Source organism: Nerophis lumbriciformis, linkage group LG12, assembly GCF_033978685.3.
Source record: "Nerophis lumbriciformis linkage group LG12, RoL_Nlum_v2.1, whole genome shotgun sequence".
In the NCBI taxonomy this organism is placed as follows: domain Eukaryota; kingdom Metazoa; phylum Chordata; class Actinopteri; order Syngnathiformes; family Syngnathidae; genus Nerophis; species Nerophis lumbriciformis.
The window spans coordinates 15876385-15937704 of record NC_084559.2 but is presented as its reverse complement, the minus strand read 5'-3'; the positions used below and the strand labels follow the sequence as shown (position 1 = coordinate 15937704).

The 61320-nt window shown below is 39.0% G+C and overlaps 1 protein-coding gene across 2 annotated transcripts; it reads right to left on the bottom strand.

Moving 5' to 3' along the window:
- Positions 1-1030: 1030 nt before the first annotated feature.
- On the bottom strand, positions 1031-60339 carry LOC140679261 (beta-adducin-like). Of its 2 annotated transcripts, XM_072914321.1 has the most exons (15): positions 60142-60339; positions 48290-48482; positions 44693-44834; positions 40853-41004; positions 40692-40772; positions 36125-36274; positions 29915-30058; positions 25605-25703; positions 25351-25527; positions 21827-22072; positions 13387-13503; positions 13236-13322; positions 13031-13157; positions 8490-8552; positions 1032-1559 (listed from the first exon to the last, which is right to left on the bottom strand). In XM_072914321.1, the coding sequence occupies exons 2-15, from the start codon at positions 48434-48436 to the stop codon at positions 1306-1308; spliced, it is 1986 nt and encodes a 661-aa protein (XP_072770422.1). In that variant the 5' UTR covers positions 48437-48482; positions 60142-60339; the 3' UTR covers positions 1032-1305. The 2 variants fall into 2 exon arrangements, with proteins under 2 accessions (XP_072770423.1, XP_072770422.1); XM_072914322.1 differs by lacking the exon at positions 8490-8552 and having other exon boundaries at positions 1031-1559.
- Positions 60340-61320: the final 981 nt, after the last annotated feature.

Sequence of the window (61320 nt, the reverse complement as noted above, 5' to 3'; positions counted from 1 at the left end):
AGACATGATTAACGAAAACAGGTGCGTGACTCAAAACGTGAAACAGGTGCGTGACGTGACAGGTGAAAACTAATGGGTTGCTATGGTGACAAACAAGAGTGCACAATGAGTCCAAACGTGGAACAGGTGAAACTAATGGGTAATCATGGAAACAAGACAAGGGAGTGAAAAGCCAATAACTAAAACAAAACAAAACATGATTACACAGACATGACAGTACCTCGGTTTAGAGGTCACGGTTCGGTTCATTTACAGTACAGTAAGAAAACAACAAAATATAAATTTTGGGGTTATTTATTTACCAAATTTGCAAAATCTTCCACCAAAAGTATTTTTCTTAGTGGAATATTTGATGTGAAGTAATGGGAACCTTGGATAGGTCAATAATTCATAATAACATTGATTTTGATTCAATATTATGTTTTGAGCAATGACAGTTTGAAAGAAAAAAAAAACAGCTTTGTTTTATTAGTCAACATTGCAATTTTTTTCTAAATTACATTTAACCTTTAAGCTTTTTTATTTCACTTTTGTTTATGTTTTTATTTATTTTAATATGTATTTTTAGAATGTGCCGTGGGCCTTTAAAACATGCAAATGGCCTCCGGGGCACACTTTTGACACCCCTGCTATAGATAATAAAAAATTAAATGTGATAAATCTATGGATAAAAAGCAGAGCCTGGCGACGCATGCGCGTTTATCATAACTCTCTCTCTGTCTCTGTCTCTGCCCCTCCCTCACCAATGCTGCTGCACGCACAATTTGTTTTGTTTTTAACCCCTTCTTAACCCTGAACGTACATTGAAAATACACGCAACCCTAACTCAAAATGCCGGACATTTGAGGCATTTAAGAAACCCCGCCCTGACAGGACATGTCCGGGGAAAAGAGGACGTATGGTCAGTCTATCCTAGCCCTTTAGCTGCTAGCACGCCGTGTGTTGTGCCTCGGTGTGCATTGTTTACACAACGTGCGTTACGCTACTTAATATGTCCGTGTGGAAACTCGTTCGGTACACCTCCGAACCGAACTGAAACCCCGTACCGAAACGGTTCAATCCAAATACACGTACCGTTACACCCCTGGTGACAAAAAGAAGTGAGAAAGTGTTGAGAAGTGAGGTGAAAATGAGAGGTTGTGGACAACTTGTAGGGTTTTTTTCCCCCTCTTTGAACCAAAGCGTAAAAGTGTGACCATGTGTCAGAACACCAAGTCCGTCAGTGGCGTTGTTACCGTGTTGGAAAAGCACCGGTCTGTTACTACATTATACACAAAAAAACAGCTGAGCAGTTTTTTCATCAGCTCAGGTTTCTACTTTCTCCTTCTGTTTCTTGCTCTTCTTCAGGAACGACGGCGGCTTGAACTTCTTTTTCTTCTTGGACGGGGACTTTGACGGCGAGCCCTCGGGGGTCCCGCCCTGTGGTTTGGCGGGCGGGGCGGCAGGAGCGGAGGTGTCATTGGTGGAAAGGGCCTTCATGCTTTTCTCCAGCTCTTCCGTCGTCTGCTTTTCCTCCTCCCCGCCGTTCTGTATGACTGGAGTGTCTGTCTTTGCGTCCCCTGCTCACAGGACATATTGATGTATTCAATATTTGTTTAATACAGTAGTATCACTAACCTAACAAGGGACTTCTCCCAGTAGCTCCACCCACTCGGCTGATGACTTTATGCAATTCTTTACGAAGAAAATTTTACTCATTAGAAAGGAGATTAGAGTTCTATGAACTCAGATACGAAAGCTCCAAAATAATCTCTCTCTTTTAGAAGAAATAACATTAGAGGAACTCCAGTGCCTCGTAAATGGGACAAAACAAACAACATGTTCACTCGACCCACTTCACGGGAAACTTATCAAGGATCTGTTTGTACAAACCCCGTTTCCATATGAGTTGGGAAATTGTGTTAGATGTAAATATAAACGGAATACAATGATTTGCAAATCCTGTTCAACCCATATTCAGTGCTACAAAGACAACATATTTGATGTTCAAACCATACTTGCCAACCCTCCCGAATTTTCCGGGAGACTCCCGAAATTCAGCGCCTCTCCCGAAAACCTCCCGGGACAAATATTCTCCCGAAAATCTCTCGATTTTCAGCCGGAGCTGGAAGCCACGCCCCCTCCAGCTCCATGCGGACCTGAGTGAGGACAGCCTTTTTTCATGACGGGAGGACAACAGGGTGACAAGAACTAAATCATCCAGACTAGAGATACAGTAAATTGTATTATTATGTTTATTTTACCTAAAAACAAATATATTTATTAATTTAAAAAAAAAAACTAAATACATTTTTTATTTTTTTTATTTTGCTAAAAACATCAAAATTAATTTTATTTTTATTTTGTATTTTTTCGTGACTCCTTAGCCATAGAATTATACATTAAAATAAACATATTTGAAATAATTGATTTTAAATTATCATAATAATTCATTTAAAATGACCATATTTAATTATTAAAATAATTGCTTGTTCATCAACAACTTTAGCATTTTATTCATTACATTTTGAAACTCTCAGAAGCCAAGTTGTTATATTCCTTAATATATATTTATGCAAGTTTGAAGTATCAATTATCTAAACATAGTTTTGTTTGCATATTTTCAGGATGTAGACATATATATATATATATATATATATATATATATATATATATATATATATATATATATATATATATATATATATATATATATATATATATGTATGAAATACGCCCCGCCCCACCCCCGACCACGCCCCCACCCCCCACCTCCCGAAATTGGAGGTCTCAAGGTTGGCAAGTATGGTTCAAACTGATAAACATTTTTTTTTTTTTTTTGCAAATTATCATTAACTTTAGAATTTGATGCCAGCAACACGTGACAAAGAAGTTGGGAAAGGTGGCAATAAATACTGATAAAGTTGAGGAATGCTCATCAAACACTTATTTGGAACATCCCACAGGTGAACAGGCAAATTGGGAACAGGTGGGTGCCATGATTGGGTATAAAAGTAGATTCCATGAAATGCTCGGTCATTCACAAACAAGGACGGGGCGAGGGTCACCACTTTGTCAACAAATGCGTGAGCAAATTGTTGAACAGTTTAAGAAAAACCTTTCTCAACCAGCTATTGCAAGGAATTTAGGGATTTCACCATCTACGGTCCGTAATATCATCAAAGGGTTCAGAGAATCTGGAGAAATCACTGCACGTAAGCAGCTAAGCCCGTGACCGTCGATCCCTCAGGCTGTACTGCATCAACAAGAGACATCAGTCTGTAAAGGATATCACCACATGGGCTCAGGAACACTTCAGAAACCCACTGTCAGTAACTACAGTTGGTCGCTACATCTGTAAAAGCAAGTTAAAACTCTCCTATGCAAGGCGAAAACCGTTTATCAACAACACCCAGAAACGCCGTCAGCTTGGCTGGGCCTGAGCTCATCTAAGATGGACTGATACAAAGTGGAAAAGTGTTCTGTGGTCTGACGAGTCCACATTTCAAATTGTTTTTGGAAACTGTGGACGTTGTGTCCTCCGGACCAAAGAGGAAAAGAACCATCCGGATTGTTATAGGCGCAAAGTTGAAAAGCCAGCATCTGTGATGGTATGGGGGTGTATTAGTGCCCAAGACATGGGTAACTTACACATCTGTGAAGGCACCATTAATGCTGAAAGGTACATACAGGTTTTGGAGCAACATATGTTGCCATCCAAGCAACGTTACCATGGACGCCCCTGCTTATTTCAGCAAGACAATGCCAAGCCACGTGTTACATCAACGTGGCTTCATAGTAAAAGAGTGCGGGTACTAGACTGGCCTGCCTGTAGTCCCATTGAAAATGTGTGGCGCTTTATGAAGCCTAAAATAGCACAACGGAGACCCCCGGACTGTTGAACAACTTAAGCTGTACATCAAGCAAGAATGGGAAAGAATTCCACCTGAGAAGCTTAAAAAAATGTGTCTCCTCAGTTCCCAAACATTTACTGAGTGTTGTTAAAAAGAAAGGCCATGTAACACAGTGGTGAACATGCCCTTTCCCAACTACTTTGTCACGTTTTGCAGCCATGAAATCCTAAGTTAATTATTATTTGCAAAAAAAAAATAAAGTTTATGAGTTTGAACATCAAATATGTTGTCTTTGTAGTGCATTCAATTGAATATGGGTTGAAAAGGATTTGCAAATCTTTGTATTCTGTTTATATTTACATCTAACACAATTTCCCAACTTATATGGAAACGGGGTTTGTAATATTAGAACCATCAGTGCTAAATATTAATAACTTATTACTTTCCTCCGGTACTATTCCCCTAGCATTCAAAAAAGCGGTTATTCACCCTCTGCTTAAAAGACGTAACCTCGATTCTGACCTTGTGGTAAACTACCGGCCGGTGTCACACCTTCCCTTTATCTGGAAAATCCAGCTAAATGAACACTAAGCAATCTAACAATCTCTGTAAACCCTTTCAGTCTGGTTTCAAGGCAAATCACTCAACGGAGAACATGCCCTGCTCAGAGGGTTGAAAAGAAAGGGTTTTAGCAATTCGGTTCAGAGCGTGAAATGGGTGGAGCTATGAAGCTAAATGCAGATGAGCATGCGTTCTGGACATTGTAAGTTGTGTACAGTTTCTGTACTTACTAGTGAGATAAGACCAAAGCACCAGGTGTGTGCCCTATGAGTCAATGTGGAGTAACACAGAAAAGGACAGACAGACACAGAGGGACACAAGATGGGTACAGAGACAAGATGGACCGACTCAAATATCGATAAAAATGTGACATTCTGACAAAAGTTGTAGCTGGAAGCTAACATGGGGTTCGGATGCTGCACAAGCTGGTTTAAAGGGGAACATTATCACAATTTCAGAAGGGTTAAAACCATTAAAAATCAGTTCCCAGTGGCTTATTTTATTTTTCGAAGTTTTTTTTCAAAATTTTACCCATCACGCAATATCCCTAAAAAAAGCTTCAAAGTGCCTGATTTTAACCATCGTTATATACACTCGTCCATTTTCCTGTGACGTCACATAGTGAAGCCAACACAAACAAACATGGCGGAAAGAACAGCAAGCTATAGCGACATTAGCTCAGATTCAGACTCGGATTTCAGCGGCTTAAGTGATTCAACAGATTACGCATGTATTGAAACGGATGGTTGTAGTGTGGAGGCAGGTAGCGAAAACGAAATTGAAGAAGAAACTGAAGCTATTGAGCCATATCGGTTTGAACCGTATGCAAGCGAAACCGACGAAAACAACACGGGAGAAAGCGAGGACGAATTCGGCGATCGCCTTCTAACCAACGATTGGTATGTGTTTGTTTGGCATTAAAGGAAACTAACAACTATGAACTAGGTTTACAGCATATGAAATACATTTGGCAACAACATGCACTTTGAGAGTCCACACAGCCCAGTTTTCATCAATTAATATATTCTGTAGACATACCCTCATCCGCGCTCTTTTCCTGAAAGCTGATCTGTCCAGTTTTGGAGTTGATGTCAGCAGGCCAGGGAAGCTAGGGTCGATATTCTTCTCTTGACGGTGTGAGCCAAGACATCCAGGGGGTTTAGCTCGCTCGTCTGCGGGAACAAACTGCCGCCATTGCTTGCCGTGCTACCGAGGTCCTTTGTCCCTGAATTGCTCACACACTCCGGCAGATTCAATGGGGGTCTGGCGGCAGATTTCTTTGACTTTATCGTTGGAAATGCATCTGCTTTGAGTGTCGCAGGATATCCACACATTCTTGCCATCTCTGTCGTAGCATAGCTTTCGTCGGTAAAGTGTGCGGAACAAACGTCCAATTTCTTGCCACTTTCGCATCTTTGGGCCACTGGTGCAACTTGAATCCGTCCCTGTTCGTGTTGTTACACCCTCCGACAACACACCGACGAGGCATGATGTCTCCAAGGTACGGAAAACAGTCGAAAAAACGGAAAATAACAGAGCTGATTTGACTCGGTGTTTGAGAAAATGGCGGATTGCTTCCCGATGTGACGTCAAGTTGTGACGTCATCGCTCCGAGAGCGAATTATAGAAAGGCGTTTAATTCGGCAAAATTCACCCATTTAGAGTTCGGAAATCGGTTAGAAAAATATATGGTCTTTTTTCTGCAACATCAAGGTATATATTGACGCTTACATAGGTCTGGTGATAATGTTCCCCTTTAAAAGTCGAAAAAGCGTTATTTCAATCTAATCCATTATTGGTCTGTGCATGTTTAAAAGCATGACAAGCCAAAAAGCCTTTCAAGCAAAAAAACATAACATCTTGCAGACAGACAGCACCTAAAAAGCTGACACTCCATATTACTCCCTTTGGTGACCAACTGGTTTGTCCTGGTTTTTGTAATCCGTCTCTGTTATCTTACGGCCCAACATTGTACCAAACAAGTCCGTTCGACCGCGATTGTTCGAACAAAGAATCAAACAAAGAACCTCGTATTAGTTCAGGGGTGTCCAAACTTTTTGACTTGGGGGCTGCGTTGGGCTTAAAAAATTGTAAATCAAAGTAAATATTCCTGCAAAAAGGAAATATGAACAAAACAAATTAAACTATGCAATAAAATAGATCCCTATACTTTATCAAAAAAAGATTTGTCCTGTGATATCAAGGATTACGTCGGTCGCGTTCCCAGATATATCGAAATATTGTTTTTCAGAGGCCGACAAAACAGATGGAAACTTGGAAAAGCACTTTTTTTGTGTAGTTGGGTCAAGGAAATTGGTATCAAGACTCTCCCAGATAAATATGCATCGTTTTTGCTCGGGTAAGGTTGCATTTCATGATTTTACTTTGCATCCAAGTTGCTATGTTTGTTGCACGCGCCGTTTACCAGTAGCGTTTTTTTTGTTTAGTTTTTTTATTGTAAATAATTCAATGTATATACTCTGATGATTAACTTGTGTGATGACTGTATTATGATGATAGTATATATTTATACCATGCATTGATTAACGTGGACCCCGACTTAAACAAGTTGAAAAACCTATTGGGGTGTTACCATTTAGTGGTCAATTGTACGGAATATGTACTGTACTGTGCAATCTACTAATAAAAGTTTCAATCAATCAATCAATCAAAACCGAGTACCAATTGAGAACAGAGCTAGGTTGACCATCATGTATATTTAATGAGCGGGACGTGGGTCAGTAAAATCCAAGCAATAGAATGAGTGTACTAGTTTATGACACATGCTGCTTTGCACACTGCAAAAACTGAAATCTAAGTAAGATGAAATATCTCAAATAAGGGTGATATTTGCTTATTTTCTGTCTGATAAGATAATTCTTCTCACTAAGCAGATTTTATGTTAGAGTGTTTTACTTGTTTTAAGTGTTTTGGTCCTAAATGATCTCAGTGAGATATTACAGCTTGTTGCTGAGATTTGATGACCTATATTGAGTAAAACATGCTTGAAACTAGAATATCAACTGTTGCAAAGCTGTGTCATCAACACTCACAAGTATAAAACTACTTTTTTAAAGTAATCATTTCTTATTTCAAGCATGAAAAAAAAAAAATCATGACTTTGACACAATTGTGTCTCATAATTAAAACAGATGACAGCCAAATGGACTTTGCTGTTTTATTTTCAATGAAACAATAGAAAATAGGTACTCATATAGTAGTACAGTTGGCACAGTACAGTAAACTGACAGTTAATATTTAAACATTTGACATTTCTAACAATTTTGAACAGAAATAGTTCATGCACATTCAGATAAATTCTTCAAAATTACAATAAAACATTTTTGGCCGGGGGCCGGACTGTATATATGCACACTAATTGACTGAAAGAGCACGCACTTGGCGCGATTATGTCATGTTATCCATGGAAAAATGCATTTTTAGACAATATGATTTGCCTGAGCGGCTAGGAGACCCCGAGAGTAACAAGCGGTTGCCTTGTTGCGTTTCCATTAAGAACAATAAATTAGTTTTTAGTATAAGTTTGCTGGTTTCAAGAAATGTAATGCCGAGCGCATATCATTATGTCAAGATAATGGCACCAGTATTTACTTAATTTAAGAATATTTTTCAACATATTGAGCAAAAAGGTCTCTTTTTTTTCTACCAAGAAAAGTGCACTTGTTATTAGTGAGAATATACTTATTTTAAGGTATTTTGGGGTTCATTGAAGTTAGCTAATTTTACTTGTTTTGGAAAGTCTTGACAAGCCAAATTTTCTTGTTCTATTGGCAGATAATTTTGCTTAGTTCAAGTAAAATACCCCTCATTTTTTTATTGTTTTTGAACACTGACTTTTTGCAATGCACATACATCCCTAAATGTTTCATACAACATTATCTCCCTAAAACATGTCTAAGCACAACACCGTGCTTTATTTATCTTGAATGTGGATTATTACGAGAGGGAGTAACAGGGCTGTCAGTGAGCATGGGAAGCATTAGAGGGTTGAACATCAATCCGACTGGTTAACGCCGATCAAAGCTGCTGTGCACGACATGCAAGGCAGGCACTGAGTGCATTGCTAAGCCTCACCTGTGATGGGAGGCTGGTTCGTGGGGGAGGTAGCAGGGGAAGTCTCATTTGCCACCTCCTCCCCTAAAAACACAGAGTTATAGATGCAAAAAGACTTAACATAGTGCTTAGTTGTGCAGCTGACAGGCCAAGAAGATCATTAAAGTAAGGGTGGACATCCATAATGATTAGTGTGTACAGGAGTATTAAATACTGTATTTTCCGGACCATAGGGCGCACCGGATTATAAGGCGCACTGCTGATGAATAGTCTATTTTTGATCATTTTTCACATATAAGGCGCACCGGATTATAGGGCGCATTAGAGGAGTCATGTTATAAAAAATTGTTTTTCTAAATGTAAAAGACTTCCTTGTGGTCTACATAACATGTAATGGTAGTTCTTTGGTCAAAATGTTGCATCGATGATGTTTTACAGATCATCTTCAAGCCGCTTTCTGACAGTCGCTTCCGGATGCGCCGTTTTGTGGGCGGTCTTATTTACGTGGCTCACCTTTTGACAGCGTCTTCTCCCCGTCATCTTTGTTGTAGCGGTGTAGCGTGCAAGGACAGGAGTCTAAGAAGTGTCAAAAGATGGAGCTAACTGTTTTAAGGACATTCAGACTTTACTTCCATCAATAACGGAGCAGCATCTCCTCATCCCGGAAACAACAACAACAAGGTCGGAAATGTAGTCCCGTGAAAAAACGTCCGACCGGAACTCTCTAATAACTAAAGTTCATTGGGTGAATAATGTAAACTCACTACACCGGTATGTTTTAGCGCTTTCATGGCGAGTTTACTGACAGATATAAGTAAGAACTTTACACTACTTTATATTAGAAAAGGCAACAGCGGAGAGGATGAATGTCCCATAACAAGAAGATAGAGAAAAAGAAGAAGATTATCGACTACAAAGGTGGAGTCGCGCAATTTTTCAGGATTCATGCAGATCCCAAATACAGATCAGTAGGTACCAGAAGGTTAAAAAAAAGTTGCTTTTGCATAATATTGCGAAACAAAACGCCAGATAATGTCTTGCCTTATACACACACCATAATAATACTCCTATGTTTAATGCGCTGACAATCCATAAAGCGGTGCGGCTTCATAGCTTACCAAAGTCGTACTGTTAGAATAATTGTAAGTTATCACAAAAACACTTTGTGTTGAAATGAGTTCCAGGCAAAAAGACAAAAGGCTGTCTTTGAAACCAACCAAGAAGAAGGCTCGTAAAACTCCACTGGGACGTCAAAGCAGAGAGATGACAGGATCTGCCCAATTTCCAGACGAACTCTTTTTGAAGTATTTTACGAACTCTTTTTGAACTATTTTATGGAACTCTTTTTGAACTATTTTATGGAACTCTTTTTGAACTTTTTTACGACCTCTCCTTTTGAACTGTTCGGTAACCAAAGGCAACGCTGTTTACGACCCACTTCCCTCTGGAAGCAGCTGTGGTCAGGTGGGGGGAGAAAGTCAAAAAAAAGAAGGAGGAGTGCAATCTTCTGGCAGAGCGTGCTGAGATACTGTACAAGGGTACAGCGTGTCCAGACGTGTCTCCTCAATTGAGTCCAAATTGAATTCTGTCTCTGTTTAATTCTTTGCCTCTTGTCTTGTTTAATGGATGTCATCAGTGTTTGAACCTGACAGTACTAATGCATTTTGATGGATTTTTGAGCGCCGTGTGTAATGTTCTATATTTTCGATGGAACATGTAAAATGTTGGTGTTGTCATATTGCCATCATATTGCAGTCGACACGTATCTCTTATGTTTGACTGCCATCTACTGGTCACACTTATCATTACACCATGTACCAAATAAAATTGCTTCGAGGTCGGTAAGCAAAACCAGAATTATTCCATACATTAGGCGCACCGGGTAATAAGGCGCACTGTCGGGTTTTGAGGAAAAAAAAGGATTTTAAGTGCGCCTTATAGTCCGGAAAATACGGTATTAGAAATGAATAAGATCATAAGATGAAATGCATGCAAGAAGGATACAAACATGGAGGTTTGACATGAGACAAAACATCACAGTTATTGCCCCAAAAGAAGATGAGATCTGAACTTTCAAAGTACATCAGTATGCTAGCAAGTCACAGCAGTCCATTATTAGTGTTAGGACTAACAAGAATATTGCAGATCTCCATTTCCTTCCTTCTGCCTACATTGCAAAAACTCGTGGTTGACAAAGCCGAAACTAGGTGCATGGTAACATGTGCACTGCAACTATTCAGGTATGTGAGCACCTTTTGAGAAAAAAGGAACATTTCTATCAGCACAAAGTGTTGCCACGCCAACCCCAAAATAAAATGTATAAAATCAACACTAGATTTCCTACAATTGGGTGCATTTCTACACTATATTTGACCTTTAGCTTTATTCTCATCCACCAAATCTGGCTGTCTTTTTGACACTTACGTATCTCATGTATGTACCACAGAATATTTAGGGTTTTTTAGTAGATAATTAACTAACATTATGATTAGAGATGTCCGATAATGGCCTTTTTGCCGATATCCGATATTGTTCAACTCTTAATTACCGATACCAATATCAACCGATACCGATATATACAGTGGTGGAATTAACACATTATTATGCCTAATTTTGTTGTGATGCCCCACTGGATGCATTAAACAATGTAACAAGGTTTTCCAAAATAAATCAACTCAAGTTATGGGAAAAAAATGCCAACATGGCACTGCCGTATTTATTATTGAAGTCACAAAGTGCATTATTTTTTTTAACATGCCTCAAAACAGCAGCTTGGAATTTAGGACATGCACTCCCTGAGAGAGCATGAGGAGGTTGAGGTGGACGGGTAGAGGGTAGCGGGGGGTGTATATTGTAGCGTCCCGGATGAGTTACTGCTGCAAGGGGTTCTGGGTATTTGTTCTGTTGTGTTTATGTTGTGTTAGGGTGCGGATGTCCTCCCGAAATGTGTTTGTCATTCTTGTTTGGTGTGGGTTCACAGTGTGGCGCATATTTGTAACAGTGTTAAAGTTGTTTAAACGGCCACCCTCAGCGTGACCTGTATGGCTGTTGACCAAGTATGCATGGCATTCACTTGTGTGTGTGAAAAGCCGTAGATATTATGTGATTGGGCCGGCACGAAAGGCAGTGCCTTTAAGGCACGCCCCCAATATTGTTGTCTGGGTGGAAATGGGGAGAAATTCGGGAGAATGGTTGCCCGGGAGATTTTCGGGAGGGGCACTGAAATTCGGGAGTCTCCCGGGAAAATGGGGAGGGTTGGCAAGTATGACTGGGAGACACAACTGCTCTGTACTTCTCCTTACGTCCGTGTGCCACTCTGTACAGCGGCGTTTTAAAAAGTCATACATTTTACTTTTTGAAACCGATACCGATAATTTCCGACATTACATTTTAAAGAATTTATCGGCCGATAATATCAGCAGTCCGATATTATCGGCCATCTCTAGTTGGTATTGGAATTTTTCAAATCGGTGGAGAAATGTTGAAGTAGTAACATGTTGAATTGAGAAATGGTATTACGGAATTCCTGGAATTTCGGGAAAACCGATAATTTTTCCATTTTTTTGTCCTGATTAAGAGGAATGTTTTGACAGTGGAACGGTTGAAATGCGTTGAAAAATGTAGAAGGAGTAGTCGCCAGAAAAAAAGGTGGAAATGGGGCTTTGGAAAATGAGGAATTCTGGAAAATCATGGAATTTTTTGGACCTTGGAAAAGGGGAAGTTTAAATTTGCAGAATGGTGGAATGTGTTGAAGGTGTAATGGTTTGAATGGGTTAAAAAATTGGGAAATGGTGGAAGTTTGAAAAATGGCCAATTCATTTTGAATGGGAAAAAATGTCCAGGAAAATCTGGAAATTCTGGAAAATCTGGGAATTTTTGGAATTTGTCAAGGGAAACCCCGCGATTCCTGACTAGGCTGAACAGTTTGAAGTTGGAACGGTTTGAATCAGATGAAAAATGTGGGAATTGTGGAACTTTGAAGAATGTCCCATTCATTTCAATGTGAATTTCCCAAAAATGGAGAGATTTCGGGAAAAGCGGAATTTTTTTGGGGGAAATGGTAAAAAAAACAAAAACTTGAATTTGTTGAAATGGTTGGTGTTGGAATTGTTCAAATCGGTGGAGAAATGTTGAAGTAGTAACATGTTGAATTGAGAAATGGTATTACGGAATTCCTGGAATTTCGGTAAAACCGGGAATTTTTCCAGGTAAAAAAAAAACGTTGTTTTTTTGTCCTGATTAAGAGGAATGTTTTGACAGTGGAACGGGTGAAATGCGTGGATATTATGTGACTGGGCGGGCACGCAAAGGAAGTGCCTTTAAGGTTTATTGGCGCTCTGTACTTCTGCCTACGTCCGTGTACACAGCGGCGTTTTAAAAAGTCGTAAATTTTACTTTTTGAAACCGATAATTTCCGATATTACATTTTAAAGCATTTATCGGCCGATAATATTGGCAGTCCGATATTATCGGACATCTCTATAATTGAAATTATGTTTCTGTCCCTTGGATAATCAAAGCTTAGAAGAACAAACGTTGAAGAAAGTCTGAGTGAGTCATACCATTGGTCCCATCGTCCTGTTTCTTCTGCACTTCTTTCCGGTACTCCTCCAGTTCCTGGTCGGTCAGCTGGTTAAAGGGGTTGGGAGTTTCAGGTTCCGGTGGGACTTGGGGCGGAGTGACCGGAGACTAATGGATCCAAAAAAAAAAACAAAGCTCCTAAAACGATCTGCCAGGAAGAAAGTAAGTATAAACGTTGCATTTTACCGGAGGACTATCATCTGTTATTACACTAGCAAGGACTTGAGACTGTGGGCCTGCGGTCTTCATGTCCTGGCGATTCTGCTGTCGGATCTGAAGAGGACTTCATCGTCAATATGATCTGTACAATTCACAGGAAAGGACGACCCGACGTTACCTTATTCCGGGTCTCGATCACCTCTCGGGGGTTGGTAAACAGAGGGACAAACTGGTTGGGGTTCTCCATCTTCATGGACGTACTGCCGGCTTGTGTCATCTCTTCGGCCTTCATCCACTGAGGAGGACACACAGCGGTTGAAGGTATTGTACAAAGAAGAAGCACCGTATTGTCAATAATGTTGTCTTCACACTGCAAAAACTGAAATCTAAGTGAGATTAAATATCTCAAATAAGGGTGATATTTGCTTAATTTCTGTCTGATAAGATCATTCTTCTCACTAAGCAGATTTTATGTTAGAGTGTTTTACTTCTTTTAAGGGTTTTGGTCCTAAATGATCTCAGTAAGATATTACAGCTTGTTGCTGAGATTTGATGACCTATATTGAGTAAAACATGCTTGAAACTAGAATATCAACTGATGCAAAGCTGTGTCATTAAATCTAAAGGCTTAGTGGCCACATGCGTGGACAGCACCTTTTAGCTCTTATTTCCAAAATTGTGTACACTGCTGAATTGGGGTCTTATGGCCACTTATGTGGACACTTATACTGCCATCTGGTGGTGTCAGAAGACTATAACATACAATGGAATTTGGAAAAAAAAATAAGTGTAAAATTAAGAATTAGCATGTCACTAAACATGATGTACACGTTTGTGTACTTATGGACTAAGTATATAATATAAAAAGATGGTTCTTAGTTTTTATTCTAATTAGAGTCCAATAAGCCCAAATAGCAAAGAGAAGTTAAAAAAAAGCATGTAAACAAACAGCTTGGGCCTTAAGATTAACACTCACAAGTGTAAAATTACTTTTTTAAAGTAATAATTTCTTACTTGAAGCATGGGGAAAAAAAATCATGATGCCGAGCGCATATCATTATGTCAAGATAATGGCACTAGCATTTACCTAATTTAAAGGGGAACATTATCACCAGACCTATGTAAGCGTCAATATATACCTTGATGTTGCAGAAAAAAGACCATATATTTTTTTAACCGATTTCCGAACTCTAAATGGGTGAATTTTGGCGAATTAAACACCTTTCTAATATTCGCTCTCGGAGCGATGACGGTGACGTCACATCAGGAAGCAATCCGCCATTTTCTCAAACACCGAGTCAAATCAGCTCTGTTATTTTCCGTTTTTTCGACTGTTTTCCGTACCTTGGAGACATCATGCCTCGTCGGTGTGTTGTCCCTGTTCGTGTAACAACACGAACAGGGACGGATTCAAGTTGCACCAGTGGCCCAAAGATGCGAAAGTGGCAAGAAATTGGACGTTTGTTCCGCACACTTTACCGACGAAAGCTATGCTACGACAGAGATGGCAAGACCCCCATTGAATCTGCCGGAGTGTGTGAGCAATTCAGGGACAAAGGACCTCGGTAGCACGGCAAGCAATGGCGGCAGTTTGTTCCCGCAGACGAGCGAGCTAAACCCCCTATCGACCCTAGCTTCCCTGGCCTGCTGACATCAACTCCAAAACTGGACAGATCAGCTTTCAGGAAAAGATAGCGGATGAGGGTATGTCTACAGAATATATTAATTGATGAAAACTGGGCTGTCTGCACTCTCAAAGTGCATGTTGTTGCCAAATGTATTTCATATGCTGTAAACCTAGTTCATAGTTGTTCAATCAATCAATCAATCAATCTTTATTTATATAGCCCTAAATCACAAGTGTCTCAAAGGGCTGCACAAGCCACAACGACATCCTCGGTACAAAGCCCACATTGTTAGTTTCCTTTAATGCCAAACAAACACATACCAATCGTTGGTTAGAAGGCGATTGCCGAATTCGTCCTCGCTTTCTCCCGTGTCGCTGGCTGTCGTGTCGTTTTCGTCGGTTTCGCTTGCATACGGTTCAAACCGATATGGCTCAATAGCTTCAGTTTCTTCTTCAATTTCGTTTTCGCTACCTGCCTCCACACTACAACCATCCGTTTCAATACATGCGTAATCTGTTGAATCGCTTAAGCCGCTGAAATCCGAGTCTAAATCCGAGCTAATGTCGCTATAGCTTGCTGTTCTTTCCTCCATGTTTGTTTGTGTTGGCTTCACTATGTGATGTCACAGGAAAATGGACGGGTGTATATAACGATGGTTAAAATCAGGCACTTTGAAGCTTTTTTTAGGGATATTGCGTGATGGGTAACATTTTGAAAAAAACTTCGGAAAATATAATAAGCCACTGGGAACTGATTTTTAATGGTTTTAACCCTTCTGAAATTGTGATAATGTTCCCATTTAAGAATATTTTTCAACGTATTGAGCAAAAAGGTCTCTTTTTTTTTCTACCAAGAAAAGTGCACTTGTTATTAGTGAGAATATACTAATTTTAAGGTATTTTAGGGTTCATTGAGGTTAGCTAATTTGACTTGTTTTGGAAAGTCTTGACAAGCCGAGTTTTCTTGTTCTATTGGCAGATAATTTTGCTTAGTTCAAATAAAATATCCCTAATTTTTGTATATTTTTTTTTCTTGTTTTTGAACACTGACTTTTTTGCACTGATTGTTTATTACAGATTGACAAGTTAAAATGTATTTGGTGTTGCTGCGTTTGTCCACTAGAGGGCAGACGCTGCACTGCAGCAGTCACAGCTGATTCAGAAGTGGCCTTCTCTGCAATGCAGAGACCTTCAGGGAGGTGGGAGGGAGAACCCAGGATGTAAACAGTGAGAAAGCGCTAGCTCCTCCTATTTATATAAAATAACCAGTATCTCAAGTCCCTTTTTCCACATCTACTGCATGTTCCATGGCGCTCGGGGGTCAGCAACTCGCGGCTCCAGAGCCACTGTCATGATCTGTGGTCCGGATCATGTTTTGTTTTGTTATTTTACTCATTAATCGTCTTCCCCACATACTGCTGCCATACTAGTCCATAGCCTGGTCATCTCTCGCCTGGACTACTTCAACTCTCTCCTGTTTGGTCTCCCTCACAAGTCACTTCACAAACTTCAGCTTCTCCAGAACTCTGCAGCCCGGATAATCACCAGAACCCCTTCAATCCAGCACATCACCCCTGTTCTGCAGCAACTCCACTGGCTACCCATCAAACATCGCATCCACTTTAAAATAATTCTCCTCACTTTCAAAGCCATCCATAACCTCTCTCCATCTTATCTCTCTGACCTGATCCATGTCGCCACGCCCTCACGTTCCCTAAGATCCTCTTCATCCATCCATCTCACTGTCCCTTTATTTAAACTGTCCACCGTGTTGTCTTCATTATAACACTTATATAGTAGGCTAATATAGACACTTACTGTACATCATGTGTTGCCTTCACTACAACACTTACTTAAGACTTTTAAAGTCATTTTTATAGTAGGCTAATATAGACACTTATATTATGTGTTGTCTTCATTATAACACTTATATAAGACTTTTAAAGTCATTTTGATAGTAGGCTAATATTGCTAATTAGCCACTTACATCATGTGTTGCCTTCATTATAACACTTATATAAGACTTTTAAAGTCATTTTGATAGTAGGCTAATATAGCTGATATAGACACTTACATCATGTGTTGTCTTCATTATAACACTTATATAGTAGGCTAATATAGCTAATATAGACACTTACTGTACATCATGTGTTGCCTTCACTACAACACTTATTTAAGACTTTTAAAGTCATTTTTATAGTTGGCTAATATAGACACTTACATCATGTGTTGTCTTCATTATAACACTTATATAAGACTTTTAAAGTCATTTTGATAGTAGGCTAATATTGCTAATTAGCCACTTACATCATGTGTTGCCTTCATTATAAAACTTATATAAGACTTTTAAAGTCATTTTGATAGTAGGCTAATATAGCTAATATAGACACTTACATCATGTGTTGCCTTCATTATAACACGTATATAAGACTTTTAAAGTCATTTTGATAGTAGGCTAATATAGCTAATATAGACACTTACATCATGTGTTGCCTTCATTATAACACGTATATAGGACTTTTAAAGTAATTTTAATAGTAAGCTAATATAGCTAATGTAGACACTTACATCATGTGTTGTCTTCATTATAACACTTATATAGTAGGCTAATATAGCTAATATAGACACTTACTGTACATCATGTGTTGCCTTCACTACAACACTTATTTAAGACTTTTAAAGTCATTTTTATAGTAGGCTAATATAGACACTTACATCATGTGTTGTCTTCATTATAACACTTATATAAGACTTTTAAAGTCATTTTGATAGTAGGCTAATATTGCTAATTAGCCACTTACATCATGTGTTGCCTTCATTATAACACGCTTATATAAGACTTTTTAAAGTCACTTTGATAGTAGGCTAATATAGACACTTACATCATGTGTTGCCTTCATTATAACACTTATATAAGACTTTTAAAGTAAATTTGATAGTAGGCTAATATAGCCACTTACATCATGTGTTGCCTTCATTATAACACTCATATAAGACTTTTAAAGTCATTTTGATAGTAGGCTAATATAGATAATATAGACACTTACATCATGTGTTGCCTTCATTATAACACTTATATAAGACTTTTAAAGTCACTTTGATAGTAGGCTAATATAGACACTTACATCATGTGTTGCCTTCATTATAACACACTCATATAAGTCTTTTTAAAGTCACTTTGATAGTAGGCTAATATAGACACTTACATCATGTGTTGCCTTCATTTTAACACTTATATAAGACTTTTTAAAGTCACTTTGATAGTAGGCTAATATAGCCACTTACATCATGTGTTGCCTTCATTATAACACTTATATAAGACTTTTTAAAGTCACTTTGATAGTAGGCTAATATAGCCACTTACATCATGTGTTGTCTTCATTATAACACTTATATAAGTCTTTAAATGTTTTGCAGCTGCAGACCGAATACCGATTACACAATATTTGGGAGTCAAACTTTACTGGAGCTGTCTCCATGACAGTCAGCTACCAATTGTTTTCATATTGCACAAACATCATTGCAGTTTTGTCCAATTTGTTGTAATGTACAAACAAACAAAACAATAATTGTCAACATAGCTTCTTTCACACCGGTATTAAAATTGGTGAATTGTTGGAAAAAAAAAACAGTTTGATGCGCTTTGCAATGTCCCTGTTACAGCAATGCAAGAAGTCATTTCCTTTTTACCTTCCCTAATTTGTGTTTGCGTGTGTGTAAAATGTGTAATATAGTCCCGAATCTCATTAAGATTCAAGGCTTATTCTCTTTGCTCTTCTACATTTCATTGTAATCGCACTCCTGGTCTTGATGGTCTCCTCAGTTGATATGAAGTAATAACATCCGACCTGACACAGCCAACGCCTCCTTTCCCTCACGGGATGAATACATGACTTTATGACTGTCCTTTTGTAGCAGAATTGTAATGATGTCTGGATCATAGACACCATAATTGGGTTGAAGTTAAGCCGGTCATAAAAAGTATGTTTTTTTTAAAACATTGCCCGAATAATTGACGTGTTCAAAGTGCACAGAGCAATGGAGAGACTTGACTGCCGACACTTTGTTCAGGTTAGCATAGCTCCAAGTCTCTAGGTGTCAGCAATGACACACTTTAAAGCAGGCCTGGGCAATTATTTTGACTCGGGGGGCCAAATTTAGAGAGTGTTGTTATAGCACAAACACCCCTAAGAAAAGGCATTGAAGCTTAGGCATGGCTTTGCAAAACGAAACTAAAACTGAACTGGCTGCAAAGTAAACAAAACACAAAATGCTGGACGACAGCAAAGACTTACTGCGCGTGGATCAGAGACTGCGTCTACAAAGTACATCCGAACATGACATGACAATCAACAATGTCCCCACAAAGAAGAAAAGCGTCCGCACAACTTAAATAGTCTTGATTGCGAAAACAAAGCAGGTGTGGAGAATAGCGCTAAAGGGAGACATGAAGCTGCAACAGGAAAATACCAACAAAACGGGGAAAAAAAACACCAAAATAGGAGCGCAAGACAAGGACTAAGACACTACACACAGAAAAACACCAAAAAACTCAAGATAATTCATGGTGTGATGTGACAGGTGGCGACAATACACCTACTTTGAGACAAGAGCTATAGTGATTCATGCTTGGTTATGCTTTAAATTCATATCCAACATTTGCGAGAACGACTTTTTACTGTCGATATCGGCTACTGAGTTTCGTTTTTTAATGATGGAAACAACTTAAAGTTCTGTGCGGCTAAAATATGTAAAATTAATTATTTAATGGCCTTGCAAATATATATCTGCCACCTAATCAACGTTTTGTTCTCCTTCTTTGTGGGTCAACTGCTTCCTGCTAAATTGCAACTTGTGATTGGATACTGTTGCGTCGACCAGCTCTTCCTCCCAGGGAATCAAAGTTACTGGTCAATCCCAAGTTCTTTCGATGACATATATGCTGAGTAAGAGGGAACATCAAGACAGAATAGGAATATTTTCAAGTTTTACTAAAGCTTTAGGACAGGGGTGCTCATTACGTTGATCGCGAGCTACCGGTCGATCTCGGAGGGTGTGTCAGTCGATCACCAGCCAGGCATTAAAAAAATAGTCCTAAAAATGAGCGATCATAAATCTTCACTATGACGTCACTTTCGTCACTTGATTGACATTCACGGCACCCGAGGGTCTTCTGAGATGACGCTGGCTGCTGCCAGCTCATTAAAATTACAGACAGGAAGGCGAGAAGCACTTTATTTCAACAGACTCTGGCGCCGTACCTGTCGTCAAAACTCCAAAGACCGACTGCACAGTTGCACAGTTGCGCTAACAAAATAAGAGTCTCAGAAAGCTGGCGTGCACAAGCTAGCAAGCTACGGAGTTTGCCGACAATGTATTTCTTGTAAAGTGTATACAAAGGAGTACGGAAGCTGGACAAATAAGATGCCAAAAACCAACCACTTTCATGTGGTATTGGACAGAAAGGAGGACTTTTTTTCTCCTCCATTCGAAAATGCGGACGTTATCAGCACTACTGTCTGATTCCAATCAATGCAAGTCATCAGAATCAGGTAATACACCAACTTATATTCTTGTCTTCATGAAAGAAAGGAATCTATATGTGTTAAACATGCTTGTATTATCTTTAAACACCTTAACTTGTTAACAATATTAACTATATGTGTTAAACATGCTTGTATTATCTTTAAACACCTTTAACTTGTTAACAATATTAACTATATGTGTTAAACATGCTTGTATTATCATAAAACACCTTTAACTTGTTAACAATATTAACTATATGTGTTAAACATGCTTGTATTATCTTTAAACACCTTTAACTTATTAACAATATTAACTATATGTGTTAAACATGCTTGTATTATCTTTAAACACCTTTAACTTGTTAACAATATTAACTATATGTGTTAAACATGCTTGTATTATCATAAAACACCTTTAACTTGTTAACAATATTAACTATATGTGTTAAACATGCTTGTATTATCTTTAAACACCTTTAACTTGTTAACAATATTAACTATATGTGTTAAACATGCTTGCATTATCTTTAAACACCTTTAACTTGTTAACAATATTAACTATATGTGTTAAACATGCTTGTATTATCTTTAAACACCTTTAACTTGTTAACAATATTAACTATATGTGTTAAACATACTTGTATTATCATTAAACACCTTTAATTTTTTAACAATATTAACTATATGTGTTAAACATGCTAGCATTATCATTAAACACCTTTAACTTGTTAACAAAAACATATATTTAATAAATAAGTAAATATAAATTATATATATGAATGAGGTAGATCCCCACGCCTTGATCAATTGAAAAGTAGCTCGCCTGCAGAAAAAGTGTGAGCACCCCTGCTTTAGGAGATCATCTTAACCAATACATTCATATCGGCTACTCTAGTTGATCTGACATTCAAACGGAAAAGCCAACTCCTTGCACACAAAGAAAGCCCCCCTCTCTCCCCCTCACAACACTGATAAGGAAGAGAGTGGGGGTTGTATTTCACATTCCAAGGTTAAGACACTAAACAGGCCTCTGAAGACAAGAGAAACTGGTAGAATATACAAAGGAAAAGTACTAGATACTCTAAACATATATGCTCCACAATACTCACTTTGGAATGACAAGTGAGTATCCAATCACAGTCTTGTTAACATCAGGCTACCTGGATAGGCTACTGCCAACAACTTGTGATCTGATTGGCTATCGCAACTGTCTATCAACTGTATGTGTTCTCAAATTCTGTGGCTCTGGTGATCTGCATAGCACCGCCGCGGCTCAAACCAGTGAGTAACCAATCACAGGACGCGTAAATGTCACGTCCAACATCTAGAAGGCCTTACTGACAACAACTCGTGATCTGATTAGCTGTCGCAATTGTCTATCAACTGTATGTGTCCGTTCACTTACAGTGCACAGACATTGTCTCAAACACGCCAAACCTGTCACATCTGTAACTGAACATGCTTACGGTGGTGCGCTGTCCAGGACTGGCCTGCTCCTGGCTGACTTTCTGGTAGGTGTTCGGGGTGTTGAGCCATCGCGTTCTCTCCTGCTGCTGGCGCTGAGTAAAAGGGTGCTGCTTGAGGCCCAGAGGAACTCCGTCGTCGTCAAACTGGTGAAAGGCTGTGGCGGTCGCAGGAACTTCTATATCCCTTCGAGTCCGCGTTCTTTCCAGAAGCAAGGGGAAACGGTACGCGTAGCCTGTACGGTACCCCTGGAAGACACCAGGCGGTAGAGGTTACCATTTTGTAACATATAACTCGATCCAGGCTCACAGTCACCATCACAGCTTACCGTACATGCTTTTCTTCCAATACAGTACTGTACTGTGTAAAAGTCTTAGGTCTGACTAGGATTAGTTGTTCCAGCAACGCAAATCCAGAATACCACATACAAAACCCAAAACCAGTGAAGTTGTCACGTTGTGTAAATGGTAAATAAAAACATAATACAATGATTTGCAAATCCATTTCAACTTATATTTAATTGAATAGACTGCAAAGACAAGATATTTAATGTTCACACTGAGAAACTTAATTTTTTTTTGCAAATAATCATTAACTTAGAATTTAATGGCAGCAACACATTGCAAAAAAGTTGTCACAGGGGCATTTTTACCACTGTGTTACATGGCCTTTCCTTTTAACAACACTCAGTAAACGTTTGGGAATTGAGGAGACACATTTTTTAAGCTTCTCAGGTGGAATTCTTTCCCATTCTTGCTTGATGTACAGCTTAAGTTGTTCAACAGTCCGGGGGTCTCCGTTGTGCTATTTTAGGCTTCATAATGCGCCACACATTTTCAATGGGAGACAGGTCTGGACTACAGGCAGGCCAGTCTAGTACCCGCACTCTTTTACTATGAAGCCACGTTGATGTAACACGTGCAGAATGTGGCTTGGCATTGTCTTGCTGAAATAAGCAGGGGCGTCCGTGCTTGGATGACATCATATGTTGCTCCAAAACCTGTATAAACCTTTCAGCATTAATGGTGCCTTCACAGATGTGTAAGTTACCCATGTCTTGGGCACTAATACACCCCCATACCATCACAGATGCTGGCTTTTCAACTTTGCGCCTATAACAATCCGGATGGTTCTTTTCCTCTTTGGTCCGGAGGACACGACGTCCACAGTTTCCAAAAACAATTTGAAATGTGGACTCGTCAGACCACAGAACACTTTTCCACTTTGCATCAGTCCATCTTAGATGAGCTCGGGCCCAGCGAAGCTGGCAGCGTTTCTGGGTGTTGTTGATAAATGGCTTTCGCTTTGCGTAGGAGAGTTTTAACTTGCACTTACAGGTGTAGCGACCAACTGTAGTTACTGACAGTGGTTCTCTGAAGTGTTCCTGAGCCCATGTGGTGATATCCTTTACACACTGATGTCGCTTTTTGATGCGGTACCTCCTGAGGGATCAAAGGTCACGGGCTTAGCTGCTTACGTGCAGTGATTTCTCCAGATTCTCTGAACCCTTTGATGACATTACGGACTGTAGATGGTGGAATCCCTAAATTCCTTGCAATAGCTGGTTGAGAAATGTTGTTCTTAAACTGTTCGACAATTTGCTCAGACATTTGTTGACAAAGTGGTGACCCTCGCCCCATCCTTGTTTGTGAATGACTGAGCATTTCATGGAAGCTGCTTTTATACCCAATCATGGCTCCCACCCGTTCCCAATTAGCCTGTTCACCTGTGGGATGTTCCAAATAAGTGTTTGATGAGCATTCCTCAACTTTCTCAGTCTTTTTTGCCACTTGTGCCAGCTTTTTGGAAACATGTTGCAGGCATCAAATTCCGAATGAGCTAATATTTGCAAGAAATAACAAAGTTTACCAGTTCGAATGTTAAGTATCTTGTCTTTGCAGTCTATTCAATTGAATATAAGTTGAAAAGGATTTGCAAATCATTGTATTCTGTTTTTATTTACCATTTACCCAATGTGACAACTTCAATGGTTTTGGTTTTTGTAAAAGGAAACCTGTGTGGCTTTCCTAGTATATATATATATATATATTAGAGATGCGCGGTTTGCGGACACAACCGCGGAGTCCGCGGATTATCCGCGGGTCGGGCGGTTGAAATAAAAAAAAATTAGATTTTAAATAGATTCAGGCGGGTGGCAGTTAAACCAATTCGGAAATATATATACATAGTTAAATGTTGTTACCCACATACGAAAAACGAGCAGGCACCTGCAGCATATGCCACAACAGAAGAAGAAAAAAAAAAGAGATGGCAACGCCGACAGCAAACGTGGTACGCGACAAACTAAAAGAGGGAATACTAAAGACCAGGGGAAAAAAAGGCCAGAAAAGTTCAGCGTGGACTCGTTTTTATGAGGTTGTAAATCAGGATGATAGTAATGCTGGCTACGTGATTTGCAAGAGCTGCGACGCTGTTTATGTCTACGACAGTCACAAAACCGGGACATCTAACATGGTGCATCACATTTGTGCAAAACCCAGAACCTCCACAAACACCCTGAGCATGAGCAGTTTCGTCCGCCGTGATCCCAGAAGAGTGCCACAGGATGTTAAAACAAGATAGAACGCAGCTGCCTGCAGCAATTTGAGTGGCGCGAGCGCGCTTGGAGGTGCACTCAGCGCGGCTCCCAGATGATTGCGCACTGGTGTGCGTCTGGGCCGTGACAGCGTGGCACACATTGAATGTCTCTGCTACATTGGATCAGTCTCCTTTCTTTAACAGGCAAAAGCTTTATAACCTCACTAATGCCTTGCATCGTCTATATTAGATATATAACAACGGGCGGGTGCGGTTTTGATTAAATGTTAGTTCGGGTGGATGCGGATGGTTGACGACTTTTGTGATGCGGTTGCGGATGAAATAATTGCCTATCCGCGCATCTCTAATATATATATATATATATATATATATATATATATATATATATATATATATATACATACATACATACATACATATATATATATGTATATATATATATATATATATATATATATATAGATACATACATACATACATCTACACTGACATATATATACACATACATACATACACATATATATATACATATAAATATATATATATATATACACATACTGTACATAGTAGATTATGTTGTGTTGTTTTTCATATAACATTCCTTATCCAAAAGTTAGTTTTTGGGCAGCTAAATTGATTTCAATTCATTTCAATGGGAAATGTTGATTTGAGTTAAAACTGACTTGAGTTAAGAGCTCGGTCACAGAACCAACTAAGCTAAGAAAATGAGGTACTACTGTATCTACTTTAGCAAAAAGCACAATAGCGGTATGGGCAAAGGTCAAAGTTAACAATAGTAAAACACATGTTGACATAAACAGTGCATTTTTAAAGAAATTACCTTTTTATGTAGGCAGAACGGAACACGAAAGACTAAGACTTGATGAGTTGGCCGACTTAAACATGTTAATTTCCACTGTATTTCACTTTTTACTGCTTTAGAACTTTAGTTGTAGAAGTGACTCACCAAGTTATCTAAGGTTCTCATGAGGGCCTCAAACTCGTGTTCTCCAATGCGACTTTTGTGCATGGGGCCAAAGGTGGAGCCGGCTCTGCCCACAGTGCCAGCATAGTTGGGTTTATAGGTGGTGCGGTCCAGCATGATCAGGTTTTTTTCACCGCCCGCACTGCACAGTGCTGACACCTGCCACAAATGATATTCAAAAAATGAGAAACGTTTAGATTCCGATAATATTTGAAGAAGGGTGTACGAGTGTGTACCTGTATCTGACAGGCAGCCTGGATGTGGTAGATCGTGAAGAAGGCCTCTTCCACAGACTCCCCCAGGGCGACTATTCCGTGATTTCTAAGCACCAGTACCTTCACAGCATTGAAATCAACTTGATTAAAATAGTCAAAGTGCGAACTAAAAGCTTAAATCTTGCTGCAGTTCATGATTTGTTCATTTAGAAGCCATTCTTTGCAGCAGTGGTGGTTGCAAATATAGGCCACATGGACAACTGGATGATAGGTGGCAAAAATAATCATTATTATGCTCAGTAGTGCTGAGACCACATGTGTCAAACTCAAGGCCAGGCGGCCAAATCTGGCCTGGAAATAATGTGCATTGATAAAGCACTTCATCTTTCTTACTATATGTATTTGTTCTTTGGTCCGGTGGCCGTGGATGAAGTGCTGGCTGTCCAGAGTCGGGACCCGGGGTGGACCGCTCGCCTGTGCATCGGTTGGGGACATCTCTGCGCTGCTGACCCGTCTCCGCTCGGAATTATCTCCTACTGGCCCCACTATGGACTGGACTCTCACTATTATGTTAGATCCACTATGGACTGGACTCTCTCACTATTATGTTAGATCCACTATGGACTGGACTCTCACTATTATGTTAGATCCACTATGGACTGGACTCTCACACTATTATGTTAGATCCACTATGGACTGGACTCTCACTATTATGTTAGATCCACTATGGACTGGACTCTCACTATTATGTTAGATCCACTATGGACTGGACTCTCTCACTATTAAGTTAGATCCACTATGGACTGGACTCTCACTATTATGTTAGATCCACTATGGACTGGACTCTCACACTATTATGTTAGATCCACTATAGACTGGACTCTCACTGTTATGTTAGATCCACTATGGACTGGACTCTCTCACTATTATGTTAGATCCACTATGGACTGGACTCTCACACTATTATGTTAGATCCACTATAGACTGGACTCTCTCACTATTATGTTAGATCCACTATGGACTGGACTTTCACACTATTATGTGAGATCCACTATTGACTGGACTCTCACACTATTATGTTAGATCCACTATGGACTGGACTCTCACTATTATGTTAGATCCACTATGGACTGGACTTTCACACTATTATGTTAGATCCACTATGGACTGGACTCTCACTATTATGTTAGATCCACTACGGACTGGACTTTCACACTATTATGTTAGATCCACTATGGACTGGACTCTCACACTATTATGTTAGATCCACTATGGACTGGACTCTCCCTATTATGTTAGATCCACTATGGACTGGACTTTCACTATTATGTTAGATCCACTATTAGGGATGACCGATTACATGGACTCGAATCCCTTTTTGAGAACCAGTTACCGTTATCGAGGCCACTATAGTAAAGAAAAAGAGTTGGTTCTTTATTCGAATCCCTGGGAACGAATCCCAAATGGGCAATGTTATGTCCATTTGATTGTAGACTCTTACTGACACCTTGTGGCGATATGAAAATACTACGCGTCAATAGTTTGGGCACTTCCGGGTTGACGACGTCAGTTAAGTTCATGAGACAATTGAGAAGTAGACAAGTTGTGTTAGCTCTTACAAGCCTTGGAAAAGATAAGTCTGTAAGTAAACTGTTAAACTTGTTTATGTAACCTCAATATTAAGGTGGAAAGTGGTTACATTTGATACTAAGATGTTTATGGAAAAACGATTTTTGTGCACTGTTTCAATGGATGTTTTGAGGACTTAAAATGGCTGACAGTCGTGTATTTCCACCATCGAAATAGTTTCAACACTCAGAAGTATTTGTTTGATGATAGTACTGTATATTTGTGTGAAGCTAATATTTACATATTGTGTGTTACATTTCAGTATGTTAATTGAATCACATGGCTTAAACATTTGTCATTGTGTGTATTTCAGTTAAAAAAAATAAATAAAAACAGTCTAGTGCAAGACAAAAGTAAAGATAGGAAAAGACAAAGCAAGATCAACAACAATAAAGAGCCTGAATGGATTAATCTGCTTTGGAACTTTATTAGACGTCTTGGATTGTTTGTTAGCTGTCTGCCTGTGTGTAGTTAGTATGTTCCAATAGCAGCAGAAGTGCACTTTTTGGAGAGCTGTATTATTTTCAGTTTTGTGCCCAAGGGACTGATTTTATTTAACACTATATTATTATTTATACACCTATAGTGATCACAGAGACAGGTTGTTTTTGTGTTACTGTATATATTTGTTTTTCTGAAAAACCCCACTTAATATACTTTGGGTAACAACAGTCAATATTTATTTTTTTTATTTTTTTAGGGGGGTAACAGTCAATATTTATTTATTGTATTTTTTTTCTTATAAAATAAAAGTGAGCTTTTGTTAAACCAAATATTGTGTGTTTTTGTCCATATACAACAACCTATCTGGATTCGATAAAAGAATCTATAAGGAATCAGTTCGATAAGAAGATTCGATAATGGGCTCGAGCTTGATCATTTCTTATCAAACATCATCCCTATCCCCTATGGACTGGACTCTCACTATTATGTTAGATCCACTATGGACTGGACTTTCACAATATTATGTCAGACCCACTCGACGTCCATTGCATCCGGTCTCCCCTAGAGGAGGGGGGGAGGGGGGTGTGTCACCCACATATGCGGTCCTCTCCAAGGTTTCTCATTCATATTGACGTCCCATTGGGGTTGTGAGTTTTTCCTTGCCCTTATGTGGGCTCTGTACCGCGGATGTCGTTGTGGCTTGTGCAGCCCTATGAGACACTTGTGATTTAGGGCTAGGCTCCAGCGCCCCCCGCGACCCCAAAGGGAATAAGAGGTAGAAAATGGATGGATGGATGGATGATTGATTGAATGTAATGTCACATTTTTTTCTACAAAATAGAATTGTGTATGTAATAACATTATGAGGCAATTATATATTATACCCTGAGAGGAACAAGCGGTAGAAAATGGATGGATGGATGGAATTCTTATATACAGGTAAAAGCCAGTAAATTAGAATATTTTGAAAAACTTGATTTCTTGCTGGTAGACGGCTGCGTTGACCCTGGATCTCAGGAAACAGAGTGGACCGACACCAGCAGATGACATGGCACCCCAAACCATCACTGATGGTGGAAACTTTACACTAGACTTCAGGCAACGTGGATCCTGTGCCTCTCCTGTCTTCCTCCAGACTCTGGGACCTCGATTTCCAAAGGAAATGCAAAATTTGCGTGGTTGGGTGATGGTTTGGGGTGCCATGTCATCTGCTGGTGTCGGTCCACTCTGTTTCCTGAGTTCCAGGGTCAACGCAGCCGTCTACCAGCAAGTTTTAGAGCACTTCATGCTTCCTGCTGCTGACCTGCTCTATGGAGATGGAGATTTCAAGTTCCAACAGGACTTGGCGCCTGCACACAGCGCAAAATCTACCCGTGCCTGGTTTACGGATCATGGTATTTCTGTTCTAAATTGGCCCGCCAACTCCCCTGACCTTAGCCCCATAGAAAATCTGTGGGGTATTGTGAAAAGGAAGATGCAGAATGCCAGACCCAAAAACGCAGAAGAGTTGAAGGCCACTATCAGAGCAACCTGGGCTCTCATAACACCTGAGCAGTGCCAGAAACTCATCGACTCCATGCCACGCCGCATTAACGCAGTAATTGAGGCAAAAGGAGCTCCAACCAAGTATTGAGTATTGTACATGCTCATATTTTTCATTTTCATACTTTTCAGTTGGCCAACATTTCTAAAAATCCCTTTTTTGTATTAGCCTTAAGTAATATTCTAATTTTGTGACACACGGAATTTTGGATTTTCATTTGTTGCCACTTCAAATCATCAAAATTAAATGAAATAAACATTTGAATGCATCAGTCTGTGTGCAATGAATAAATATAATGTACAAGTTACACCTTTTGAATGCAATTACTGAAATAAATCAAGTTTTTCAAAATATTCTAATTTACTGGCTTTTACCTGTAGTATATTCACTGTAACAAGTGGCCCTCTGAGAGCAGCCATAGCTGCAATGTGGCCCTCAGTGAAAAGGCGCTAGACCCCCCCTGACTCATCATACATGTGTCACATGGGCGCCCTCTACAGGCAGCATGTAAGTGGCCCAATTGACTCCTGCTCTCAGAAGTGGATTACACCATACCGAGTAGTAAACTTTACTGCTGGTCCTCAGCCCTCAGGTTCCATCCATCCATTTTCTTATTGAACTCACTTCAATCTTAATATTGCTGGCGGTCTGCACAAAGCAGCTGCTCAATTACATTTCTCTTTTGAGGTGCGTCTACTTTTTGTCGTGTGCCTACTTTGCAAGTTGGCCCGAGGCTCTTCTGAAGCTCCACACGTTCTTCCTCCGCCTCCATGACGCCGTTGTATTCGAAGTAGGCGACGTCGCCGACCAGCAGGGCCTCGTGGGACAGCGGCAGGAGGCCACATTTAACTGCTGACACCTTAAAACAGACATTTGTCAGTCAAACTTGATGGTTACATCAACCAACTAAGCACATGACTTCAAGGGGAACTGCACTTTTTGAGCACAATCATTTTGAAACCTATGACGACGGATGTTTTTTTTGTTTTAATGCATTCTAAATATTAAATAAACCTAAATAAGAGTCAGCTTACAGCAAAGCTCCACTATTCCGCCCATAAAATCTGATAAATAACCATTAAAAAAGCGCCAACAATACTCAATTGACATTTCGTGACTTGAATATTAACCAAATATTATTGATATTGTTATTATAAGTGCTAACGCAGACTAACTATTTATAGCGGTGATGTGATCACTACCGTGTGTCCCTATGTTTACATCATCGAGTGGTCTGCTGCTTCCTCGCTTCCCTGCTCCCTGTGTGGTTTATTCTAGATAAGGGTTGTCAAACTTGTTTTCATTGGCTGCCATTAGAGGGCCGCTTGTAACAGTAAATAATTAGTGAATTTACCTATGAATTTTAATATTTAAAAATTGTATTACGTAAAGAGTAAAACAAATCTGTGGATTTTACCACTGTTTTTTTACAGAAAAAAACTGGCAGCTTAGTTGCCAGACTTTTACTGTAAAATATATGTTGTTGTTTTTTAATATTATTATTTTTACAACATATTACTGTAAATAGAAATACAGTACCGCTGTTTAGTTTTATTTTGGCAACTCGACTGCCAGTTTTTACCATAATAAAATGTGGTACCATAAAATCATCAACTGTGGATTTTACAGTAAAAACAAAACATAACTGACAGCTAAGTCGACAGAATTTTATTGTAAAAAAACAAAAAACAAACATTGGTCGTTTTTTTCAACTTACATATACTGTAAAAAACTCTCTAAATTTTACAGTAAAATTTTACAGTAAAATTTTACAGTAAAATTTTACAGTATAATTTTACAGTAAGATATATTGGTCATTTTGATAGTGTACAATTTGATGGATAACTTGCTTCGAAATCATAAGTTAAGCAGATATTTAAGTATTTATTTGGATTTTGACCAAAAAAGTTGCATAATATAATATTTGTTGCAATATTGGACACTATTTGTTTTTCCTGTCATTCTAGAAAAAAAAAACCTAATACCTTTAGTAAGAAAATAAGAAAGTAAAGAAAGAAAATATAAGGTATTTTATTGACACAGAGGCAGGAGGCCACATTTAACTGCTGACACCTTAAAACAGACATTTGTCAGTCAAACTTGATGTTTACATCAACCAACTAAGCACATGACTTCAAGGGGAACTGCACTTTTTGAGCACAATCATTTTGAAACCTATGACGACGGATGTTTTTTTCATTTTAATGCATTCTAAATATTAAATAAACGTAAATAAGAGTCAGCTTACAGCGAAGCTCTACTATTCCGCCCATAAAATCTGACAAATAACCATTAAAAAAGTGCCAACAATACTCAATTGACATTTCGTGACTTGAATATTAACCAAATATTATTGATATTGTTATTATAAGTGCTAACGCAGACTAACTATTTATAGCGGTGATGTGATCACTACCGTGTGTCCCTATGTTTACATCATCGAGTGTCTGCTGCTTCCTCGCTTCCCTGCTCCCTGTGTGGTTTATTCTAGATCAGGGTTGTCAAACTTGTTTTCATTGGCTGCCATTAGAGGGCTGCTTGTAACAGTAAATAATTCATGAATTTGCCTATGAATTTTAATATAAAATGTTTTTTTTTTACGTAAAGAGTAAAACAAATCTGTGGATTTTACCACTGTTTTTTACAGGAAAAAAAACTGGCAGCTTAGTTGCCAGACTTTTACTGTAAAATATATGTTTTTTTTATTTTTATTATTATTATTTTTACAACATATTACTGTAAATAGAAATACAGTACCGCTGTTTAATTTTATTTTGGCAACTCGGCTGCCAATTTTTTACCGTAATAAAATGTGGTACCATAAAATCATCAACTGTGGATTTTACAGTAAAAACAAAACATAACTGACAGCTAAGTCGACAGAATTTTATTGTAAAAAAACAAAACAAACATTGGTCGTTTTTTTCAACTTACATATGCTGTAAAAAACTCTCTAAATTTTACAGTAAAATGTATTGGTCATTTTGCTAGTGTACAATTTGATGGATAACTTGCTTCGAAATCATAAGTTAAGCAGATATTTAAGTATTTATTTGGAATTTGACCAAAAAAGTTGTATAATATAATATTTGTTGCAATATTGGACACTATTTGTTTTTCCTGTCATTCTAGAAAAAAACCCCCATTTTCTTTAGTAAGAAAATAAGAAAGTAAAGAAAAAAAATATAAGGTATTTTATTGACACAGAGGCAGGAGGCCACATTTAACTGCTGACACCTTAAAACAGACATTTGTCAGTCAAACTTGATGTTTACATCACTAACTAAGCACATGACTTAAATGGGAACTGCACTTTTTGAGCACAATCATTTTGAAACCTATGACGACGGATGTTTTTTTCGTCTTAATGCATTCTAAATATTAAATAAACCTAAATAAAAGTCAGCTTACAGCAAAGCTCCACTATTCCGCCCATAAAATCTGATAAATAACCATTAAAAAAGCGCCAACAATACTCAATTGAAATTTCGTGACTTGAATATTAACCAAACATTATTGATATTGTTATTATAAGTGCTAACGCAGACTAACTATTTATAGCGGCGATGTGATCACTACAGTGTGTCCCTATGTTTACATCATCGAGTGGTCTGCTGCTTCCTCGCTTCCCTGCTCCCTGTGTGGTTTATTCTGGATCAGGGTTGTCAAACTTGTTATCATTGGCTGCCATTGGAGGGCTGCTTGTAACAGTAAATAATTCATGAATTTGCCTATGAATTTTAATATTAATTTTTTTTTTAACGTAAAGAGTAAAACAAATCTGTGGATTTTACCACTGTTTTTTTTACAGAAAAAAAACTGGCAGCTTAGTTGCCAGACTTTTACTTTTTTAAATGTTATTTAAGGACTTAACTGCAATAATAAACATATGTTTAATGTACCCTCAGATTTTTTGTTAAAATAAAGCCAAAAATGCAATTTTTTTGTGGTCCCCTTTATTTAGAAAAGTACCGAAATAATTTTAGTACCAGTACCGGCACCAAAATATTGGTATCGTTACAAAACTAATACATATATAGACACACACAGACATTTACAAATACATATACACACATATACAGAATACACATACTGTATACATAAACACACAAACATATATGCTCATTGCTAACTAGTAAGTGTAACTAACTGCAGAGCAAATGTCGTGAGTTGTTTACTCCTGCAGATGGCACCATTATGAAACATCAACACAGTATCAGTGCAGTGTCGATACAGCCAGTGAGTGTGCCATCAACACTGTTGACTTTTGCTAGCATTTAAGTCCCATCTTAAAACTCATTTGTATACTCTAGCCTTTAAATAGACCCCCTTTTTAGACCAGTTGATCTGCCGTCTCTTTTCTTTTCTGCTCTGCCCCCCTCTCCCTTGTGGAAGGGGGGCACAGGTCCGGTGGCCATGGATGAGGTGCTGGCTGTCCAGGGTCGGGACCCGGGGTGGACCGCTCGCCTGTGCATCGGTTGGGGACATCTCTGTGCTGCTGACCCGTCTCCGCTCTGGATGGTTTCCGGCTGGCCCCACTATGGACTGGACTCTCACTATTATGTTAGATCCACTATGGACTGGACTCTCACTATTATGTTAGATCCACTATGGACTGGACTCTCACTATTATGTTAGATCCACTATGGACTGGACTCTCACTATTATGTTAGATCCACTATGGACTGGACTCTCACTATTATGTTAGATCCACTATGGACTGGACTCTCACTATTATGTTAGATCCACTATGGACTGGACTCTCTCACTATTATGTTAGATTCACTATGGACTGGACTCTCACTATTATGTTAGATCCACTATGGACTGGACTTTCACTATTATGCTAGATCCACTATGGACTGGACTTTCACTATTATGTTAGATCCACTATGGACTGGACTCTCACTATTATGTTAGATCCACTATGGACTGGACTCTCACAATCTTATGCTAGATCCAATATGGACTGGACTCTCACTCTATTATGTTAAATCCACTATGGACTGGACTCTCACAATATTATGCTAGATCCACTATGGACTGGACTCTCACTATTATGTTAGATCCACTATGGACTGGACTCTCACACTATTATGTTAGATCCACTATGGACTGGACTCTCACACTATTATGTTAGATCCACTATGGACTGGACTCTCACTATTATGTTAGATCCACTATGGACTGGACTCTCACACTATTATGTTAGATCCACTATGGACTGGACTCTCACTATTATGTTAGATCCACTATGGACTGGACTCTCACTATTATGTTAGATCCACTATGGACTGGACTCTCACACTATTATGTTAGATCCACTATGGACTGGACTTTCACTATTATGTTAGATCCACTATGGACTGGACTATCACTATTATGTTAGATCCACTATGGACTGGACTCTCACTATTATGTTAGATCCACTAAGGACTGGACTCTCACACTGTTATGTTAGATCCACTATGGACTGGACTCTCACTATTATGTTAGATCCACTATGGACTGGACTCTCTCACTATTATGTTAGATCCACTATGGACTGGACTCTCTCACTATTATGTTGGATCCACTATGGACTGGACTTTCACTATTATGTTAGATCCACTATGGACTGGACTCTCACTATTATTTTAGATCCACAATGGACTGGACTCTCACTATTATGTTAGATCCACTAAGGATTGAACTCTCACACTGTTATGTTAGATCCACTATGGACTGTACTCTCACTATTATGTTAGATCCACTATGGACTGGACTCTCACTATTATGTTAGATCCACTATGGACTGGACTCTCTCACTATTATGTTAGATCCACTATGGACTGGACTCTCTCACTATTATGTTAGATCCACTATGGACTGGACTTTCACTATTATGTTAGATCCACTATGGACTGGACTCTCACTATTATGTTAGATCCACTATGGACTGGACTCTCTCACTATTATGTTAGATCCACTATGGACTGGACTTTCACTATTATGTTAGATCCACTATGGACTGGACTTTCACTACTATGTTAAATCCACTATGGACTGGACTCTTACAATATTATGCTATATCAACTATGGACTGGGCTCTCACTATTATGTTAGATCCACTATGGACTGGACTCTCACTATTATGTTAGATCCACTATGGACTGGACTCTCACTATTATGTCAGATCCACTATGGACTGGACTCTCACTATTATGTTGGATCCACTATGGACTGGACTCTCACTATTATGTTAGATCCACTATGGACTGGACTCTCACACTACTATATTAGATCCACTATGGACTGGACTCTCACTATTATGTTAGATCCACTACGGACTGGACTTTCACAATATTATGCTAGACCCACTCGACGTCCATTGCATCCGGTCTCCCCTAGAGGGGGTTGGGGGAGTCACCCACATATGCGGTCCTCTCCAAGGTTTCTCATAGTCATTCATATTGTTGTCCCACTGGGTTGTGAGTTTTTCCTTGCCCTGCTGTGGGCTCTGAACCGAGGATGTCATTGTGGCTTGTACAGCCCTTTGAGACACTTGTGATTTAGGGCTATATAAATAAACATTGATTGATTGACTTCAAGAAATACAATTATAGCAATGTACTAAGATGACTATAGTATCTATATCATCGACTATAAGATGAGTAATTATTCTCTATAAAATGTATGTTGTGTTAATATTTTAGGGTGTGAAAATGATTAATTGGATTTCTTATGGGAAAATGTGTTCAGTTTCCGTACAATTTGGTCATTGTGTGCCCTAACGAGGTAGCAGTGTACTTTAATGCTGGACAGTCACATGCTATAGCCACATTTGTTGAGTATTGTTATTGCCAGCCCCATCAAGCGTGATGTTGTAGTAAATGTGAGCACCATTGACAAGACAACAACCTCCTTATCTCCCAAAAGGACTTACTGCAGCTGTGGCCGGTGTGTGAAGGTGGAGCAGACAGCGAACGTTAGGGCGGGCGGAGTAGATGGCCGAGTGCAGACTGAACTTCTCCGTGTCCACGCCGAGGTTGGTGCTGCCCTTCTCCACTATTTCACCCAAGATATTCACCTTGACCTAAAAGACACAGCATCAGTACTTTGTGTTGAGCTAATTATTAACTCAGTTTGGTCTAAATTCAATTCTAAATTAAAAAAGCATTAAAAATTGCTTGTCTTGAATAAAAAAGTGTGAAAAAACATGATGGGGGAGAGGACCTTAAAATGAAACTCTGCTTAGGGTGCCAATAAGTACTAGTACAATTAAACACACTCCCTGGACCTCTCTCAGAGGTGTGTGAAAATGGAAAAAGATGAAGAAAAAAATGAATTTGTTGTTTTAATATTGTTGGGGGGAGGTGTGGTCGGCACGCTTGCAGGAGAAAAGATCACCGCCGCTGTCCATGGTGCTGAGGACGAGCACCATCGGCATGTGCTGACGGCGAGACACAGCTGGCAGGTGAGTAGATTTCACAGGTGGTACGTGTTGATCTAATCATCTGTTGTCTTTAACAGTGAGCGGCCGGGTGCAAGGGGAGGGAGGAAGTTTGGAGAGCATACTTGCCAACCCTCCCGGATTTTCCGGGAGACTCCCGAAATTCAGCGCTTCTCCCGAAAACCTCCCGGGACAAATTTTCTCCCGAAAATATCCCGAAATTCAGGCGGAGCTGGAAGCCACGCCCCCTCCAGCTCCATGCGGACCTGAGTGACGTCAGGTGCGCAACACCACGTAAATCGTTGGCCAACCAAAAAGTAACCCCAGTACGCTATAGCCAACATTCACCAGGAGATGGCAACAGACAAACATAGATCACTCTATTACATTCCTCCCCTTTTAGAAATGTATAGAAGTTACTCAAAATAAATAAACAACCCAACCAAAAAATGCAGCAGCTCGATTAAAAAACTGTACTTAAGCCACATTCTTTTCTTTTTTTTTTAGTAATGAACTCTTAACCCTCATTTGTAAAAAAATAACATGCTTATTATACAAACAGTGTTTGTACATCTTTAACACAGATTTTTATACTGTCTTCAGAGATTCAGTTTTTTTGGTGGTACTCGAAACCTTTCTGGGTACCTGCGAAAGGGTGTTCAGCATGGTTAGAAAAATAGTGACAGAGAATAGAACAAGGATGGACAATTCAACCCTTAACTCAACAATGAGTAGATGAGTGTTATGTGTGTGTATATGTGTAAATAAATGAACACTGAAATTCAAGTATTTCTTTTATTTATATATATATATATATATATATATATATATATATATATATATATATATATATATATATATATATATATATATATATATATATATATAAAATAAAAAATAAAAATATATATAGCTAGAATTCACTGAAAGTCAAGTATTTCTTTTATATATATATATATATATATATATATATATATATATATATATATATATATATATATATATATATATATATATATATGAAATACTTGACTTGGTGAATTCTAGCTGTAAATATACTCCTCCCCTCTTAGCCCCGCCCCAACCACGCCCCCCCCCCCCAACCACGCCCACCCCCCACCCCCCACCTCCCGAAATCGGAGGTCTCAAGGTTGGCAAGTATGTTGGAGAGAGACTGAAAAGTATTGGAGAGAACGTATCACTGATGAGTGTGTTGTAAATCTGCGGTACAACTCTGTACGCTTGGCTACTTTGACGTGCGTATTCGTGGAACCGCAGGACAGCGACTTCTACAAATATATTTTCTGTAGGACAACAAACACGACACAAACCTTCCTAATTGTTAGAAATCCCACTGTTTTTATGTTAAACATGCTTCACTGATGAGAGGATTTGGCAAGCACCGTTTTGCCATACTTACATGTACAACTTTCTCCGATGCTGCCACAGAAAGACTCCTTCTTTGACTCATTTTGTCCACCAAACTTTTTATGCCGTGCGTAAATGCACAAAGGTGAGCTTTGTTGATGTTATTGACTTGTGTGGAGTGCTAATCAGGCATGACAGCAAGCTAATTTGAGGCTAACATGCTATTTAGACTAGCTGTATGTACATATTGCATTGTTATGCCTCATTTGTAGGTATATTTGAGCTCAGTTAATTTTCTTTACTTATGCCCTCTGTTTATTCAATTTTTATTTGCATTTTTTTTTTATGCTCCAGGGAGCCACCAGGGCAGCGCCAAAGAGCCACATGTGGCTCTAGAGCCGCGGGCGAGCCAGTAGCCACAACAGCACAGCGCTTCCTCATTATGCACCAATGACGGTTACGACAAGCGAGGATACGTTCACAAACCCCTGGAGTTATGAGCATCAAGAGTACAAAAGTCACTTATGTATTCTGTATTGCTGCGGTAATTTATGACTGTAGAGGTCGCCCTTCTGTGGGTTCTCCTGACACGAAGATTCTTCTTGTGAGCCCGGCAGTCTGAGGAAACAGTCTTTTTATTTTCATGCAGTGATTGCTTTCCAGCAATATATTTTCGGAATTTTTCAGTCCAGCGTGCCTCAGTTCGTGTCTCGTTCCGGCTGCTGCTAATAAAGGCGACAGGCGATTATATAACAAGGCCCACTTGGGCCATCTACTCACCTGTCGCTGTCTTCGAGGCCGGTCCTTGCACAACCCCGTTCCACGGCAGGCCCGCAGGCCACGCCCCCCTCCACAATGACAATTTGTTGTGGATTGTATTACTTATTTTTTAGTCTATTACCGTATTTTTCGGACTATAAGTCGCAGTTTTTTTCATAGTTTGCGACTTATACTCAGGAGCGACTTATGTGTGAAATTATTAACACAAACATATCAAATAATATTATTTATCTCATTCACATAAGAGACTAGACGTATAAGATTTCATGGGATTTAGCGATTAGGAGTGACAGATTGTTTGGTAAACGTATAGCATGTTCTATATGTTATAGTTATTTGAATGACTCTTACCATAATATGTTACGTTAACATATAAGTTGGTTATTTATGCCTCATATAACGTACACTTATTCAGCCTGTTGTTCACTATTCTTTATTTATTAGGGCCCGCATGGCCCATTGCAAAAGGACTCCCGAAGGGAGTCCTTATGCAATGGGACGTAAGGACCTATTGAATTTGTAAGGTTTTATTATTATTATTATTATTCTTCCGCAACTTTGCGCTGTAATTTGACCCCCTTAACATACTTCAAAACTCACCAAATTTTACACACACATCAGTAATATACGGCAAAACTTTTTATCAAAAAACCAAACCTCAAAATTGAAAATTGCGCTCTAGCGCCCCCTACGAAAAAAAAAACTAGACTGCCTGTAACTCCCACTAGGAAGGTCGGAGAGACATGAAACAAAAACCTTTATGTAGGTCTGACTTAGACCTAGATTTCATAATAGTATATTCTCGGGCAAAAATCAACAGGAAGTTGGCAATTCCCCCTTCAAGACAAAACAGTACTAAAAAGAGTCACTTTTGCCTCTTTGAGCTGTATTTTGACCCCCTTAACATGCTTCAAAACTCACCAAACTGAACGCACACATCAGGACTGGCAAACATTGCGATCTAAAAAAAAACCTAACCCCAACTCTCAAAATTGCGCTCTACTGCAATTTTTTAATAAAACGCCAAAAAAACTGCTCCTCGGAAGAAAAAAATGACAAAACTGCCTGTAACTCCCACTGGGAAGGTCGGAGAGACATGAAACAAAAACCTCTATGTAGGTCTCACTTAGACCTACATTTCATAAATTGACTACCCCCAGCAAAAATCTACAGGAAGTTTGCTATTCCCCCTTCAACACAACATTTTTGTAAAAACCAGGCACCTTTCTTCAAACATTATCTCCTCTGAGCGCGTTTGTTGTTTCGGCTTCAAACTCACACAGGAGAGAGATTGAACCCTTCTGATTAAAAGCTGACGAAAGAGTTTTGATACCTGCTCCGGTTTTGATTTTATGACCCTTCAAAGAACCTCTGCGCTGATGCTGCTGTTTTTTTAAGATGGCTGCTTAAAAGCAGGGAGCACTAGCGTGCCCACACTATGCAGACAAGGTAGGTACACTAAACAAAAGTTTTGGGACAATTCGGACTAAAAGTAGACAAAAGTATTGGGACACTTAGGACTAGCACCTGCCAAATACGCGGGCCCGACCAATGCTGCTTGCAGCTTTAATTTTAAATTGCCTTTCAAATATCTATTCTTGGTGTTGGCTTTTATCAAATACATTTCCCCAAAAAATGCGACTTATACTCCAGTGCGACTTATATATGTTTTTTCCTTCTTTATTATGCATTTTCGGCCGGTGCGACTTATACTCCGGAGCAACTTATAGTCCGAAAAATACGGTCGTTATAATTTCCTTTATATAATTGAAGTAAAAATGTGCATGTTTTCCATTTAAAAAAAACAAACATGTTCAAGCACAGTTCAATTAAGCATTGGCGCCATTATTTTAAAAAGCGAATTGGTTTTTAGTATCAGTGTAAACAATGTAAAAAGTCTTTATATACTAACCAGGCTTGATCCCGATACCTCGCTGTAGGCCAGGCCATCTGGTAGCACCAAGAAATGTTCCAGTTCTTTGCTAACTCGCAGCTGTTTGAAAAAAACAGACACAAAAATAATTAAATAACCATCACCAATAAGTGAATTTCAACTTAATGGCAGAAACCGACAGTGAGAGAAGTGTGACCGATCTGGGCCCAGCCGTAAAGATCGAACAGACGATGGATGCTGGCGAGTTTGCAGCGCATCAATCGTTCCCCTTTCACCATGGTGCCAGGATCACAGGCCTGCAGGTCGTTGATGGGCGTCACCATCATCATGTCTGTCGGGTGCACAATACAAGACTTACAAGAAAGTATCGTGACTTTAGGTCAGGGGTGTCAAACTCATTTCAGATGGGGGGCCACATCTACTCCCAAGTGGGCCGGACTGGTAAAATCATGGCATGATAACTTAGACTTAGACTTGCACTGCAAATACTGAAATCTAAGTAGGATGAAATATCTCAAATAAGGGTGATATTTGCTTTTTTTCTGTCTGATAAGATCATTCTTCTCACTAAGCAGATTTTATGTTAGAGTGTTTTACTTGTTTTAAGTGTTTTGGTCCTAAATGATCTCAGTAAGATATTACAGCGTGTTGCTGAGATTTGATGACCTATATTGAGTAAAACATGCTTGAAACTAGAATATCAACTGTTGCAAAGCTGTGTCATCAACACTCACAAGTATAAAACTACTTTTTTAAAGTAATAATTTCTTATTTCAAGCATGAAATAAAAGATCAACACAATTGTGTCTCATAATTAAAACAGATGACAGCCAAATGGACTTTGCTGTTTTATTTTCAATGAAACAATAGAAAATACATATAGTAGTGCACTTGTTATTAGTGAGAATATACTTATTTTAAGGTATTTTTGGGTTCATTGAGGTCAGCTAATTGTACTTGTTTTGGAAAGTCTTGACAAGCCAAATGTTCTTGTTCTATTGGCAGATAATTTTGCTTAATTCAAGTAAAATACCCCTATTTTTTGTATTTTTTTTTCTTGTTTTTGAACACTGACTTTTTGCAGTGTACCTTCCACATTTTCATCCGATTCAAACCGTTCCAACTTCAAGCTGTTCAGCCTATTCAGGAACCGCAGGCTTTCCCTTGACAAATTCCAAAAATTCCCAGATTTCCAGGTTTTCCAGGACATTTTTCCCATTCAAAAATGAATTGGCCATTTTTCAAACTTCCACCATTTCCACATTTTTCAACCTATTAAAACCATTACACTTTCAACACATTCCACCATTCTGCATATTTAAACTTCCCCTTTTCAAAGTTCCAAAAAATTCCAGGATTTTCCAGAATTCCTCGTTTTCCAAAGCCCTATTTCCACCCTTTTTTCTGGCGACCACTCCTTCCACATTTTTCAACGCATTTCAACCGTTCCACTGTCAAAATTCCTCTTAATCAGGACAAAAAAACAAAATTGTTTTTTGACCTGGAAAAATTCCCGGTTTTACCGAAATTCCAGGAATTCCGTAATACCATTTCTCAATTCAACATGTTACTACTTCAACATTTCTCGACCGATTTGAAAAATTCTAACACCAACCATTTCAACTCATTCAGACCATTCAAGTTTTTTTTGACCATTTTCAAAAAAAATTCTGCTTTTCCCGAAATTCCAACATTTTTTGGAAATTCCCATTGACATCAATGGGACATTCTTCAAAGTTCCACATTTTTCATCTGATTCAAACCGTTCCAACTTCAAACTGTTCAGCCTATTCAGGAATTGTTGGCTTTCCCTTGACAAATTCCAAAAATTCCCAGATTTCCCAGAATTCCAGGTTTCCCGGGACATTTTTCCCATTCAAAATGAATTGGCCATTTTTCAAACTTCCACCATTTCCAAATTTTTCAACCTATTCAAACCATTACACCTTCAACACATTCCACCATTCTGCATAATTAAACTTCCCCTTTTCAAAGTTCCAAAAAAATTCCAGGATTTTCCAGAATTCCTCGTTTTCCAAAGCCCTATTTCCACCCTTTTTTCTGGAGACCACTCCTTCCACATTTTTCAACGCATTTCAACCGTTCCACTGTCAAAATTCCTCTTAATCAGGACAAAAAAACAAAGTTGTTTTTTGACCTGGAAAAATTCCCGGTTTTACCGAAATTCCAGGAATTCCGTAATACCATTTCTCAATTCAACATGTTACTACTTCAACATTTCTCGACCGATTTGAAAAATTCTAACACCAACCATTTCAACTCATTCAGACCATTCAAGTTTTTTTTGACCATTTTCAAAAAAAATTCTGCTTTTCCCGAAATTCCAACATTTTTTGGAAATTCCCATTGACATCAATGGGACATTCTTCAAAGTTCCACATTTTTCATCTGATTCAAACCGTTCCAACTTCAAACTGTTCAGCCTATTCAGGAATTGTTGGCTTTCCCTTGACAAATTCCAAAAATTCCCAGATTTCCCAGAATTCCAGGTTTCCCGGGACATTTTTCCCATTCAAAATGAATATGCTATTTTTCAAACTTCCTCCATTTCCACATTTTTCAACCTATTCAAACCAATACACCTTCTACACACTCCACCATTCTGGAAATTTAAACTTCCCCTTTTCCAAGCTCCAAAAAATTCCAGGATTTTCTAGAATTCTTCGTTTTCCAAAGCCCTATTTCCACCCTTTTTCTAGCGACTACTCCTTCTACATTTTTCCACGCATTTCAACTGTTCCACCGTCAAAACATTCCTCTTAATCAGGACAAAAAACTGGAAAAATTCTCGATTTTCCCGAAATTCCAGGAATTCCGTAATATCATTTCTCAATTCAACATGTTACTACTTCAACATTTCTCGACCGATTTGAAAAATTCCAATACTCATTCAAGGTTTTTACCATTTTCAAAAAAATTCCCGCTTTTCCCGAAATTCCAACATTTTTTGGAAATTCCAATTGACATCAATGGGACATCCTTCAAAGTTCTACAATTCCCACATTTTTCATCTGATTCAAACTGTTCCAACTTCAAAATATTCAGCCTGTTTTGGAATTGCGTGCTCTATTTCAACAATTCTAAAAAAAATAATCCAGGATTTCAGTTCAACTTCAACATTGGAGCATTCACACGCAATTCCTTCAGGAATTGCCTCATCTAGTTATGTGATAATGTTCAGTCAACTCATTGGTAATAATAATAATAATAATAATAATAATAATAATAATAATAATATATTTTATTTGTAAAAAGCACTTTCCATTGAGTAAACAACCTCAAAGTGCTACAGTGTATTAAAAAAAATAATATATAAAAATATAATAAAAATTTAAAAAAATAAAAACTAGAACAGCCTAATAGCTAGAACTAGTATGTATATATCTAAAAAAAGGCTTTTTTAAAAAGAAGGGTTTTTAAGCCTTTTTTAAAAGCATCCACAGTCTGTGGTGCCCTCAGGTGGTCAGGGAGAGTGTTCCACAGACTGGGAGCTGGTCTCCCATTTGGTGTTCATTATCAATCTATCAAGATAACAATTTTTAATCAAAATCAAATTACAGTATGTTATTTATGTAGTTTGATCATTTTCCTCGACTGGTGCACTAACATCATGTGGTTTATTTTGTACATATGTAGCATCATCTACAAAGATACAAAGAATTTCTATTGCGACATCCAGTGGACACATTTAGAACTGCTGTTTCTTTCATTGAAAAATCTCAGGTTAATTTTTATACTTAGCAAACTCATCCCGCGGGCCGGATAAAACCTGGTCGCGAGCTTGATCCGGCCCTCGGGCCGTACGTTTGACACCCCTGCGTTAGGTTGAATCTTTATTTTTCTACGAATTAAATAGCAAAATGTCAAATTATATTCCAGTATAGGCAAACTGGCCTTGTATCAAATTTTGCAGTATTGCCCACACAAATCACATGATCCAGGACAAACAGGTGTAGAGTTTGCAGTATATGTACTACTGTGTGTCTAAAGGTACATACTGGATGGGGAGACTGGTAGGGAGGCCGGGGAGCCATGCAGGGCCATGTAGTCCGCCAACTGTCTGAGGGCCCATAGGTTGGAGGAGTTGCCGCCTTTTTTCATCTGCTCCTGAATCAGCACATCCAGCTCTTCCTTGAATGACTGTAAATGTTAGAATAATTGTTTCTAAATTATCACAACAACTTTGTATTACATTGAGTTTCTAGCAGGGGGACGGGAGCTGTCTTTGAAACCTACCAAGAAGAAGGCTTGTAAAACTCCACTATGTAAGGGGGAGAGCCACATGAAGGGGTTTCTGTTTTCTCTCATGTATGGTAATCAACAGAAGAATGTTGTTCTGGCCCAAGGACTTCAAAGCGGAGAGATGACAGGATCTGCCCAATTTCCAGACAAACTCTTTTTGAAGTATTATACGAACTCTCTTTGAACTATTTTATAGACCTCTTTTTGAACTATTTTATGGAACTCTTTTTGAACTATTTTACGAACCTTTGTCCTTTGGAAGCAGTGGTGGCCATGTGGTCGGGGAGGGTCCAAAATAAAAGGAGGCATGCCATCTTTTGGCAGAGCGTGCTAAGATACTGTACAAGGGTACAGTGTAAAGGCGACTCTCCTCAATATATTGAGTCAGCGGGTGACTTTTTAAATGATGCTACAAATTAACAGTAATGCTACCTTTTGTAGCGAGGCTTTTGCCCCACACTTGACATATTATGGTTCTCTGTTCAACATCTTCCCGCTTGAAGCCAAACCACCGCCAGATGATGGACCCCCTGCTGTTTTTCTTCTGAATTAATTATTCCTTCATTTGTTACCAGATTCGCACCTTCTTTCTCACATATTACCACTCGCATCACAGCTAACTTTACCGATGGTACATTCCTCTCTGCTACGCGAGGGTGTATACGTATGTGACGTATGTAAGAAGGTGTGCTTGTTTAAGTCTCTGTGAGAAGGAGAGACAAGAAAGAGTGGGAAGAGCCTGTAGTGTCATGCCCGCAGTTAAAAGCAACTGCGTGAGAACGTATACTCAAATACTCACAATATTTTCTACATCGCACAGAGACAAACCCGCAACATATTGTCATGAAGTGGAGGTTTTCGCAACTTAATGCGAGGATTGTTCTCCCAGGACGCAAACTGACTTTTCCGGGCAACGTTAGAAGGTAGGAACATATTTATTCTCCTCTCAAAAAGGTGAAACAAAAAAGGTGCACAAGGCAAAGGCACAACTTAACGCAGGAAACAAAAGCTAAGACTTAGCATAAACTATGGACATGAAACAAAAAAAACTCGCTAACTGTGGCATGAATAAACAAAACTTACTTTGACAAGGCAAGGAACAAGCATCAAACTATGTCAAGGAAAGAGCATGAAACAATCAATGTACAGAGCAATGTCGCCAGACCGACTAACTGGCAACCACAGGCTTAAAGGTCTACGGAAACCCACTACTACCGACCACGCAGTCTGATAGTTTATACATCAATGATGAAATCTTAACATTGCAACACATGCCAATACGGCCGGGTTAGCTTACTAAAGTGCAATTTTAAATTTTGCGCAAAATATCCTGCTGAAAATGTCTCGGTATGATGACGTCAGCGCGTGACATCACGGATTGTAGAGGACATTTTGGGACAGCATGGTGGCCAGCTATTAAGTCGTCTGTTTTCATCGCAAAATTTCACAGTATTCTGGACATCTGTGTTGGTGAATCTTTTGCAATTTATTCAATGAACAATGGAGACAGCAAAGATAAAAGCTGCAGGTGGGAAGCGGTGTATTGCGGCCGACTGCAGCAACACAAACACAGCCGGTGTTTCATTGTTTACATTCCCGGAAGATGACAGTCAAGCTTTACCATTGGCCTGTGGAGAACAGGGACAACAGAGACTCTTACCAGGAGGACTTTTAGTTGGATACGCAGACACGGTACCGTGAGTACGCATGCAGCTGCGGCTTCCAAACATTTGATCGCTTGCCCGTACGTGCGTGCCGCTATGTGCATGTCACGTACGTAACTTTGAGGACTTTGGGGAAATATATGTGCTGCATGAACTTTGGGTAGGTGAACGGTACTTTGGGCTGTGGGATTGAGTGTGTTGTGCAGGTGTTTGAGTTGTATTGGCGGGTTACATGGACGGGAGGGGGGAGGTGTTTGTTATGCGGGATTAATTTGTGGCATATTAAATACAAGCCTGGTTGTGTTGTGGCTAATAGAGTATATATATATGTCTTGTGTTTATTTACTGTTTTAGTCATTCCCAGCTGAATATCAGGTCCCACCCGCCTCTCACAGCATCTTCCCTATCTGAATCGCTCCCACTGCCCTCTAGTCCTTCACTCTCACTTTCCTCATCCACGAATCTTTCATCCTTGCTCAAATTAATGGGGAAATCGTCGCTTTCTCGGTCCGAATCACTCTCGTTGCTGGTGGCCATGATTGTAAACAATGTGCGGATGTGAGGAGCTCCACAACCTGTGACGTCACGCTACTCGTCTGCTACTTCCGGTACAGGCAAGGCTTTTTTATCAGCGACCAAAAGTTGCGAACTTTATCGTCGATGTTCTCTACTAAATCCTTTCAGCAAAAATATGGCAATATCGCAAAATGATCAAGTATGACACATAGAATGGACCTGCTATCCCCGTTTAAATAAGAAAATCGCATTTCAGTAGGCCTTTAAAAGCAACTGTGTGAGAACGTATACTCGAATACTCACGATATTTTCTACATCGCACAGAGACAAACCCGCAATATATTGTCATGAAGTGGAGGATTGTTCTCCCAGGACGCAAACTGACTTTTACGGGCAACGTTAGAAGGTAGGAACATATTTATTCTCCTCTCAAAAAGGTGAAAACAAAAAGGTGCACAAGGCAAAGGCACAACTTAACGCAGGAAACAAAAGCTAAGACTTAGCATAAACTATGGACATGAAACAAAAACAACTCGCTAACCGTGGCATGAATAAACAAAACTTACTTTGACAAGGCAAGGAACAAGCATCAAACTATGTCAAGGAAAGGGCATGAAACAATCAATGTACAGAGCAACGTCGCCAGACCGACTAACTGGCAACCACAGGCTTAAATAATCTCCTGATTAAAGCAAGTGCGTGTCCCGAACAAATGAGGCACGGGGAACTAATGAGTTGCCATGGTGACAAAACAAACAAGGAAGCGCAAACAGGAACTAAAAGAGTCCAAAAACTAACAATACCCATGATCCAGACCACAGATCATGACAAAAATCGAGTATATTCGATATATTGCCCAGCCCTACTGACAGTGTAGTTGCCAACATGTGCCCTATGATTGACTAACAACCAGTTGGTAGAGAAAGGACGGATTGATTGCATTACAACAAATAAAAAACATGATATATTATTCATACCAGTTTGAGCTGCACTTTTACATTTTGACAAATTATTTGACAGTTTCACCGTCGTCATTTAATATACAGGATGGAGTGCGGCGTTAGTGCAGCGTCAGCGTAAAATTGACATTTGAGAGCAGATTGATTTTCTGCTAGCCTTACAAGCGCTACGACGAGACTGTATTTGTTCAAAGTTGATTACGCCGTCTCTTACCGGACTCTGAAGGAGGCTGGAGATGCGTTTCTTAAGTGCCGGTCCAGAGCTCGGTGTTGACTGCTGAGGAGACTGGAGGCCCTCCGGGACCCCATCACTGGGGCTGCGCTGCACCGGGGTGCCCTGGGGGGTTGGGGACTTGCTCATCTTCCACAGTTGATGTGTTCCAACCAGGTCTGGGTCGAGGAGAACACTGCAGAACATATTGATACAAGGAATATAACAGCTAAAATTAGAATAGGGAACATACTGTAACAGAGAGGTGTCAAACTGGTTTTCGTTGAGGGCCACATCGCAGTTACAGCAGACAGGTGAAATGATATAATTGTAGGATCAGACAATATTAAAGTTTAGAAGATATGCTTGCATACAGTAAATTTAATATTAATCTTCAGTTTATATGGAAAAAAAACATGTTAAAAAAAACTTAACCAAACAAAGAGCATTTTTCAGGTACAGTACATACTAGAGATGCGCGGTTTGCGGACACAACCGCGGAGTCCGCGGATTATCCGCGGGTCGGGCGGTTGAAATAAAAAAAAATTAGATTTTATCCGCAGGTCGGGTCGGGCGGTTGAAATAAAAAAAAATTAGATTTTAAATAGATTCAGGCGGGTGGCAGTTAAACCAATTCGGAAATATATATACATAGTTAAATGTTGTTACCCACATACGAAAAACGAGCAGCACTCTTTGAAACAGGCAATTATTTATCATCAGGCACCTGCAGCACGCCACAATAGAAGAAGAAAAAAAAAAGAGATGGCAAAGCCGGCAGCAAACGTGGTACGCGACAAACTAAAAAAGGGAATACTAAAGACCAGGGGGAAAAAAAGGCCAGAAAAGTTCAGCGTGGACTCGTTTTTATGAGGTTGTAAATCAGGATGATAGTAATGCTGGCTATGTGATTTGCAAGAGCTGCGACGCTGTTTATGTCTACGACAGTCACAAAACCGGGACATCTAACATGGTGCATCACATTTGTGCAAAACCCCGAACCTCCACAAACACCCTGAGCATGAGCAGTTTCGTCCGCCGTGATCCCAGAAGAGTGCCACAGGATGTTAAAACAAGATAGAACGCAGCTGCCTGCAGCAGTTTGAGTGGCGCGAGCGCGCTTGGAGGTGCGCTCAGCGCGGCTCCCAGATGATTGCGCACTGGTGTGCGTCTGGGCCGTGACAGCGTGGCACCCATTGAATGTCTCTGCTGCATTGGATCAGTCTCCTTTCTTTAACAGGCAAACGCTTTATAACCTCACTAATGCCTTGCATCGTCTATATTAGATATATAACAACGGGCGGGTGGCGGATGGCGGGCGGGTGCGGTTTTGATTAAATGTTAGTTCGGGTGGACGGCGGATGGTTGACGACTTTTGTGATGCGGTTGCGGATGAAATAATTGCCTATCCGCGCATCTCTAGTACATACAGTACATGCACCATAGTAGATAATACCGGCTCACATGCAGATGAATGCAAACACTAACAGGAAGCAGATAAGTCACACAGCTTGGTAAGTCGAAAAAGAAGGAGATACCTTAACCATCTTTGGAAAGAAGCAGGCCTAACCCAACATACACATGCGTGTTGTAAGTACATTCTTGTATTTGTACCTTCTAGAGACCTACGAAAAATACCTTCCTCTTTAGGACCACCCTTTCTACGTATATAAAGATTTGTATTTACAACATTAATAATATATACATACTATGCAAATATAAAAATGCTTGTTGTGAGAAAAATGAGTTGGAATTTCACAAGAAAAAGGTCACAATTTCACAAGAAAAACTTAGAATTTTGTCGGTATTATAATAAAAGTTGTCATTTTACTCAACGCAAGTCAATTTGTGCAATATTATGATAAAAGTTGGAATTTTACTCAATAACAGTCGCAATTTTACAAGAAAAGCTTAAACTTTTGGCAATTTTATGCAAAGAGTCGTAATTTTACTCGACAAAAATCACAATTTTACAATAATACGTCCGACACTGATTGTCATTACTTTATTACTCCAGTACTCTTGTTTTGTTCTGCATATTGTACCGTTTTTTGTATATTGTTTTGTATATTGTTGTCATGACTTGGTCCTGGGGTTTAGTTTTTCTAGAAGGCAACGGAAAGTTGGCTCGGGCGAGACGACAATGAGAGTACATCATTTATTTTTTACACTAATAAAGGACAAAAAAAAAGTACAAACGAAAAGCGCGCACAGTGGCGGAGAAACAACTTGGCTATGAAAACAAATACTTGCACAAAGGCAAAAACTATGAACAACAAAAAACACTAACTGTGGCAATAATAAACAAAACTTACTTGGCATGGACAAAAAGGAGCAGCGTGAACGATGGACATGAAAAAAGAGTCAGAAATGTGCAGAGCATAAATGTGGGGATGTCACCAGAAAGACAAACTGAAAACAATGAACTTAAATACTACAGACATGATTAACGAAAACAGGTGCGTGACTCAAAACGTGAAACAAGTGCGTGACGTGACAGGTTGCTATGGTGACAAACAAGAGTGCACAATGAGTCCAAACGTGGAACAGGTGAAACTAATGGGTAATCATGGAAACAAGACAAGGGAGTGAAAAGCCAGAAACTAAAGAGTCCAATAACTAAACAAAACATGACTAAAACAAAACATGATTACACAGACATGACAATTGTACAGGATTGCTTATTGTTTTTATTAGATAATAGTCTTGTTTATTTCAATTCTTATTTTTTATCTTTATTACTTATGTGATTTATTTTTATTCCATATTTGTTACCACTACCGCACCTTAAATTGGAGTCCTTAATCTCGTTATATGCAAATATAATGTCAATAAAGTCCACTCTATTCTATTCTATTCTAATTTTATTTAAAAAATAACTTTAAATTTGATAATTTTACTCAAAAAATGTCGCTATTTTACAAGAACAACACAAAAATTGGCAATAATGTGATAAGTCAGGATTTTATATGACAAATGTCACCGTTTTGCATTAAAAAGTACTAATTTTACATTAAAAAAGGCATAATTTTACGAGAAAATATTGCAATATTACAGAAACAAAAAGAATATGAGAAATTGTTCCCAATTTTATAAGGAAAAAAGTCGACACATTGTGACAAAAAGACTGCTTGAGAAAAAGACTGCTTTTAGTAAAAATATTTAAAAAAAAAATTAATCTTCATAATTTGCTTCAAGTTATTACAGTACGTCTCTATAAACATATTAATTTTTTATTCATTTATTAATTTCAATTTCTTACACACTCATTTTAGTACAGATGTTGGCCAGAGGGGGAGCACTTCAAATCTTTACACACACTTGTTATTTCATATGTTGACCAGAGGGGGAGCACTTTTAAAACCGACACAGTCAATTTGAAAAATCCCTTCTTTTTGGGACCACCCTCATTTGGATAGATTTCACCACTAGGGGTGCAAATGAGACATTCTCTATTAGGTGCAATGGTTTTCCGTATTGGGACCATGATTTATGTCCTCAATTGTTCACACCTCCTCATATGGAAGCTACTTACAAAACACACACACACACACACACACACACACACACACACACACACACACACACACACACACACACACACACACACACACACACACACACACACACACACACACACTCTCTCTTAGTGCTGCAGGGAGCAGATAAGGTCCCAAACCACACCACACCCTCCCTTCTTGTGTGACTAACTCAACTTCTTGCATATATAAAATATTGCAGACAAAAACAAATGCATACTTGGTTTGAAGTGTACTGTATATTTTATACAGCTTTGCAATTCTCACTCCATCCAGTTCACCTTGGTGACTCTGGGATGGAAACATGCTGCTGTGCTCGCTAAACCCTATTTCCCAGAAATCCATTACAGTGCACATTAACGTCTCTTAAACATGCGTAAATGCATCGATATACTTACTGTGGTTTTGGTAGCACAGACATCCATTGGAACAATAATTACCCAAGCCAGTCTGGATTGATTTTTTGTGTCTCCACTTTCACTTTGCTAAAACCAGAATGGATCCTTCCCCTTAGTTGGATATTGTTCATATATTGTCATACTGTAAGTGAGTCATTCCACCTCATTTGCTTGTTGTAACTCACTGAAACTCCGTTTTTTTTCACCTTTTGACAAGATTTCTCATTTGAGTAACGGGACGGAACGTAAAAGCAGTTTTAACATAGACTTGGCAAATATATGACATTAGCCACATGGAATTTGTGCTAATAGCATGTTGACACCAAGTACAATATCAATAGACAAAAACTTTTATTTTGAAAATACGTACACATTTAAATCAGGGGTGTCAAAAATGTTTTCATTGAGGGCCACACCTAACCCTAACCCCTAACCCTAACCCCAATCCCAACCCTAACCCTAACCCAACCCTAACCCTAACCCTAACCCTAACCCCAACCCTAACCCTAACCCTAACCCAACCCCTAACCCTAACCCTAACCCAGTCATGGCTGCAATTAGAGGGCCGCTTGTAACAGTAAATATTTCATGAATTTGCCTATGAATTTAAATATTTTGCTTTTTTTTTTTTTACATAAAGAGTAAAAAAAATCTGTGGATTTTACCATTGTTTTTTTTTTACAAAAAAAAACTGGCATCTTAGTTGCCAGACTTTTACTGTAAAATATAAGGTGTTTTTTTTTTTATTATTATTATTATTATTATTACTATTACAACATATTACTGTAAATAGAAATACAGTACCTTTATTTTGGCAACTCAGTTGCCAGTTTTTTACCAAATTAAAAGGCCACTTGTAACAGTAAATATGTCATTAATTTGCCTATGAATTTAAATATTTTCCTTTTTTTTACGTAAAGAGTAAAAAAAATCTGTGGATTTTACCATTGTTTTTTACAAAAAAAACTGGCATCTTAGTTGCCAGATTTTTACTGTAAAATATAAGGTGTTTTTTTATTATTATTATTATTATTATTATTATTATTACAACATATTACTGTAAATAGAAATACAGTACCTTTATTTTGGCAACTCAGTTGCCAGTTTTTTACCAAATTAAAAGGCCACTTGTAACAGTAAATATTTCATGAATTTGCCTATGAATTTAAATATTTAAAATTTTTTTACATAAAGAGTAAAAAACATCTGTGGATTTTACCATTGTTTTTTTTTTTTTACAAAAAAAAACTGGCATCGTAGTTGCCAGACTTTTACTGTAAAATATAAGGTGATTTTTTTATTATTATTATTATTATTATTATTATTACAACATATTACTGTAAATAGAAATACAGTACCTTTATTTTGGCAACTCAGTTGCCAGTTTTTTACCAAATTAAAAGGCCGCTTGTAACAGTAAATATTTCATGAATTTGCCTATGAATTTAAATATTTTAAAAATGTTTACATAAAGAGTAAAAAAAAAAATCTGTGGACTTTACCATTGTTTTTTACAGAAAATAACTGGCATCTCAGTTGCCAGACTTTTACTGTAAAATATAAGGTTTATTTAATTTTTTTTATTATTATTATTACAACATATTACTGTGAATACAAATACAGTGACTTTATTTTGGCAACTCAGCTGCCAGTTTTTTACCATAATAAATTGTGGTACCATAAAATCATTGTGGAAGACTTGCTCCTCCGGGTTCTTCAGACCACCAATTACGGACATGACAGCTTTTGTTCATGGTTTTGAACAATGATTTATTTTTCTTTAAATGTCTGTTGTTATGCTTTTCAGTCATAGTTCTTGCCAGTTCTCGCTCTCGCTTCCGCTCGTGCTCCGACCCAACCAAACCCTCTCCTTCCCGGCTGCGGCTCTTTAACAGAGCGACAGGTGATTAGAAAAGCCGGTCCTGGCACACCCCGCTTCGGTGCAGGTCCGCAGGCCACGCCCCCCCCACAATCATCAACCGTGGATTTTACAGTAAAAAAACAAAAAAAAACAACTGACAGCTCAGTCGACAGAATTTTACTTTTTCAACTTACAGTAATATGCTGTAAAAAAAAAAAAAGGCCCTAAATTTTACAGTAAAATCTATTGGTAATTTTTATAGTGTACAATTTGATGGATAACTTGCATCGAAATCACAAGTTAAGCATATATTTAAGTATTTATTTGGATTTTGACCAAAAACGTTATATATTTGTTGCAATATTGGACACTATTTTTTTCCCTGTCAAACTAGAACAAAAAAAAAATAATACCTTCACTGTAAAAAAAAAAATCCTATTTTTATGGTTAATTTATTTTAAATTTCTACTGTAATTTTTCCTTTTTTTTTAAATAGTTTATAAAACTGTAGAATTTAAGACATTATCTGTAAATAAACAATCCGCCTGTTATTTTAAGTAATATGCCAGTAATGACAAACTATGTATATTTCTATTTTTTTTACAAAAAAATACCAAATTACTTATACATAACATTTTCTGTTTTCTTAAATTGCTTTCAAATTCATGTAAAATTACAGTAAATATCTTTCATTAAATATGTAGCTTGTTATATAAAAGTCTATGTCCATACTAACAATCTAACACAGGGGTGTCAAACTCAAATACAGAGTGGGCCAAAATTTAAAACTGAACAAAGCCGCGGGCCAAGGTTGAACAAATGAACCTTTTTAATAGGGACCCAAACAAGTTTTGCATTGAATATTGAACAAGCAAGGCTTATATAACTTTATAGTGACATGCAAAATCGAGTTTCAAATAATAATAAAAATAATTAAAAAATATCAATGGCATATCAAATACAATTTAAATAAAAATTGAATGCCTCTTTTCTTCTGGCAGCCTTCTGAGGTAAATATCAACATTAACTTTTTCCACAGGCTAAAAAATTTGAAAATAAAATAACAATGAATAAAACAACCATTCAGGACTTTAAATTGCTCAGTTTGCAACACACTGATCTAATCTGATGTGCCCAAGCCAGATACCTGCCATCTTTTCTTGGCTGCTAGTTCATTAATGTCGGGGCTCAGGCTTTGAGCTGAGGCAACCTTCATTATCGAACGAAGGTGTTCATCAGTCATTATATCTCGTCCACCCGGACCACAGTCTTGGGGGGCGTGCCTTAAATGCACTGCCTTTAACGTACTCTACGAGCTATCGTCACGTCCACTTTTCTTTCCATTCAAACATTGGTCAGACCCAGTCACAAGATATGTGCGACTTCCCCCCCACACACACACACCTTGTAGCGTCCCGGAAGAGTTAGTGCTGCAAAGGGTTCTGGGTATTTGTTCTGTTGTGTTACGGTGGGGATGTTCTCCCAAAATGTGTTCGTCATTCTTGTTTGGTGTGGATTCACAGTGTTCTAACAGTGTAAAAGTTTTTTATTCGGCTACCGTCAGTGTGACCTGTATCGTTGTTGATGAAGTATGCGTTGCATTCAATTGTGTGTGTGTGCAGAAGTTGCACATGTTATGTGACTGGGCCAGCACTCGTTGGACTGGCTGAAAAGCAGACGTGACGATTTTCGGGAGGGGCGTTGAAATTTGGAAGACTCCCGGGAGGGTTGGCAAGTATTAGAATTAGCGGTGAATGCGGTGTTTATATATATAATAATAATATATATATAATCGGTGGTCCAGCTTTAGTGTTAATTTGATATCGCCTCAAGGGCCAAGTGAAATTACACGGCGGGCCAAATATGGCCCGCGGGCCAGAGTTTGACACCCATGGACTAGACTCTCACACTATTATGTTAGATCCACTATGGATTGGACTCTCACACTATTATGTTAGATCCACTATGGACTGGACTCACACTATTATGTTAGATCCACTATGGACTGGACTCTCACACTATTATGCTAGATCTACTATGGACTGGACTCTCTCATTGTTATGTTAGATCCACTATGGACTGGACTCTCACACTATTATGTTAGATCCACTATGGACTGGACTCACTATTATGCTAAATCCACTATGGACTGGACTCTCACTAATATGTTACATCTACTATGGACTGGACTCTCACAATATTATGTTAGATCCACTATGGACTGGACTCTCACACTATTATGCTAGATCTACTATGGAATGGACTCTCTCATTGTTATGTTAGATCCACTATGGACTGGACTCTCACTATTATGTTAGATCCACTATGGACTGGACTCTCACTATTATGCTAAATCCACTATGGACTGGACTCTCACTAATATGTTACATCTACTATGGACTGGACTCTCACAATATTATGTTAGATCCACTATGGACTGGACTCTCACACTATTATGCTAGATCTACTATGGAATGAACTCTCTCATTGTTATGTTAGATCCACTATGGACTGGACTCTCACTATTATGTTAGATCCACTATGGACTGGACTCTCACACTATTATGTTAGATCCACTATGGACTGGACTCTCACAATATTATGTTAGATCCACTATGGACTGGACTCTCACACTATTATGCTAGATCTACTATGGAATGGACTCTCTCATTGTTATGTTAGATCCACTATGGACTGGACTCTCACTATTATGTTAGATCCACTATGGACTGGACTCTCACTATTATGCTAAATCCACTATGGACTGGACTCTCACTAATATGTTACATCTACTATGGACTGGACTCTCACAATATTATGTTAGATCCACTATGGACTGGACTCTCACACTATTATGCTAGATCTACTATGGAATGAACTCTCTCATTGTTATGTTAGATCCACTATGGACTGGACTCTCACTATTATGTTAGATCCACTATGGACTGGACTCTCACACTATTATGTTAGATCCACTATGGACTGGACTCTCACAATATTATGTTAGATCCACTATGGACTGGACTCTCACACTATTATGCTAGATCTACTATGGAATGGACTCTCTCATTGTTATGTTAGATCCACTATGGACTGGACTCTCACTATTATGTTAGATCCACTATGGACTGGACTCTCACTATTATGTTAGATCCACTATGGACTGGACTCTCACTATTATGCTAAATCCACTATGGACTGGACTCTCACTAATATGTTACATCTACTATGGACTGGACTCTCACAATATTATGTTAGATCCACTATGAACTGGACTCTCACACTATTATGTTAGATCCACTATGGACTGGACTCTCCCTATTATGTTAGATCCACTATGGACTGGACTCTCACTAATATGTTACATCTACTATGGACTGGACTCTCACAATATTATGTTAAATCCACTATGGACTGGACTCTCACTATTATGTTAGATCCATTATGGACTGGACTCTCACTATTATGTTAGATCCACTACGGACTGGACTCTCACACTATTATGCTAAATCCACTATGGACTGGACTCTCACACTATTATGTTAGATCCACTATGTACTGGACTCTCACACTATTATGTTAGATCCACTATGGACTGGACTCTCACAATATTATGCTAGATCCACAATGGACTGGACTCTCACTATTATGTCAGATCCACTATGGACTGGACTCTCACCATTATGTTAGATCCACTATGGACTGGACTCTCACACTATTATGTTAGATCCAGTATGGACTCTCACATTATTATGTTAGATCCACTATGGACTGGACTCTCACACTATTATGTTAGATCCACTATGGACTGGACTCTCACAATATTATGTTAAATACACTATGGTCTGGACTCTCACAATATTATGCTAGATCCACTATGGACTGGACTCTCACTAGTATGTTAGATCCACTATGGACTGGACTCTCACTATTATGTTAGAACCACTATGGACTGGACTCTCACACTATTATGTTAGATCCACTATGGACTGGACTCTCACTATTATGTTAGATCCACTATGGACTGGACTCTCACACTATTATGTTAGATCCACTATGGACTGGACTCTCACTATTATGTTAGATCCACTATGGACTGGACTCTCACTATTATGCTAGATCCACTATGGACTGGACTCTCACACTATTATGTTAGATCCACTATTGACTGGACTTTCACAATATTATGCTAGATCCACTATGGACTGGACTCTCACACTATTATGCTAGATCCACTATGGACTGGACTCTCACACTATTATGTTAGATCCACTATGGACTGGACTCTCACAATATTATGCTAAATCCACTATGGACTGGACTCTCACTAATTTGTTACATCTACTATGGACTGGACTCTCACAATATTATGCTAGATCCTCTAATGACTGGAGTCTCACTATTATGTTAGATCCACTATGGACTGGACTCTCACACTATTATGTTATATCCACTATGGACTGGACTCTCACTATTATGTTAGATCCACTATGGACTGGACTCTCACACTATTATGCTAGATCTACTATGGAATGGACTCTCACACTATTATGCTAGATCTACTATGGAATGGACTCTCTCATTGTTATGTTAGATCCACTATGGACTGGACTCTCACTATTATGTTAGATCCACTATGGACTGGACTCTCACTATTATGTTAGATCCACTATGGACTGGACTCTCACACTATTATGTTAGATCCACTATGGACTGGACTCTCACACTATTATGCTAGATCTACTATGGAATGGACTCTCACACTATTATGCTAGATCTACTATGGAATGGACTCTCTCATTGTTATGTTAGATCCACTATGGACTGGACTCTCACTATTATGTTAGATCCACTATGGACTGGACTCTCACTATTATGTTAGATCCACTATGGACTGGACTCTCACTATTATGTTAGATCCACTATGGACTGGACTCTCACTATTATGCTAGATCCACTATGGACTGGACTCTCACACTAATATGTTAGATCCACTATGGACTGGACTCTCACACTATTATGTTAGATCCACTATGGACTGGACTCTCACACTATTATGTTAAATCCACTATGGACTGGACTCTCACTATTATGTTAGATCCACTATGGACTGGACTCTCACTATTACGTTAGATCCACTATGGACTGGACTCTCACTATTATGTTAGATCGACTATGAAATGGACTCTCACACTATTATGTTAGATCCACTATGGACTGGACTCTCACTATTATGTTAGATCCACTATGGACTGGACTCTCACTATTATGTTAGATCCACTATGGACTGGACTCTCACTATTATGTTAGATCCACTATGGACTGGACTCTCACACTATTATGTTAGATCCACTATGGAATGGACTCTCACACTATTATGTTAGATCCACTATGGACTGGACTCTCACTATTATGTTAGATCCACTATGGACTGGACTCTCACACTATTATGTTACATCCACTCAACGTCCATTGCACCGGTCGCCCAGGGGGTTTCTCATTGTTATCCCATTGGGTTGAGTTTTTCCTTGCCCTGATGTGGGATCTGAGCCCAGGATGTCGTTGTGGCTTGCGCAGCCCTTTGAGACCCTCGTGATTTAGGGCTATATAAGTAAACATTGATTGACTGATTGATTGATTTCAAAAGGATTTTTGTAAAGTGTCTCGCCCCAAAAAAACAAAAAAACATGCATCCCTGCGCTCCATCATCCCCTTGCGGTCGCACGTTGCATGGCTACCTAGCAACACTCGCACACGCACGCAACCGCAGCATCAGCACCAGCAGAGCCAATGATGCTCTGACGGTTATCCGCAATATGTTGGAGGGCCGACGGGGCTCGCACACGACAAGTCCGGTGAAAGGCAGCGAAAAAAGAGCGGCTGTTTGGCAACAATACATATGTTCACAGCACGACGCACAGGCCCAGAATATTATTTTTTGAATATATATATATATATATGAATAGCGTGTGATGCATGAACATGACAGAGGATGCCGCACAACGCCCAATGACAACATTGAGCTAAGAAAGAGTTATTAGAAAGCAGTGCACTCACCTCAGTGCATGTCTACCGTCCTCCCCTCAAACGACGTTCCTTTGTCAGCGTGTAAACTAGCGAGCCAGGGCGACCATGATGCTTCCCGTCGCCGACTGCGCCTACTAGGACCACCCCACCCACGGCCACGCCTGCCCAGTCTGGCGCTATCGCACCGGGAGCAGTGTTCTTAAATGGCGTACTTCCGCACTTATACACTCAAGCACTGGAAGTGTGTAAGTGCGTCCGCGCGGTGGTACCCGGATGCTGCTGTCTAGTGCGGCAGTACCCGGATGCTGCACTCACCCCCCCGTCCCCCCCCCTTCGCGCCAAATGGTGAGTAGGCAGGTAACTAATCATCGCCATCTTGGCTACGCCGTGGTAAAAGATTAAACTAACGCGAGTGGTTTTGATTCAATATTGATGTATTTTTTTAATTGGGTTGTTTTTAGGGACCGAGTCCCTTTGGGACAGTGGACCCTATTGTATTTCTAGTGCTTTATTATTATTATACCGCCGCCTCTTTGAGCTGTAATTCGACCCCCTTAACATGCTTCAAAACTCACCAAATTGGACACACACATCAGGACTGGCGAAAATTGTGATCTAATCAAAAAAAAAAAAAACACCCAAAACTCAAAATTGCGCCCCCTAGGAAGAAAACACAGACAAAACTGCATGTAACTCCTAGTAGGAATGTCGTAGAGACATGGAACAAAAACCTCTATGTAGGTCTCACTTAGACCTAGATTTCCTAACCAATCTGGCGCCCTAGGCAAGATTTTAGGTGGCGCCCCCCCCCACATCGGCAGTGAAGTGTATATACTCACAAGAAACCGAATAGCTTTGTCTTTGACCTTTTTTTTTTTACTTACAACCAGAGGTGGGTAGTAACGCGCTACATTTACTCCGTTACATCTACTTGAGTAACTTTTGGGATAAATTGTACTTCTAAGAGTAGTTTTTATGCAACATACTTTTACTTTTACTTAAGTATATTTATAGAGAAGGAACGCTACTTTTACTCCGCTACTTTTATCTACATTCAGCTCGCTACTCGCTACTAATTTTTATCGATCTGTCAATGCACGCTTTGTTTGTTTTGGTCTGTCAGACAGACCTTCAAAGTGCCTGCGTTACTGGTGACGTTTCACTTCGTTCCACCAATCAGATGCAGTCACTGGTGACGTTGGACCAATC

Bases quoted from the DNA above. Each gene is read 5' to 3' on its own strand.
- LOC140679261 (XM_072914321.1), bottom strand. From the start codon at position 48,436: ATGAGCAAGTCCCCAACCCCCCAGGGCACCCCGGTGCAGCGCAGCCCC. The intron at 25,528-25,604 runs GTACACACTCGT...CATTTGTGGCAG, and splicing joins AGGCTGCCTGTCAGATACAG to GTGTCAGCACTGTGCAGTGC. The intron at 13,504-21,826 runs GTAAGCATGTTC...TGTCCTCCTCAG, and splicing joins GTCCTGGACAGCGCACCACC to TGGATGAAGGCCGAAGAGAT.